At 37.4% G+C, this 72089-nt stretch overlaps 3 protein-coding genes across 3 annotated transcripts in view; 2 read left to right on the top strand and 1 right to left on the bottom strand.

The window, feature by feature from the left end:
* The window catches only part of LOC140245056 (guanylate kinase-like), a 33136-nt gene extending 6898 nt beyond the window's left edge, over positions 1-26238 (top strand). The window contains exons 2-7 of the mRNA XM_072324650.1: positions 13248-13376; positions 13954-13995; positions 15143-15239; positions 19012-19150; positions 20245-20329; positions 25303-26238. Coding sequence (XP_072180751.1) covers positions 13248-13376; positions 13954-13995; positions 15143-15239; positions 19012-19150; positions 20245-20329; positions 25303-25436 — 626 coding nt within the window. The 3' untranslated portion in view covers positions 25437-26238. The remainder of the gene's footprint in view (positions 1-13247; positions 13377-13953; positions 13996-15142; positions 15240-19011; positions 19151-20244; positions 20330-25302) is intronic.
* A 6934-nt stretch (positions 26239-33172) lies between these two features.
* Positions 33173-41774, bottom strand: LOC140245062 (elongation factor Ts, mitochondrial-like). The gene is made up of 7 exons (XM_072324659.1): positions 41734-41774; positions 39365-39540; positions 38249-38377; positions 37082-37201; positions 36666-36816; positions 35916-36125; positions 33173-35253 (listed from the first exon to the last, which is right to left on the bottom strand). Exons 1-7 carry the CDS (start codon positions 41747-41749, stop codon positions 35039-35041), a joined length of 1017 nt encoding a protein of 338 aa, XP_072180760.1. The 5' UTR covers positions 41750-41774; the 3' UTR covers positions 33173-35038.
* A 308-nt stretch (positions 41775-42082) lies between these two features.
* LOC140245437 (acyl-CoA dehydrogenase family member 11-like) lies at positions 42083-65862 on the top strand. The gene is made up of 19 exons (XM_072325017.1): positions 42083-42211; positions 43168-43267; positions 45812-45937; positions 46398-46559; positions 47321-47497; positions 48017-48143; positions 50955-51106; positions 51736-51842; positions 53647-53800; positions 54505-54573; positions 55244-55382; positions 56474-56581; positions 57471-57569; positions 58113-58179; positions 58558-58643; positions 59911-59979; positions 60372-60526; positions 61145-61261; positions 63453-65862. The coding sequence occupies exons 1-19, from the start codon at positions 42084-42086 to the stop codon at positions 63669-63671; spliced, it is 2361 nt and encodes a 786-aa protein (XP_072181118.1). The 5' UTR covers position 42083; the 3' UTR covers positions 63672-65862.
* Positions 65863-72089: the final 6227 nt, after the last annotated feature.

Raw genomic sequence — 72089 nt, 5'->3', positions numbered from 1 at the left:
TCTCGCAAAGCCCCTAGTTTTGCAAATGCCTGTAGAACAACTGTACCATGGCTTCAGAAAGGATAACCCTGGGGTGAAAATTGGGCGTTCATCCTTCTTCAAATTAAGACCGAAAAATGTCAAGAAAGTTGGTAGCATATCATTCCAGGGCTGCCTTTGCGAGTACTGTGAGAATATTCGCTTAAAGTTGAAGGTCATCAACTCCATCTGTACCACACAACAGAAGCCAGAATGTAGATTAAAAGATGTGTCAACAGCAGCAGCCATAACCCTATGCCAGAAGGGGGATATGAAGTACAATCAGTTAGCATGCACTGAGAGGAAATGCAGCAAATGTGGGGTCCACATCATACGACGACATCTTGCTGGACTTGACCAAACCTGTGAGGTGAAGTGGCACAAATGGGAATTAGTGAAAGAAAAGAAAACAACCAGAAAGGGTGAGAAAATGGTCTCCAGGAAAGTCAAGGGCCTAAAAGAGGGATCTCTTAAAGAGCTGTGTGAGGAATTAGAGGATGAACTTCAAACATTTTCCAGTCACTTGTTTGTGAAGCAATGGCAGCATGAGCAATTCTCATTGCTGACGTCAGGGAAGGTTCCTGAAGGAATGGCAGTGATGGTGCTGGATTTTGCCGAAAACTTTACTTGTCAGAGTCAGAACGAAATCCAATCCGCTTATTGGTCCCATGAGCAAGTTACTCTCCACCCAATAATTGCTTATACCAATTGCCACAATGAGAGGTGTACACAACCACGTAAACCTATCATAAACTCCTTTGTCTTCATTTCAGATGACCTTGTGCATGATCATCATGCTGTACATGTCTTTTCCAGCAAAGCAATACAGCATCTCAAAGAGGAGGAAGAACTCACAAAAATTGTGAGATTTTCAGATGGCTGCAGTGCCCAATACAAGTCCCGTGGTCCATTCGTAGATGTGTCCTACTCAATAGAAGATGTGGGGCTCCCCATTCAGCATAACTTCTTTGCATCAAGACATGGGAAGGGGCCGTCTGACGGCGAAAGTGCTGTTGTAAAAACGATGGTATCAACTGCTGTCAAATCTGAACAGGCCTTGGTAACAAATGCACGTGAGATGTTCAACTATTGTGAGGCAGCATTAACCAGGAGTGACAAGGTAAATGATCAGGGACAGTGCATGCACTTCCGCCGTACCTTCTTCTTCATCCCTCAAGATGAAATCTGTCGGAATCGTCAAAGACGAGGGAAAACCCTACCTGGGACTAGAAAGGTTCACTCTGTGGAAACAGTTCGACCAGGAATAGTGCAGAAGCGGAATCTATCCTGTTCGTGTCACGCTTGTATTGCAGGAGATGGGACTTGTGAAAACCAAGATTATGTACATCCTTGGATTGAAGTACAGTTGCAGACTGAGCAGCAGAACAATGATCTTGATGGTGAGTTATGTAGCTTAAAGGGGAATTAAACTACGTGCATTCAATAAATGCAGAAAAATTAGAGGAAGAAAATGGTGAAAGTTTGAGCAAAATCGGATAATCCGTTCGAGAGGTATGAATTTTCAAAGTTTTACTACTTCCGTGTAATGGCCGCCTATGGGGATCCTTGAGATGGAATTTATTCACCCTCTCTGTTGCTTTTCCATTTATGGATATTTGCACCCCTTCCTGCTTAAGGCTCACTTTGAATTTATCGTTGTTAAACATTAGTCCCAGTTTTGCAATTTTGCAGTTGCCATTACTATATATAGACATAAATTGAAGTGGAAATTTTCGCGAGGGTTTGACTCACGAAATTTGCGAAAATAAACCACCAGGAAAATTTCAGCTTGTACAGTAACCATTAATAACCATTACACAATTCATATGTTCTACAAAGCAATTGACATGTTCAAAAGTAATATGTCTTTTTCTTTGTAGATGACAATTCTGATCCTGAAAGGGCACCTGCTCATCTGTCATCTCCAGCCGCCTCACAAGATGATGATTCTGATCCTGAAAGGGAATCTGTACATCTGCCATCTCCGTCTGCCTCACAAGATGATGATTCTGATCCTGAAAGGGAATCTGTCCATCTGCCATCTCCGTCCGCCTCACAAGATGATGATTCCATTTCTAAAAAGGCACCTTCCCCTCTGCCACCTCTGTCTGGCCCACAAGTGCGAGTTATTGCAGTTACAGGTCTGTAAATACAGGGTGGTCCCCCCTCAAAAAAAAAAAACAAAAAAAAAAAAACGAACGGAATGGCATACTTGCATTACCCGGATGCGAAAAATATTGGCATTGAGGTATAGAGAATTTTCCCAGAAGAAGAATGATGCCAAAAATTCTAATTTGGTTGAGTACTTTTGCATTCTTGAGATATTTTTATGGAGCAATTTAAGATGAATTTCTCAATTTCTTCAACCAAAGTTCACATCAAAGGCCACTGCCTTGGGAGACGACCAAAGAATGTTTATTGGATAGGTGACATTGCACAATGCTACAATGCTAGAAAAGGAGCATTGTGCAACTTAATCTTTTCATTAGATATGCAGCATTAATTGTTCGGTAGTCATTGATTGGTGTAATTCTTGTAGGAAAATTCTCTATTTTCACTTCATGCCATTGGATTTGCATCGGAGTAATTAATACAGTCAATCTTGATTAATTCAACCTCACATAAATCAAATAATCACCTAAGTTGAAGGTCTTTTCAAGTTCTTTTCTCTTTATACTCTATTTATTTTAACCCCTCATAAATCCAATATTTCTCTAAGTCAAGGCTATTTCTTAAATCCAAATGTAGATTCAACTAAGGCAAGGTTCACTGTACAAGTATGCCATTCTGTTTTTCTTGGATTACCCTGTATATTTCATTCTTTTTAATACAGGTTTAACATTTATGGTTCAAGTGTATTCAGATTTTTTTATTTTTTTTTGTACTGCTCGAGCAACAGAAAAAATGCAGGATGGGAGATAACCATTTCTCTTATTAGGGACTAAAAATATGTGTATCAAAATAACACTTTCCAGCATTATGAAATTATTTCCAAGGTAGTGAATTATAAGGTATCGGTGATGAATTTCTCTGCCCATATGCCTTTTTTTTTTTGGGGGGGGGGGATTATAATACAGGCCATCCTGTGCGAATGACCCTGATACAGTGGAACCTCGTTATAACAAGGTCCTTGGGACCATGGAAATTACCTTGTTAAAAAGGGTTTTTCTTGTCAAAACGAAAAGATTGTAAAGAGTTGGGACTAGCAAAATTTCCGTGCTATAACAGGGTTTGTTATATCTGACCTCTTTATAACAAGGTTCTACTGTACATGTAAACAAGCAATACCATTTTTCAATTCTCAGAGGAGTCTGATAGTGTGAGGGCATCTTCCCATCTTTCACCTCTGTCTGGCCCACGAGTGCAAGTTACAGTTACAGTAACAGGTGTGTAAATACAGTTGATTTATCATTTTTTCCTACAGTTTATTACAGGTTTAACATCATCTGTGCATATGAAGAGTTATTTAGAATGTTTGAAAGCATATACACTATTAAAAAAAATAAAATTGTTGATGGGAGTCGGTTATTTGGGACAGTCAATGGAAATCTAAATTACTAAACCTGCAAATTTTCATAAGATTGTTTTTCAAGCATACTTCTCTAATACATAATTGATCCATGCTACTCCTGGTTTTGCGCATATGATGGCTACACTTATTGATCACCAGTACAGACTGCCATCCCTCTTGAGCATGTTATTTTTACATTTTTAACTACAACATCACTGATCTCCCATAGCATGATATTGCTTGCTCTGAATTCTGGATGACCAACACATTGAATTCCCTGCTTATTTGCTTTCAAGTTATGACTCCTTTTAAGTGTTTTTTTTTTTTTTCCTCAGATGACTCTGAACCTGCTGGCTCACAAGTTCAAAGTACAGGTTTGTAGACAAGTGACAAGACAGATTTAATAAGAAACCCGTATCTGTATGACGCCTTCAAGACCAGTTTTTGAATGGATATGGATATACTGTCATATTTCCATAAGAAAATTGCCCTGTTCATCAGTGCAAATATTACTTTATCTTATCTAGCCCACAAGCATATACCAGTAGATGCTAAAACTGTTATTGTGTTAAATTTATGCAATGGAGCCAAGGTTTCAATCAAGCATTCTTTCTATGCTCTGAAAATGAAAGGAAGGGGTCACACTTTTCATTGGTGCCCAAAGTATGACAAAAATATGAACAAAATCAAATCCATGACAAACGTCAACGATTTGATGTGACATACCATATATATATACATATATATTTATATATATATTTATATATATGTATACACATTTATTTTTTATTTATTTTTCTTTACAGGAAGTCGCCCAGTTGGTGTTGGGGAATTTGTCGTCGTCATCTATGATGATGCATGGTGGGTTGGGGAAGTCGTGGAAACCCAAGACGATAAGCTACTTGTGAACTTTCTCGTCACCAAAGGGGAAAACAAGTATTGTTGGCCGGACAAAAAAGAAACTGATTTGATTTTGAAGAATGGTATTTTTACCACATTTCCATCTCCGCCAGTGCCAGTTTCAAATCGGTATCTTGGGTTTGATGATGCCATTTACCGGTCAGTTTCATCTAGAGTACAGAGATTCCTGGCTCAAGAAGAATAGATATCATAGCCTTATGAGTAATTATCCAGGTGATATTTGTCCTACAACCACATAATCTTGCCCACTGCATCAGGTTCAAAGCAACTATTGATAGTTTAGTCAATGTTCCTCTGTTTTCACATCTTTAAGAGTTAAAGCAAGGTTTAGAAATGGTTTGAAAATACAATCTTGAGGTTCTTGTTTGAGAATTTAGATCTATATTAGTTGTTATTAATATTTGAAGAGCTTGCATGCAAAACGTGCTAAATCCATTCCAATCACTTTGGAGAAAATGAGTGATTTTTAATTACACATATTTCTTTTAGTTTATTCCTTTGTTCACCAATTCAAATTACCAAAGCAGCCTTGTAGATTAAAAAAAAAAAAAATTGAAAGAACAAAAATCCGGCACACTTTATTTATTTATATTTTTTAATATAATTTTTTTTTAAAAATTGATTTTCAGGGATTTAGCATGTTTTGCATGAAAACGTAAATTTCATATCATTGAATGTCTCATCTTGTATAAAGGACAGGAGAACCGGCAATGACCGAGTATTGTTGCCTTTACTTCTCTAGATTTAATAGAAAGTGAGTTTTGTGATTTGATATTGCATCGAAAGAGGTTCAATGAAGACTTGGTGGGTACTAAACTGATAATCTGTGCAAAAGTGATTCTGTCAGGAAAATACACAATGTCATCACTTGTTGAGGAACTTAAAAGAAGGATACTCTGTAGTGTATATAATAATTATAATTATAAATAGATGTAACGGTGGACGTCTGAAACACCTGCACATCCACGGGTGTAATAGTACCATCTTGCTCGTCTGGGCCCGACCGATCTGGTAACATTTGACTGGTTAGATGCTTTCACATTTGATATCATGAGATGTGTTGCAACGTGGTTGCAACCACATCAAAACATTCGGTGCAATGATGAAGCTGAATTTCATGTGACTTTCTGTCTGACTTTTTCATGCAGTTTACCTCGTAAGAAAGACTTGTGGATCGACGCAGACTGTGAGGAAATCTTTCATTTGAAGCAATGATGATATAATTTGTCTGTTTTAACAATTGCAACAAGTGTAGAAAAACAGTAGGGGGTTGATACCCCAAAATGTGAAACAACATAGATTCATTAGAAATTATGTTTTATGTGGATGAACATTTGTGCAAACTTGATGTAAAATTTGAGAATTCTTTTGAGAGAGGATATTATTGCTGGAGACCAGTGGCATACTAATGCCTTGGTCTATACCTTATACTGTTTGGAAATAGTAATGCTATACTGTATACGCCAAGTATATTGCAAGGTTTTTGTTTTCACTAATTTTGCGAGTCATGTGCTATCCGCAAATTTAAAAGCACACAAATATGATATGTCTTAACTCGACATGAATGCGACCTTTATGCATACATTGATTATTCACTGCTGATGTAACAAAGACGCTGTGTCTAGGTTACGTCTTAATGTGCAGTGTTAGGCAGTTGCAATTCAAGGTATGAGTTTATGGGTAGAGTTAGTAAATACTCCAAAGACCAAATGTCAAGTAAATTATTTTGCTGTGACAAATTTAAACAATCCATTTCATTTCAAAAGAAACTGTAAAATGATCTGATAATTCACTGCTGATGTAACAAAGACGCCACGTCCATGTTACATCCATATCTGTGACACGTATAATTGAAATTAAAAAATTATGCCACTGCAAATATATAGAAATTTAAGTTACCGTATAATCCGACAGTTTATCAAACAAGTTTACATGTGAAAAATTTAGAACTCCCCTTCTTTTAAAAGAAAATATGTGAACGACTTGATAATTCAGTGCTGATGTAAAAAAGACATCGCGTCCATGTTACATCCTAATGCATGAAATATGTATAATTACAAACAAATAATTCATGACACTGTAAATAATGTTATTGAATAATCCAAAGACAGCATACCAAACAAATTCGGTTACTTGTACAAATTTTAAACAGTTTATTTGATTTTTCAAGAAAATATATTTAAATGACTTAATAATTCAGTGCTGACGTAACAAAGACGTCACGTCTATGTTACATGCTAGTAATGCATGCACAATTAATAATTCATGACAATTGTATATATCTTTTTTTTTTAATCCAAAGACAGCATATCAAACAAATTTGTTTACTGGTAAAAAGTTTCAACACTTCATTTTATTTTCAAAGAAGATATGCAAATGACTGTTGAATATCCAGTGCGGACATAACCAAGACGTCGTGTCCATGTTACGTCTTAACGTGTGATACACGAGTCAGAGGTAACAAAGACACCGTGTCCATGTTACGTCTTAACGTGTGATACACGAGTCAGAGGTAACAAAGACACCGTGTCCATGTTACAGCTGTGCAGCATTTCTGAGACAATCTTTACAACTTACAGTCCTGTGAAAAGTTTTCAGATGTAGCATGCGAGTGCAAATTGATTCTAATTGTAGTTTACACATGAGATAATCTTTTAAAGTCTGAATTACATTGCTGAAGATTCTGTATTATATGAAATTCATACGAAATTGTGTGATGTAACGAAGACTTGATGTCCATGTTACGTCCTCACTTTGAGAATGAGCATTGAAAATTGGAAAAATTTGCCATTTTGCCTCTTTAAGGGTGTATTAAATATTTTTACAGTTATGACCATTCCATTTTACACAAATATGGTCAAATTCAATGAAGTTTTTAATTGTTTGTAAGAAGTTGATGTTGATTCCAATTATATTGAAAATTACTGAAATTATAATGCTTTAAAATTTGATTCGTTTTCATTTGTTTGTAATACTATGAACTATGTATGATACGGTGGAATAAGACATGGTGTTTCCTTTCTGACTGTGAGTTAGAAAGGAAAAACATACACACACAAAAAAATGACAGCCAGAATAACACAAAAGATGGTGTCCTCGTTACATCCACACAATTTTTGCATATCATTCGTAAAACACCTGCAGCATCACACTCCACGACATCACCTTAACAAATCTTTTGAATTATGAAAATACAGTGTTTTAACGATTGTTTGATGAGCAAGAGAAAGATATTTATTGCTGTACAAAAATTGATGTCTCTGTCACATCATATGCCCCAAGGCGGTGGATATACCCATATCATATAGAATGTTCTCCATTAATCTGGTCACCCTGTGTACATACAATGTACACATTAAACAACCATGCATACAGCCTTGATACATGTACATAACTACTTGTGTGTACATTTGTGACACCATCCCCCATGGGAAAAAGAAGGGTTTCTTTTACCTTCACAATTTCTCATTGTTATTTACAATGAATGTGAGGTGAAATCCAAGTCAAGCAACAATAATCACATACTTTCACATGCTCTTTGAATAGCTGCATTAATTCCATGTTCTCTTTTCATGGATACCATTTACATTGATATTGCTTGAATTTTCTGAGCTTATACAATCATGTCAAACTGTTTTGCATACATTAATGGATATTAAACACATACACTGTAAGTGATATGCAGTGAAAACTTTTCACCCTTGAATTCTACTGTGCTATCCACTACCTATGTCACACCAACTGACTTTCTGTCATAGCACTCTTTCAACATATTGACATGACACATTCTCTGTTCTTTGCATCTATCTGGTGTGCTGATCACAAAGTTCACATCATTGAGTTTCTTTTTGACACAGTATGGGCCACTGAACTTGGCTTTCAGTGGTTCACCTTGTATGGGCAGCAGTACAAGAACTTTGTCACCTGGTTTGAAGGTTCGGGCTTTGGCATTTTTGTCTGCCTTTCTCTTCATAGAGTCTTGTGACACTTTCAAGTGTTCCCTAGCTACCTCACAAGCCTTTGAAAGCCTTTCACGAAACTTTGACACATAGTCAAGTAGGTGGACCTCATCATCCTCAGTCATGAATTTCTCTTTGATGAGCTTCAGGGGGCCCCTAACTCCATGACCATACACCAACTCAAATGGGCTGAAACCCGTCGACTCATTTGGGGAGTCCCTTGTCGCGAACAGCAGGAAAGGGATGCCCTTATCCCAATCCTCAGGATACTCCTCACAAAATGCCCTAATCATTGTCTTTAGGGTCTGGTGGTAGCGCTCCAACGCACCTTTGGATTGGGGATGATAAGCTGACGACTTCAGCTGCTTCACACCCAAACGATACATCACCTCTTGAAATATGCCTGACATGAAATTTGACCCTTGGTCAGACTGCACTTCCTTGGGCAACCCATACCTAGTGAAAAACTGCACTAGAGCATCTACCACAGTCTTGGCAGTGATATTTCGCAATGGGATAGCCTCTGGAAACCGTGTAGACATATCCATGATTGTCAAGAGGTACTTATGACCCGACCTAGTCCTAGGCAAAGGTCCAACACAGTCGACTAGAACCCGACTGAATGGTTCTTCAAACGCAGGTATCGGAATCAATGGCGCCGGCTTCACTGAATGCTGTGGTTTACCAGCCACCTGACATGTGTGACAAGTCTTGCAAAACTCAGCCACATCCACATTCAACCCTGGCCAATAGAAATGCCTCATGATCCGATCCTTTGTTTTTCTGACGCCTAAATGGCCGCCAACAGGTAACTCGTGAGCAATCCTCAAGATCTCACCGCGGTAACAGGGAGGGACAACAACTTGACGGACCACCGTCCAATCCTCATCAGCTGGCCTATGGGGAGGTCTCCACTTCCTCATCAAAATGCCATCTTTGACATAATAGCACTCAGGGACCTTTTCAGCCTCAGCCTCAGAACACGCCGTCTGAGACAAGCCTTTCAACTCAGAGTCTGCCTGCTGTGCTTCAACCAAGGAAGACTTGCTAAACAGCCCATCACTGTTAGCCTCGGAGCCTAATACAGCAACCCCATCATTCAAATCCTTGAAAAAGGTTTCTGCCAACCAAACACCAGAATTCTCCTCCACATCAACAGAATCCGCATCATCTTGAACAGCTCTACGAGCCTGAGACCTAGTCACGACACAATCTGGGAAATTCCCAGGAAACTCCTCCTGCAACTGCTCAGTTTCAGCAACCACCACTGGTTTATCCGAAACAACTGGAGACGCAACCACCTTGTCCCCAGCCAAGTCATTCCCCAACAGGAAGTCAATGCCTACCATGGGCAACTCAGGAACAACTCCAACAGTGACAGGACCAGAAACTAGGTCACACTTCAAATCCACTCTATACAGTGGTACTGACATATAACTGCCATCAACAGTCTGAATCAAGACTTTTGCATTCACTGCACTATCTGGTGGAAAAGTCATACCACCATCCACCATCAACGACTGAGAGGCCCCCGTATCCCGCAGGATGACTACTGGCTTACCTGCCTCACCAGAAGTACATGGGGTCACCTCACCATCAAACAAAAAGCTACGATAGCTCTCATCCACCTGCTTAGTCCTATCTCTGAATTTGGGAGATTGACTTTCAATGGCCTGTGTTTCACTGAACGGGACACTATTTTCAGGTAGGACACTTTTTGACATGACAAATCCCATGTCCTTCTTTGTTTTGTTTTGCAACTTCCAACACTGTGACTTTACATGCCCTGTCTTGTTACAGTTAAAACATTTGATGACATTTGCACTTGTACTGGACCCTTTGTCAGATTGAGGCTTTGGTGCCGATGAAGTTTCAGAACTCGTGCCTTTTTCAGAACCAGCGTTCTTTGGATTGCTCGAATGATTTTTGTCTCTCTTATTTCCAGAGAAATTCCTGAAAGGTGGTCTGTTGTCATTTCTGTGGGTCAACTCATACTCATCAGCCATCAAGGCTGCTTTATGCAAACTTGTCACTTTGTGATCATCCAAATGTGACCTCACACTGAAAGCAACACTCTTTTTGAATTCTTCCAAAAGAACAACCTCACGTAGGTTATCAAAATCCTGATCCACTTTCAGGGATCTGTACCACCTATCGAACATCATTTCTTTTTCACGAGCAAACTCAACATGTGTCTGGCCTGGTTTGCGGTACGAATTTCTGAACTTGTGTCTGTATGCCTCTGGCACCAACTCATACGCATTCAACACTGCCTTCTTGACTGTAGCATAGTCACGTGATTGCTCTTTTGAGAGAGATGAGTACACATCAGCTGCTTTGCCGACAAACACACTTTGAAGGAGCATGGGCCAAAATTCCTGTGGCCAGTTCAAACTGTCAGCCACCTTCTCAAATGACACAAAATATGCATCAACTCTGTTTTCCTCAAACTTTGGCACCAATCGAATGTTCTTGGCCAAATCAAATTCAGAGGGAGCCCTTTCACGATTTTCAACAGTATGTGCATGAGTCAATTCCATCTCACGCAATTTCAGTTGTTGCTCCACTTCGAATTTCTTAATTTCCAGTTCCTTTTCTCTCAATTCCATTTCTCTAGCCCTTTGCTCTCTTTCTATTTCTCTTTGTTCTCTGTCTCTTTCCATTTCTAATCTCATCTTCTCTTTCTCTAGTTCTAGTTCCCTTGCTCTTTCTCTCTCCTTGATTTCCAATTTAGCAAGCTCAAGCCGTGTTTGATCTGAAATTTGAGCTTGATCTGAAGTGTCAATTTCTTCTTTGAGCTCCATGTGACCAGCTACTAAGTCAAGAATCTCTGCCTTTCTTACACCTTGTGGAACATCAACATTCAAATGCTGTGCAATAGCAGTCAAATCACATTTGCGTAACCTTTGCAAATCTTTGAGGGACAAATCTGTCCTCTGAACAAATGCCTGAACATCCATTGTACTGATTGACATTGTCACATGTATTACACACAATATGCAATTGAACAAACAACTCACTGGTATTTTGTCAGGTACCAATATTCTAGGTTCCGGAACGTTCCAAATTCTAAGTTTTGGCTTTAAATTCACTTCCCGGACAAGCCCCCAATTTTGTTACGACCAAAATCACTCTGAGAATGATCGCACAAAAGAAACAATCAACTAATGTTCAGGCGGTTTATTAACAGTGATATTGTGGGTACAGACTCGTAATCGGTTTTCACATCAGTACAATAATGATCAAGAGAAACAATTATAAATCAGTAATAAAATCACTTACACGCATTACAGCCCAAATCGTAATCACGATGTTATATAGTCCCTTGGTGATGTCTAACTACGATGTTCGATGCACAGATGAATGGTCCTTGATGCACCGATGAATGATTCCTCCGACGTAAATCCAGAGGCATGGGTTGCAATAATCCACGTTATAGATCCGGGGTAAATTCCACGATATGTACGTCCACAGCGAAACGTGCGGAATCCACAGGAAACGGGCAGAATCCAAATGTTAAGACGACCACGTCCAGTTGATGCGTTGAATGATGATTCACTTTATAATGTCCAGCAAGGAATCCAGCCCGTCACAGCTTTGCCGTAATAATGTCCGTTGACACTAAAATATGGAGTCTATCTCCAACGTAGGCAAATTAGTTCTCTGCAGGCAAAATGTCTCCCAGGCCTTATCTCCACAAACACAGTTTGTATAGCAGGTCAGCAGGTACATGTAACACAGGACTGACTATAACAAGTCGCTTCAGAGCCAGAAGTGACTTACTCTCAGAGCAGAGGTGTTGGGTACTCTGCCTACCTCAGAATTTCTCCAGCTTATATATTCATTCACCCCTTTCTAGTACATTCTGTAATTTTCTCCAACCTGGGGCTACATCCCTGAACATACTAGCAAGTCCAAATTCCAGGAATCCTGGATGACTCACTGCCTAATATGTGCATAACATCATTGCCAAAATTAACTACCAATCACATTGGGTTACAAGGGCAGTGCCTCACTCAGCCAGCACTTCATAGAATTTTCTGGAATGGGTTAAATCATTCTAGATTGAGTGAGCTATAATGTATTTCCTGTCACATGCATACATGTACTGTAGCTACATTGTATACCATGTAGAAAATTCTCCACTGATCTGGTCAGCCTGTATGTACTATATCTATATCATATAGAATGTTCTCCATTAATCTGGTCACCCTGTGTACATACAATGTACACATTAAACAACCATGCATACAGCCTTGATACATGTACATAACTACTTGTGTGTACATTTGTTACAAGTCCTCAGTTTTTTTGGTATAAATCGTTATCTATAAGGCCGTCCCTATATCTTGATTAGAATTGTAAGATTTGGTAAGCAAAAAATGACAAGAATTCCATGTTTTGTAAGCTGAAATACAAAAATTTTCGGCTCGATCGCTGCGCTCGCTCACCAAAATTTATCAAAATTCATTACATTTAAATCACCCACAAAAGATCCCTTTTAAGTGCTTGAAAAAGCATCATGTGGACTTTGTTTAAAGTCCCTACCAGGATGGGGTTGGGGTTGAACACTTTTTCAGAAATTAGGGGCGCAATTTTCGTGCTTGCCCCGGGCGCCGTTTTCCCTAGATACGCCACTGAGTGTAAAGTCAAAGACAAGGATACATTTGTACTTTGAACTGTAGAAACTAAAATGTTACATCCTGGTAGGAACCACCCTCCATCTACCCCATTTAAAAAATCACATGACTGTATGATTATCCAACAAACAGATTTTGCATGGTAAAGTAACCTTTTGTCGAGGTAGTGTCACATGTACTTTGTATCTCATTTTGCAGGTCTAACCATCATGGCTGAATACATTCCAAGACCTTGTGTATTCTGTGGTCCATCAGGGTCAGGGAAGAGCACTTTGATCCAAAAACTCATGGCTGAACACAAGGACATGTTTGGCTTTTCCGTCAGCCGTAAGTGATTCTCTCTGCAAACTGTCCATACTTCCGGCATAAAAAGTTACATTTTGTAGATTCTAAATGTTATACTCATTTGATGTTTACTATGCTCATAGATGTAGCCACATGTTTTTGTTTTTGTTTGTGTTTTTTTGTTCCCAAGTTGATATGGTGAGATGAGGGATGAGGGATGTTTAAAGGCAAAGATATGTCAAAAAATGAAGCATTTCATAAAGATTTTCATAGATTACACCATATTCATATTATGATCTGTGTTGGTTTACTTTTCAAACCAATCTCATGGTAATTGGCACCAAATGCATGTCGTTGCCTAAATGTATTCTACTCATGTTGGTAAGTAAGGTGTCTGTAAGATTTCACCAAGCACTTTTTCAGGAACTGCTTAATATTTCTATCAAGAAGTTTGAAAATTGAAGGCATGAGATTAATGTTACATATTATTGTTGACTACCGAACAGTCATTAGAGTATAAACATCACAGTTTAAGTCTGTATATGTCTTGAATTGGTATTCCTGCTATAGTGTACCATCCCTAAGAAATTCCATGACAAATTTTATTTTATGTTGTTAGATACAACAAGGAAGCCAAGGCCAGGAGAAGAAGATGGAGTCCGTAAGTAAAATACTATCATTATTAGCACTTGAGAGAGATTGTCATATTATGATCTCTTTAGGTTGACCATTTCTGGTACTATTCATTCTAATTGCCATTTTGTTTGACAATGTGATACGGAGGTTTGTTTGTGTGTGTGTGGATTCCATTTCACCAAGATGTGACAGAATGAACAGGGTTGAGTCTAACATTGCTAAAATACAATGTATCTGTTCAGGAATGGCACTTGATTAAAACCATTTGATTGCTAATTTTCCAGTTAGGTCTAACAAAGTAATGAATACATAGAACTTAATATACCATGATAGTCCTGTTGTTGTTGTTGTTGTTGTTGATGATGATGATGTTACCTCTATGGAGGTCTCTCTCCTCTGTGCATTGATCTGAAATCTTGATCCCATATATTCAAGCGCTCATGCCTTCTTTTACCATCTTTTCTGTCTTTTTCAAATAATTCTACCTCATAGATTTTAAATTGCAGTTACAACTGTAGTAAATGCCATTTGTCCATGTTGCAAGGAAATTGCTACAATTGTGCTAAGTTAAAAACAAGTGGATATTCATGTTCAACTGAGATCTCATTTTGGTAAAAGTGCCACCATCATCTTCCAGTTGCCCTGAAGCAAAACTTTGAAATAACGCTAAAGTTGTTATTTACCATTTGTAGATTTTGAAGCAAAAACCCAGCTTTAGTGCTTCAAAATAGTTTTAAAATGCAAGTTAGGGATATTAGCAACCAGTGTAAAAATGTTTAGCAGTGTAATGAAGTTTAAGTTTTGTTAGACAAAATGTGAACATTAGATATTACAAAATTGTTTCTAGAATAAACCATCTACTGTTGTGGTTTACGGGAGTATTGAGAAATGTAGTAATATATCCTTACATTTTAGGCTTGATTGCAAAGTTTTTATATGGAAGGATTTTTTGTTTTACAACTGGCCTGTACATTGATGCATCAAATGTGATAATTCGAACATTTTTTTTTTAAATCACTGCTCCCAGTGGTAAGCAATACCTTTATTTAAAGCTATTTGATCCTTGGGAAAAATGACAAATATTCACCAGTTGTAGAAAGTAGAATTATGAAAACCTGAGAACTGTCTGTGAAATGAATCTGATGATTTCTTTTCTTCTTCTTCCTTTTTAGATTATCACTTTACAACTCGTGAAGATATGGAGGCAGCTATAGCTAATGGAGAATTTCTAGAAAGTGCTCAGTTTTCTGGCAATTTGTATGGAACAAGGTAAGAATTGGTTTTAGAATATTATTAGTATTGTTTTTGTTACTTGATTTCTGAATGATAATGAATTATGTACTTAAAATGTTCCCATCTCGATGTCATTTTAGGCTTGTAGGTTTTCCTTACCCACAATTCCTGAACAAAGTAAGACCAGAGAGAAAAAAAAAAAATTAAAAAATCAAATCATCAGAAGAAACAAAAGATTGATAATCACATGTATTTTGTTACAATGTACAGATTAAAGTACACAATAAAAGTAAAGATGGAGTATTGTGTAGGAATCTACATGTCTCAAACCATTTCCAATCGTGCTCTGTGTTTACAGTGTGACCGACAGCACTATTCTCAAGACAATTGTAGTCTTGATTCCAGTTTGAGTACATGTCAATAAATAATACAACTACAACATGTGTAGTGTTAAGCCCATCAAATCCTTTAGAGTTGCTTAAAGATCAGTGTGTCTGTGGTGCATTAAGGCTATTTCACACAGGCCTATTGTCTGTGGATAAGGTTACTCACCAGTCAGAGTCAGTTTCTCTGGGAGCAATCATAAACTCTCATGTAGGATCTATGATTTCTTTGACAGCTAGGTCAAGCTCCTCTCTGAAATATATATACAGTATTCCTTATTCGTCAATTTGTATCTACCTAGAGTGGTTGTTTATTTACAATGTATCGTATTGTAGACAGCAATGTTGACTGTTTAATTTATGAAAAAACTTTTGTTTTCAGTGAGCAATTCATTTCATTTATTTGAGATGTGCTTTTAAGAGTATCATGACTAATCTGACAAAGCTGAAAATAGTGTACCTACTGTATACACTTGTATAATCATGTTATGCAATTTCAACCAATCACTAGAGGATAAATTATTTTGATCCAAAATATAATTGTTATCTGTGTGCCTAAACTACAGTACTTGATACAATTGTTTAACTACAATTTTGCTACAGCTGTACTTCTGTCACTTACTCATGCAAGTGGATAGTGACTCAATTACACAACTGGTATGACTAAATTGTGACAAAATTACTGGGATCCTTATGTAATACTTAAATGCACAGTAGGTTGAAGTTATTATGACTCACTGTGAATTGTCTTCACCTGCCTTAACAGATGACTGAATCTTCAGATCTATCATTTATCGTGTGAATATAAAAAGTGTGTTGACCTCTATAGTACAGAATCATTTAGTCTAGGTTGTTGCTGTGTACTATAAAAGAACGTTCATACTCTCACTAACTTTCTGGGCCAGTACTGCGGGATGACATGAAGCAAACCAGGGGTTTAATTCAGACTAATGTGTGCAGTTTGTACCTAGTGTGCCATGGATGTACATACAACGTAGTATAGAAACAGACAAATTAAGGCTTTTATACTATGTTTCATCTAGTGTGTGCTAGCATACAGTCTAAGGTGTAGATGCAAAGGTTTAACATGATGTTTTTTAAAGACCTACAGATGTTGGTTTGACTTCATAGCTCAAAATTAGCATTTTTTGTAACATGACTATAATGTTGCTTGCACTGTGTAATTAGTGGTGTACAATTTTTGTACATTTCATCCAAACCAAAATATTACATACCTTTCCAGATTCTTGGGAACAGTACTGACTATCTCTGCCACGACAATGAGTAGAGTCATAATGCTCAATTTTTCATTATAATTTTACACAGTCATCAGCAAATCAGTCTCTCTCTCTCTCTCTTTCTGATATTGTTTTCTAAAGATGAGTGTCAAAGAGGGAGTAAAGTAGCAATGCAGTATTAAACCAGTACTTTCTTGTGACTGCTGGAGCTGTTTTGGAGGTCTATCCCTTTAAATATTATAGTTATAAAACATAAAGAGTACAAGATCTTTATGGCTTTATGAGATAGCATGTACAGCTGTACATTTTCATTCCTTTTCTTCTGCAGTATATTCCATATTCCCTCAAATCTTCTGGTATTTTTTTTAAATTACTTTTATTTGAAATGAGATGATTAAAGAGAAAGTTCTCATCTATCCTATTTGCTGTTTAAGAAGCAGTCAAAGGGCAGCAAAAGGCATTTTTTGTCAAGAACATTGGTGTTATGGTTACCCTTGAGTCAAGTACCAGTGGTAACTGAATGATGCTAAGTGCAAAATAAATTGGAACAAGAGCACAAGATCAACATTGCTAAATGGCAGCTGCATAAAATAGGATAGGCTCCTGATGGTGTAGTAGTGATATACACTGTGTATAATATGTATGCTTTCACAAATTGCCACAGGCATTCAATCTTTGTGTAGGCAAAAACTTTTGCATACATTTTCACCAATCTTGGCTCCGCACAAAATTTGTGATAGTTTTGTTAACATGAAAGTTTCTGATTTGCATTATTCAACTTGACTATACTTGAATCAAAGAGTCCACAAAGAACAGAGAAAACAAAACAAAAACGTGTAATGAAGTGCTCTCATAAGATAATTCAATTAATACCATAGCATCTGTGGCAGATAGCAAGAAGCAAAGAATGTGTAGTGTCAAGCCATTTGTGATACAGTAACTGTAAAGTAACATTCAGTGTATTATAGAAGAAGCATCACTCTTATGACTTCAAGAAAAAAATAAAACCAACCAAGACGTGATAAAATGAAAAGAGAAGCAGAGGTGAGAGGAAAGTCTGGCATCACCTCTGACTGGATGATATCCAAGGTAGTGTGTCTGTAATCATGAAGTATTCTGTTATTGTTCACAGAACCATTGTATTCAAAGCCCAGTCAACCTTGAGCTAGTAGTGCCATGTCTGCTTTCATCACACAGTTAATTTGATTATTTCCCAAGAGCTGCCCCTTGAGGGATGGGGTTGCCATAGCAACGCCCATTCCCAAACATCTAGAGGGCCCCATTTGCTGGTTATCACCACTGAGTATGAAATTACCTTTTCCGTTTCATGCACACGTACAGTGTAATTGCTGCACAGCGCTTTCTCCAGTACATTGTATGATGTCAAGGTAAAAAATGTGAAGTCAAAACTGACAAGTGCTCTTGAAATAAATTACATTGGCAGGTCTTTTGGACAGTTTATGGCTTGGCCATTCTTTCAATTCTTTTAAGCCTTTGATCATCATATATAGTGCTCTAGAATGCATTCAGTGTGCCATACATGTAATGTCTGTTTGTTTTTTGTTCGTTGTTGTTTTGCATTAGAAAACTTTTTTCTGTATAAGAGTCCTATTTGATCAGTTATACTGGTTGCTAAGATGCAGGATAGTAGGCATATTTCATCTGTTCCTGTTTTAAAGACATTTTTCGAAATGAAGCGATTTATAAAAACAAGAAGCTTGCACACTGCATTTTGATGACTGGAGAATGATTTTATGTCAATGTGGGAGATCTTTTTCTTTGAATCCATAAAATTACTGATGATATCATCATGACTTGATTATAAAAGCTCATAGAGATATGGACTTAATGGCACATTAAAAACCTGGATAATTTCATCTGTGCTGTTCAAATACTGTGTGGCATATTCTCATTCATTTTGTTAGCATCATTGCTCCTGGTGATCAAGTTGTCAAGTTTGGGGATCAAAATATATCCTACTCTTTGCATAAAATTACAGGATACTTCTCATCATTATTATGCTCTGCTAAAATTGGTATCAATCTGTGTAAATACAGACACACGCACACGCGCATGTACTAAGATGAGACACCAAAAATTTCATTCTGGCATTTTGTTAAAATTATTTAATGTTTAATCAGATGTTGTTTGACAAACTCCAAATCTGATGTTGTATAAATTTTACAGCAAGAAGGCCGTACAGGACGTGCTGAATACAAGGCGGATTTGTATTCTCGATATTGATGTTCAAGGAGTGATCAGCATCAAGAAGACAGACCTTAAACCAATCTACATCTTTGTCAAACCTCCTAGCCTCAAGATTTTGGTATGTTACCACCGCCATTACACCAGTATCATTTTTCATATTCTATGAAAATAATTTTTGGCTTATCATCCAGCTAGGTATATCTTTCATTAACGACAAACAGTCAAATAAACAAACAAACAAACTCCCAAACCCAGCCTGCAAGAAAAAATGATTTAGCTTTGTAAGAGAACAGTAATCCAGAATAAACAGTACATCTTTCTATGTAACCAAGCTGAGGAATATGAAAAAAGGTATCAATTGACAGGCAGCTATTAAAAGAGATTAATAGTGTTATGTCAATGGGGTGAAAACAGAAATGTTCATAATTCATTATAATGAATTATATCTTGAATATCAAATACCTTGTTGCACAATATTTTGCAAACATATCAGAATGCATAAAATTGGTTTTTTCTGACTGCAGTAACCCCTGACAAAGAAAAATCAATGTGCACCATCTTGCTGTCCGAACTAAATAGTCCAATGTGTTTTATTCCAGACTGAGTTTTCATGTATAAAATGGAGAATAGAAATGTGTGAAGAGAAAACAAGTGTAAAACAAAATTGTGCTACTTTTGATCTGATTTCTGAACATGATAATGTTAAGAATGCAATCTAGATCCATACAGCTGTATCAGTGTTTCTGGGAATTATGATGCATAAAAAATAAACATTATTAAACACTGTTTGTCTTTAGAACATACTGTATATTTCAGGGGGAAAAAACAGTGATGACATTTCATAGTGCTTTGTATCCAGTGGAAAAGGCGCTCTAAAATTATCAACTATTATAATTATTTAAAAAAAAAAAATCTTAAGGCTACTTCTCCTTCTGCTCCACAGACAGATGACCCATCCTTTCCTGTGAGATTCTAAAAATTTTGTATTAGATCTAGCAGAGTGTGTTAGGCATTGGGTTAAAGGGAGAGATCAAATTCCAGCTATAGTATACACCTTTATATCCCACAGACTTTTGTGACTGTTAGCAACTTATGATAACATGTGTGTATTTGATCATTTTTTATTTATTTTTTTTTTTTGTGTATTTGATCATTGTCTTCCTGTCTGTATGACTGGATAAAACTCAACTCTTCTATATGTTGTGTCTGTAGGAAGAGAGATTACGTGGGAGGAAGACAGACACAGAGGAAGCCATACAAAAACGACTCGCCACGGCAACCAAAGAACTTGAATACAGTGAGTATGACAATGTACATGTATGTGGCCATTGTTTCTCTGAGCTGTGTCCGTATTCTTGAAGGTAATCTGACATCTTATATCAATCTCAAAATAGACACGTTGCTGTGATGTCCAGAGAAAAGCTCAAATAAAGCTTGTTATATTCACTTTCAGTGTGTGTGGTGGAGTTGGGAATGGTATATACATGTAGGTAGAGAAAAATAGAGGGGGAGAGTGGTAATTACTTTTGAATCCTTACAATGTCATATTGAAGCTATATGATATTCTTGAGGGGGACATTGTATGTATGAGAGATGTGAAATAGATAGAAATACAATGTTCAAATGTGCTGGTAGTGTGGTAAAAGATATGATGTGCATGGTATATATTGAATCCTGCATGCCCTTTGCATTGATTGGAAAACTAATAACACCGCACATAATGTGTTTAGATTTTTTTTAAAAAGTGAGTCTGTACTTGTAAGTGTTTCTAATTGTGGAAGTGCATGCCTCACGTAATATTTAGTGCTATTATGAGTTGCAATTTGTATTGCTATAAAAGTGGATATTTTCGCGCGACTTATTTTTTGCGCTTGGCGGGGTAAGAAGAGTTTTGCATGTTTTTAATTCCGCAGAATCAAGACATAAACTACTGGAACATATGGCAAGCAAAAATATTTGCATGCTTTTATTTTCACGCTAGTTTCGGGTTGCGTGAAATGCGCAAAAATTTCAACACCGCGAAAATTTCCGCTTTTACAGTATAGGCAAGTGGATGTAAGTGCGTGTGTACTTTCTATATACGTGTGTACACTGTGCCATCTTGTGGCCATTGTATGTTGCTCTGTGTGTGTGTGTGTGTGTGTGTGTGTATAATGACTTGTTGTGTGACCAGTGACTCTCTGCTGGAACAAAAATTGGACATGGTTGTTGTTGTTGTTGTTTTTTTTATTGAACACATGTCAGGAGTACACTACAATACATACTTTCCTAGATCGTGTTGAGTATCAACTATGAGTTGTTTGATTCTTTTATAAAAAGTACAAACAAGTGTGGAACAGCATTTATTGTGAATGTAACAGACTTTGAACTATATTAGGTAATATCAACAGTATCCATGATTCATTTTCTAAACAACGAGAAAGATGCGGTAATGAAAAAAAAGCTAAACTACAAGAATTTCTTCAGAAATTTATTTTTCTCGTTTATTGACAGTATACCTATGAAATATAATTGCTCCGCATGTTGTGACAACACGGTATCATTGTAATATTTTTTTTCTTCGTTTTACAGTTAGCAAGGAAGAACTTCTAGAGGGCAGCACATATGTTGTCATAAATGACAACTTACAATTGACGTACAGACAGCTCACAGAAATCCTACATGATGAAATTGTCAAACTAAAGGCAGGCTAAGCAGTCAAACAGTTCTGTTCTTTCGTGTGCTTTGGTTCAGTAACACAGTTGAAATAACCAATTAACAATACACAAAATTTAGATAGCTTAGAATGTTGAGATTTTAAGTGACATGTAGACAGTGTTTGATAGTCTTTTTAATGATTACAGTGATAAATACTAATATATAACAGACAGATGTAGATGAATAATGGAAACCATTAAATTAGGCATTGAGGTTTGGTAGCAACAAACTTGACTGAAAGATCGGTCTGTATCTGGTCGTCGGGGAAATGTTCCGCGGAGACTGCGTCTGGCTTCAGGGATCCCCTCCTTATATGGAGGAGAGCGATAACGTCATAAAAGTAAAAGACTCCTCCGGACAGACGGATCTTTCTGTCTAGCAACAAACATGCCATGAACCTCCTGATATTTGAGTTTTATGAACACCTGATATTTTAGTTTTATGAACACATTTTGATTTGACACTAATGTAACACGAATCTGTTTCAGTCAATTTCTTTCATATAAATGTTTTGTTAATACAGTGGACTCCTGTTATAATAAAGTCTTTGGGACCCGCAGTTTTCTTTCATTACTGGTATATCAAAATTTCGTTATAATCGTACGAATAAACAATAATAACGTAGACCGGATAATTTTTGCAGCCTCAATTTTTACTACATTGTGACCGGAATTTCACTATAACCATGTTTGTTATGACAGGAGTGCACTGCATTTGGACCATGTACTTTAACCAGTTACTCTGTAGATATAAATTTACAAAAAACAGCATGGAGCTATCTGCCTCTGTATAACTTCAGATGATGTTTATATTCTGCAAACAATCTATGACTGAGTAAGAGTCATAACCTCTTGTTAATGTGCCTTTAATTCTGGTTTTGTTTTGAGTTACCTCTTTTTTTTTTTTGTGGTCATTGCCTTTTTACAGACTAAATATGCCATGTGTTAACATTTCCTACTTATCTAGTTTTTCTGTAATTGCCTTTTAGTTATACCCCCGCCAAACGAAGTTTGAAGGGGGTATATAGGAATCAGCGGACGGTCGGGCGGTCGGTCGGTCGGGCGGTCGGTCGGGCGGTCGGTCGGGCGGTCGGGCGGTCGGGCGGTCGGTCCGTTGCAAATCTTGCGTCGCGAACTACTTCCTCAGTTTTCAACCGATTCCCATAAAACTTGGCACAGATGTGTGCCTTGGGTTGTAGATGTGCAAGACGTATTTTTTGACAGTACCCAAAAGTACGTTGCCATGGTAACGGCATATTATGGGCAAAAATGGGTACAAATCTTGCGTCGCGAACTCCTCCCACAGTTTTTGATCAATTTTTATGAAATTAGGTACAGATGTTCATCTGAATATGTTAATGTGCAAGACACATATTTCCGCAGTGGCAAAAAGTGCGTTGCCATGGTAACGGCATGTTATTGGTAAAATGTAGGGCAAAATGCTTCATGGCAAAACTGCTTCATCAGTGTTCTTCCAATTCTCATGGAATTCATATTGAATGTTTGTCTTAGGATATAGGTCAGCATGACACATTTCTTGACAGTGACAAAAAGTATGTTGCCATGGTAACAGCTCACATATTATGAGCCAAAATGATGGAAAATTTTGTGTTGCAAACTACTTCCTCAGTTTTTGCCCAATTTCCATGAAACTTGGTACAGATGTGTGCCTTTGGTTGTAGATGTGCAAGACGCATTTTTCGACAGTACCCGAAAGTACGTTGCCATGGTAACGGCATATTAATGGCAGAAGATCAAGGAAAGATCTTGCGGATTTAACTACTTCCTCAGTTTTTTGACCAAAGCTTATGAAATGTTGTTTTGACCAAAGCTTATGAAATGTTGTTTTGCGGGGGTATAACCAGTCGCTGTAGCGACATTTCTAGTTATTATCTGTAGTCCTGTGTATCAAGTTTTCTGTTTGATTTCACTAATATTTCAATTAAATTTTCATTTTGAAGATATGATTTCAGTGTTGTTTCACATGGAAAATCATAATTTGTTGTAAATCTAGAATGTTGAATAGTGACAATATGTGCAGTCAAAGCTGTCTATAGCAGCAACCTAGAGAAGATGATAAAAAGTGGCCATTGAAAAAGTATCTGCTATTGGGGCTTTTCTCTTGGGGAAAATTTTTTGATGGCTGTATGTAATATGGCAGGTGGCCTCTATAGACAGGTGGCTGCAGCTGAGGCACGTTTGACTGTAATTGTTTTCCCTCCCAGTTTTATAATGATCTAGTTTGTGCAAGGTTTTACTCTGAAATGAATCCATACTAACCTATGTGGATGTGTACATTGTGTACAATTGAGGGCCTGAGCATCATAATCCATAATATTGTAATCTAGACTTGATGCAGAATGCTTTTAATGAATGAAGGCATTTCTATTACAGCTCACCCTGTCACAAAATTCCCCTCCATGAAATGACACAAATCATACTATCTATATTTTCTAATTTGGCAATTTATGAGCACTCTTATGCAATTCAGTCATTTCAAGTGCATGTTGAAGTGATGTATGGCAAGAAGCAAATTTCAAGCATTCTTCCCTAACACGGTAACCTTAGATGAGATTACTGTCACCATACCATCTTCAAACGTGGCCTCGGAGAGCATCATTGGGAATAATATAATATAGTCCCGAGACATCATAAATCTTATAAAGTGACACTTGATTTATGTATGTACACTGCCATGTGTAGAGACTCTTATAGAAAATAGAGGGAGATATTTAAGAATGACACAGCTTCTGCTTCATATACATTTTGTACATTAGGTTGATACTGTGTCAAAAATATTGTGGTGTTACCATAACAGAGACAGCACTTGGGCTTAAGTGGGTGCTACAAATTTAAAGAAAGGGGCTCTATACTCACATTACACCATATTGTCTTTTCAGGAAATGTTCATGCAGAATTAAGGGGAAATTTTTAATCAGTTCAGGTTGTCTGATAAAGAAAGAGTACAGTTTTATAAGTACAACAGTGAAAATTTGATCAGATAGAAATTAAGAAAGTTATGATATTGTGGAGTTTTGCTTATTTTCATAAAACTCTTTTCAAACAGTCAATTCGATTATGTAAGTGAATGAGTTGATGATGTCATCACCATACAATTTACCAGGTAGTTTTACACAAAATCTTGCTAGCTCTATCGTTCAAACTTAGTTATGTTTTAGTCTCATACCCTAATACAGTTGTATATACTGTACATCTACCCGAGTATTCTGGTTATTCAACCAGGAATTACATTATTTTTTACACTTTTATAGCAGATTTTTTTTTTTCCATTTTTTTTTTTTGGTCAGATTGTTGTATAAGATCACTGGAAAATTGTGAGATAATGACATCATCTGTTCACTCATTTGCATATCAACTGCTTGATGACTGCTTTGCAAAAGTTAGCAAGAATTCACATTTTCATAACTTCCCTAATTTTTGTCTAATTTTGATCAAATTTTCACATCTTGCTATTTCTTTTTGGGGATTAAATTTGAATGGGTTCTGAATTTCCCTGTTATAGATGAATTTCATTTTATTCAATTTGTTTCGTCTTTACTTTTCTCCCCGACAGTCAACAAGGAGACTGATAGCCAGGGAACTTTCATCATCGTGAATGATGACGTGGATGTCGCATACGAACAAATTAAAGGTATCCTCAGCACAGACATCATCAAATTGCGTGATCTGAAATTCAAGACCAAGTGATGGCCCAGTTCTAGCAGGGCTCCCTCTGAATGTAGAGTGCAAAGAATGTGATCGTGGAGTTAGACTGGGGCTAGCTATTGCACCTTGATTCAGCATTGATTTCTGTCTTGTGAATGTGGTTTACATGCACATTTTATATTTATTATACTGTACTTCAATGGATGTTTCTGTAGCGTGGCAAAGACATTGTAATAATCACAATGTAAACTGTATAATGTTACAATCTTGCCCCCAAGTAGGCATCAAATGCAACTGAACAAACGTGTTTTAACTTATCAAAGCCATTACAGTGTGTGAATTTTGTGGTAGAACTCTCTCTATTGATCATAGTGGCTTATATCTTTGTTGTGTTGTTTTCCTTCTTAGATATTGGAAAGTTATAAATGGTTTTTGTGTCAAAAAGGGTACTAACTCCTTTTTGACAGTCAAAATAATTACAGAATGTCTCATCTGAAAGGCTTGAAATCTTGAAAGATTAGCACATCGATTCAGAATATTTATGACAATCTAAGCCATTTATGTTGTTGATGTAGTGAATATGTGAAGGTTACAGTTTTCCATGGCAGCCATTTTCATAACATTACTTCCAGAACAGCACAGGTTTGCACAGGCTGCATTGTCTCCCATTTTATTGCTTTCCTAACCCTAATCGGGCTGGGCTTTTGTGGCTATGCTAAAAACCGGAGGGGGTGAATTCTGCCCCCCCCCCCCCCATCCTAAAATTGATGGATTGTTCATCATAAAAACTTCCAAAAGTGATTTTGATTCTTATGTATTTTATCATATTTTAATTTCTTATATACTTCCTCGCTTTTCACCTTTTTTTTCTTTGTTTTTCTTTGGATATCGTCACTGACCACTTTTCTACCATGATTAGCATAAAATTATTCAATCAAACTCATCAATAGTAAAAATAATCATGTGTTTACGAGTTTCATGACAGAGTACTGTTTTCCATAGGAAATATACACAAAATCACAAAATTGTGCTCGTTTGGGGTGACATGCAGTTACAAAAATGTGCATGGCTTTGTAACAGTATGCATGGACATTGCAAATTTGGTCTCAAAAGTTGCTCAAAACTTGAACAAGAAAAGTCAAGAAGTCTCATGACAAGGACTTCTCACATTACAGAATTATTGCTTGAAACGTTTAGGGATTCTGCACCCCCCCCCCCCCCCCCCCCGGCCCTTTTGGGTTAAATCATTCCTTTCTGTATGCATTGTAAATCATTAGTCCTCCATCTCCCAATCCTTAGCATTGCATAGATTGTAAAACAAGTTCTATGAGTTGTCTTACCATATGTTCAATCATTTTGTATCATTTAACACATGGGTATGTTAATGTGAAGATGTTCTGTCTATGGGCAAACAGAACCAAATACTCCTTAACATACACGTGTATGTATGAATAGTGTTTACACCTGTATTTTATGGAGAGACCAATTTAACTCACCATTGAACCTTGTACAGTTGATATCTGTCTCTCTAGTAAAGACACAAATTTCATTGATACATGCATTTTGTTGTCATAGTCTTGGGCAAGCCTCAGAAACTCAAGCTTTCTCATTTCTTTCTATCTTTTTTTTTTTTTTTTGTCACTTGACCTTCTGTTAACTACAATGCATGTGTTCATGATTTATGAATACTTCAGAGAGAAAAAAAGGAGTTTATGAAGCAGTTTACAAGCAATGCAGATCATAAATATTTAACCTTTACAACACAAGTGTTTGTATAGGATTTGCATCTGTAGTGATTTTGCTTGTTTGTCTGTGATATGTTACACAGATTGCTGCGAGGAACAATGGATTTCAATGTAGGTTTTACAATTTAATAGCTACATCTATGAACGCTATGGCAGATGAATGATATATTTAGTTTTTGTCAAAATATGTTTGATGTGTAGACAGAGTTTAATAAGATACTTTTGTATATGAGGATAAGTTCATCATGTTCAAGAAGTAATTTGTACAGTGATGCATGGCTGAAATCTTCACCAGCAAATAACACTGGTCAAGCTTACAATCTGTACAAATCATTCAGGGATGTATTTAAGATGTGACTAGTCTGTTCACGTAGCTGCGTGTACCTAGTGCATGTGATGTCTTTAGGTTGGAGCAGCTCATCAGACAGTGTTAAATGTTTGAAAATACCGAGAGAAACTTTATGTGCTGAAATGACAGAGGAGTATCAGAACAGTTTGAGATTGATACAACAAGAAAACAATGTCATCTCAATGTTCAGTATATTACACAGTATGCTATCTTGTAGATATGCTTTTGTGACCAAAATTGTATGATGTGGTTCATGTGTGTCTCATGACACTGATTTTACCTCCTGTTTGCATAATGTAGTAGAAAAGGAGAGAGATCAGTCCTGAACAAATCGCCTGTTATCCGATTTCAATTACCTGCTTTTAGTCTTTGTTGCAGATATTTGTGATACCCATAGGTATCAAGACAAACAGGAAGAATGTCCAGTCTGTGTTCTCCATGGACCCGTTGACATGATGGGTCATTAAATGAAACTTATGTACTTGCAGATGTACAGTTTAGGTTTGTGTGTGTGAGGTTTCCCAGTGGTACAGATATGAGTGTGGTGAGCCTTTAAACAAGAGAGTATTAGTGGCTTCAAATGGTGTCTTTACGATTGTGAGTTTGTTTATGTACATTTAGGCGATATTCAGACATACATCTTATATAGGTCTTGATCATAAATGGTAATTGTGGGAAATATTCTGTTTTGCACAGTGCAAACACAAATACAGCATATGGAGGTACAGGTATATCAATGAACGAGCAATACAGAAAACTTGACCATTGTATTTATTACAGGCAATTTCTTCCCTGAATTCTTCAATAGCATGGTATGATTTAGTGTGACAAAATATCAGTGCCAATAAACTGCTGCAGTACCTTGTATGTATGTTTAAGTTTGCATATGAAAGATCCTTCAAATTATGATCAGTGTAGAATAACTAGATAACAATTAAAAAACAAGTTTCTCTACACTCCAGTCCAACCAATCTATGTAATAACCACCATCATTGAAAGGATGGTTGTGATGTGATTATAATTATGATTATTGAAGAGGGAGTGATCTACTGTATTTGGAAATAAATCGAACAAAGTTTGATACATGTAGTGGAATAACCGTGCACATTATCCGTATAAGCCTTCCACGTGTTTGGTATTCAGCAGAAATTCTCTACATTTATTATGGACAGCATTATCATGGTCTAATACATTACTAGTACAACATGTAGTTGATAAATTGTGATGTTAAAGTACACTTCTGTATTGTTTACATGTTCTTATCTTCCAGTGAAATTAACTAGTATTTGTTTATTGTCAAGTTATATCAAGATTTCAGGCTTTTTTCTTAGTTGTCTTGTTTAACTGAAGTTTTGAAGTTTGTATTATAAAGTGACAGTTGTTTCTTACACTTGGAAGATTTAGCAAAAAGCTGCTCATGAACATAAGGTACGGTGATACATAGAGTATATCTCCATAGAGTATGTCTCCATAGAGCAGAAGCGGATCTAGAGGGGGGGGGGGGGGGGGGGGGGGGGGTTGCAACCCCCCCCCCCCCCAAAAAAAAAAAAAAAAAATAAATAAATAAATAAATAAATAAATAAAAAATAATAAAATAATAAAAAATCCGGGGACCATTTTTTTTTATCTTATCTTTTTTTTAAAACTTGTAATTTTATTTTTTTTTTTCTATTTATGGCAATGACCTCTATACCAAAAATAGTGGTGTTTTAGATGCAAGAAAACGCCATTTTCACACACAGATTTTCAAAAATTCTCCCTACTGTGCGAGGGGGACACCCCCCTCCCACACCCCTCCCCCCCCCCCCCTCGCTCGCTCCGCTCGCATACCGCCCCCAACCCCCTCCTTTATAAAAAGCTAGATCCGCCCCTGTAGAGTATGTCTCCATAGAGTATGTCTTCACAGATTCTTGTCATGGTGAATGTGTCACTGAAGATTCTTATCTTGAAAAAAGTGTGTTCAAACATAACATAATATAAGTACCAACTACGGGCAAATGGAACATACTGGTACATGTATTTTAATGATAAAACAAGGAAATATATATTTGTTAGGATTCTTGCACTCATCAAGTTATAAGTTCATCTCCAGTGTCGTGAAAAAAAAAAAAAAATGTTAGATTGTGTGTGTTATAAGCTTAACTTATAATTTCATTGACAGGGTGTCTGTTGGTCCATTCCAAGGCATTTTTTTTTAAATAGCTGTAGGACGTTTTCTATTTCTCCATGACTTGAGATATGTGTGTATATAAAGAAGCCTTCCTATGATTTGTGCTTGTCAAGAGGCATGTTTTGCAAGGAGAGTACTAGCATGTGATGCACACTTGAATGTTTGTGCCTTTGTAGTATTTGTTATTTTTTTAAATCAATTTATAATTTGTCATCCTTGATGTTGTAAGATGTGAGTTACGAGGTAACACTGTAGGCGCTTATAATTCATCAGTTATTAGTAAGTAGAAAAGTGCTAACCAGGGGTGCTCCTTTTGCCTTTTAGAAAAAATCACATCTATATCTAGGGTAAGTGTACATATTGTGTATGACCCATCAACATTTACTGTTGCAGATGAGCTGATTTTGCCATGACACACATTTCCTATAGACAGCTGTCAGAGAATACTCAGGACTTGCTTTAAATGGGTTAATTCAGATTACAAGTCGAGACATTCTGACTCAAAAAGATTACGGGGAGAAAAATTAAACATTCATACAGTAATTACTACAAAATTTAAAATTTGTTATCACATTCAGGCCAAATGTCAGATTCAAAGAATTATATTAAAGCTTTTTGTTATCCATGAAGCATGTATTCAGGAACAGTCATGTTTACAATTGCATATTCATATTGTAGGGCCTACCCATTGTTTTTATAGACTGTATTGCCTACATGCCTGACTGCATGTGTAGATTTCATCTGAACTACTGGCTATGTTACTGTTGTGTGGGTCAAATTAGACTAAGTGGGCACATTAGAAATGGTGGCCATATTCTGAACCCAGCAAAGGTGATGTACTCCTGGATCTGCCATGAACAAACTTGCAGTTCATGAGGATGATGGTAGAGCCCAATTTTCAAATACGCACTGTATTGATTTTATTGTTTTATTTATGTATTCTGGATACAAAAAAAAAAAATAAGAAAAAAGAATTCAAAAAACAGTTAAGTAGAGAAACCCAAATAAGCAGCTTACTACTGCTGTAATGGTACAGCAGTTTCCATCTGAAAAAAAGCAGTGTTTTCTAGAACTCCTTGAATAACCAAATTGTTTTCATGACTTTGTAGAAAATATGGTCAAGTTTTTATAGCTTAATACATTATCATCAGTTTGAACAGAAAGAAATCTGTATATTTTGGATGAATTTGAATTGCTGTTTCTATTGTAATCATTGTACTGTATAACATTTTATTTGATATTGGACCCTTAGTATGTAACATGTAGCCATTGTTTTCAGCTTCCAGGGAGTTCGCTGTGTCCTTGTGTTGCAAGTAATGAAAAATCACTACAAGTAGGAAACAAAATCATGTTAGACTGAAATAAGTCCAAAGTGTTTGTGAAAGCAATGTAAGTTCCTCCATGTAATTTCTTGTCACATGATCAGTAATTATGCAGTCCACTGAACAAATTAGAAAGTAAATGTGTAAAATGATGTATCAAATGCTTGTGTCAGCTGTTCTCTTTATTAAGAAATATGAGTGACAATTTGAGACTAGGTGACATGTGGTAAATAGGTACTGTATACGCCGAATATTTCGCGAGGTTTTTATTTTCTCGAATTTCGCGAGTCAGCTGCTATTCGCAAAATTAAAAACACACGAAAATATTGACTCTAATACTGTACCGATATGAATGTACATGTTAACATTTCTCCATTCAGTACACGACTCCACGATCGCGAATTTGACCACTCGCGAAATTGTCGGGAAGTCTTGATTCGCGAAAATTTAGACTCGCGAAATATATGGAGTATACAGTATGTGGGTAGTCAATCCTTCGACAGAAAGCCAAAGTGCACTGTCTTACACAGTATGTACAAAATTTGACGTCCTTTGTGTTTAGGACTGATGACATTCAGAAATAAAGTCAGAAAGTGAAAGATAATCTTCAGAATTGATGAGATAGGGGAGGAAAAGTAGAGGAAACAATTAACTGAACACACAGTGTCTTCCCCCTTCAAGAAAAGCATAATGCTGTAAGTTAGAGAATAGATAGAAAAAATATATGGCTACAAAATCACATTCTCTCTGCACAGATATTGTTAACTCTTTCAGAATAACATTCATGAAGACATTAATTCCACATGTGGTGTACATTGTGCAGTGTTACATGTACCACGGTAATCTGACATCATCTACTTTAGGAAGTAAAGCTCATCAAATGGTCTTCATGGACACTAAATGCATTGCAGTATTAAACTTTTAGAGGAGAATCAAATCAATCATAAAAATCAATGACATTTTATACAACTAGGTATGGTTGATTTGGGTGAACTGCAAACATACTGTAGAAAGGTAAAGTTAGCTCGTTTTCCAAGATTTTTCTAGAATATGCATTAAAGGTCCAGTTTACCTTTGGGAGCAGTGATTTCAAAAATTTTCAAGATATCATATTTGATGCATATGTGTAGGTCTGTTGTATCATAAAACATCCTACCATATGAAATATTTGCAGTAAAACTTAAAATATAAGGAGATATCAGGGTTTTTCTCAATAAACCGTAACTGTATACGGTTTAGTCTGGAAATTTTTTTATTATAACTATTGTTCACATTTTGTGTATTTAACAACACTTAACATCGATTATACGGATTCAAATTTTGACAGTGGTTGTTTCTATCCCTAACTCACATTTTAGAACTATTTTATAGCACTAATGCTTTCATCTGCAAATGGTAAATTATGCCTTTAAACATGGTTTGCAAATTGATGAGTATACAGAGGTCATGCAATCAAATGTACATGTATCGTCACACTTTTTGTACAGTACAGTTTGTATCCTGCACAAAAAGTGAGCTTTCTTACCAGTACTCCTAAATCAGCATCACCTACACAGGCAGGATTTTAATAGCTTCAGATCAAAAACAAACTGTGGCAATTCTCACTGTGATAGACTCAGATTGCCTTTTTCAGATATACAGTAGTATGCAAGATGCATGTATAAGTGGAATTGAATGCTAACATGGGCATGCATATGTACATCGTACACTGTACTGGAATGTAGCAGGTACACGAGTGTAAGCACCTGCTACCTGTATTCCTCTGTAAGCTGCAGGTTCACAGTATTAAAAGTATTAGCCCACATTTGTAAACCTGCAGCAATTGGTCTCATAGTTAGCATGGAGTTTGGGTGTGATTGCAGTAACACCTGTGCAAAATTTCGTTCCAATTAGTCCATTACTTTCATAATAAATAAATGAAAATGCACCGTAATCCGTATGCATGCGTATAACGCTCGCTAGCTCCGGTCCACGTACGTGTTACATGTACAATGTACGTAGCTATAGCCCGCGCTCGTAATTCGATTTTGGGTCGGGTTGACCCGGTTTGAAAATTGATTTTAAAATGACGATTTTCTCTCTTTTATCGAATGGTATAGACAAAGAGCGACAGGTGAGGTACATGTTACTGTTATAACTTGTACTTGAAGTCATATTGGACCTGTTTTATGCAGTTTTGATTTTCGTGGGTTTGCAAATGTGGGCTAGTACCTTTAACCTACAGGGACAATTTCCAGTGTGTTGTCCGATAATAACATACTTGCCTACCCACTTTACTTTTCTCTTTGAGAACATAATTATCACTCAATAATTGTAAAATCACTTCGGTAAGTGTTACTCTCTCCTCTCCATATTTTATTTCTATCAATGTATAATCATGGTCACATAATTATTGCAGCAAAAAGAAAAAGTAAACTTGACAATACGACCCCCTAAAAAAAGAAACCGTAAATGACTGACAAATTGTTTCTTTAAAATGGTGTGGAGATGATGCAATTATTTATCACAGTCACTTTTATTTGCTGCTGTTTCATCAAACAAATTACATTATGGACAAAGGTGATGAGATAATGTTTCAGTCATGGGAACCTGCCACTGACACTAGACCAGCTTTTCTAATTTTACTTGAAGGAATACTTTGAGTATCAAAATAAATCATTATGTAGATGGCTTGTGAAATAAAACAGCAATTCAAACACAACACCAAGTGTCTGAGACACTTGCCACTATATGGTCATTACAATGCTGACATAAATAGAAGACAAAATCCTTCGAAGATATTGTCACAACAAAAATACCTGTGCACAAATGCAGCTTTACAGCATGTACAATGGCTATGATAAAAGTAAATCATAGATATGCTGTCATTTTATCTCTTTCTCTTTTTTTTTTTCCAGTTTTGCACTTGAGAATGAGTGTGCAAATTGACAGGTAGTTTAGCCAACTCGTCCTGATAGCCAACCACTCACAACAGTTGACAAGAGTTCTCTGTCAGTCAATGCTATGTCAAGGTAAACTAAACTTCAATGCCAAAATGGAGGCAAAGCTTGACCAATAATATCCTATATATATCAATATGAGATATTTGCAAGATCACAAAAAAGGGGTATACTATGACAGAAAAAAAAAAAGTGAATAAATAAGAACCATCTGGGCAAGATCTCTTTCCAGACAATCTTTAAAGATTCAGACAGAACAAATCTTGAACACCATCACCTAATTTCTCAAAGAGCAAACTGGGTTGGAGTGACTGTGCATCACAGTGTTGGCATGAAGATGAATACACTGTAGTTTTGGATATGAATATTCCATTGGCAATGGCACACATGCATACACTTGATCATTTGTTCATGATCACACTACCATTTACGAAACTGAATTGGAGAAAAAGTCTGAACTTATTATCTGTTTAATTGTTTTAGCATGTTTTATTTTCAAATACTGTAAAGAAAAAGATACTGATACTACAGTGCACTCCCGTTACAACGAAATGCTCGGGACCAGCAGTTTTCTTTCGTTATAACGAAATTTCGTTATAACCGAACAAATACAACGAAAACAAGGAAACCATGTATATATATCATATTCTGTTTGCTGAATACTCATCATACACTGGAAAGCTATGTAAAATGTGATGGGATAACTGTATTACAATAACAAACGCAAGTTCCCCTCAGAAACTGTGCGTAACACAAGGAGCAAACACACAGTGGTGTGACGCGTTCACCCATGCAGAGACGATATAATATGCTTGTTCCGCTACGTATTTTCGAAAGCAATTCGCATTTCGTTATAACGGAGCACATTTCTTTTGTTTTTCTTTGTCTGTGGCGCTCGGAAAAGACTTCGTTATAACGGGAATTTCGCTATAACCGTGTTCGTTATAAGCGAATTTTGTACCATAGACTTTAATGGTGATAATTTTGGGACCAGAAGATATACTTCGTTATAACGAAATTTCGTTATAACCGTGTTCGTTGTAACGGGAGTGCACTGTACAGGGCTTCAACATTTGGGAAGGATTAGCTTTATATGTCTGGTATTTAGAGTTCTTTTAATCAGCTGTCACCAGCTGATTCTCCACACTCAAATCGGACAAAATCCAAGACTTGGATGTTTTCTTGCTGCAAGAGCTCTCCTACAGTGAGACTTGGATCCAATAGGTACTCCTGGTTTAGCATCTCATCGCTCTCTGTCTCCGCTGCCGGTGGTGGTGGGGAAGTCTCCTCTGAGGACTCCGATGGAGGTTGGGCTTGTTCCTCCTTGGTTTGGACTATTTATGATGATAGTAAAGACAAAAGAGAGAGAAGTCACATTAACCTGTTGAAGAAGAGTCCCGAGAATACTCTGGTAGGTGTCTAAGGGAAATGTGTGTTACAGCAAAATCAGTCTGTCCTCAATGGATTATTCAGACTGCAGCTGTAGAGTCATAGTAGGGACAGATTGATTCCACTGAGAATGAATTGATTATATGGACAATATGATTAATGTTTCAAGATATAGTGGATGGTTGATACAGTGCATCATCACAGAGTGTTGACTTCTGCATTCACCATTCACTTTTTTAAGCAATCTTAGCTGCCCATCTAACTTGTAAGAAACAGCGCTCTCTCTTTTAAGTGTTGCATTCCAGAATATGCAATTCTTATTTTGTTCTCATATGTATTACCAACAGACCTCATTATTAATGGGCTATTCCTGATTTTTTACCTTTTTTTTTGTCACTGAGCACTGTCTTACAAAAACAGTCATCACCACAGTTGACCCTATGATCAACAAGTCACCACATTGGAGATCAATCTGATTGGATTCATCCTCTCTTCAGCATGTGTTTTTTTGTTGTTGTTTTTTTTCCAAAGTTCCACGATATGACAAGACTTCTTTTGCTTTATATTTGCAGAAACTTTTTTTTTTTCATCAAATCTTTTGACTCACCTTCAGGATCTGGTGGGGTGTACACCCCTATCCTAAGTGGATTCATTCCAACTACATGCTGTGATAGTCTTCTTCCGAGCACCTCAGGCCTAAAGTTTGCTGATGTCTCACCCAGCTTGGTGAACACGACAAGGGCGCCATATTTCCCCATAGTGCATTTGCTAGGCTTCTCCTGTTGAGGCTTTTGGAGGGCTGAATGAACGTAGGAACCTACATGCACATGAAAAAACACAATTCATTACCAGCTACGCATCATCATTGCTTGTCAAAATGTGCATTATTTATTGCAGATTTACAACACTTCTCCATTGAAACTGCACTTTACATCAACATTATTCCAGACAAAAATTTTCCAATTTCATTTCTGATATAATTCTTTTTAAATTCAAAATATGATTTAAGAATATAGCTTAAAAAAAAGAAATTATAAGCATTGAGGTGACACCCATGACAGTGAGGTTGGATACAAGAATCTGCCTTACCCCAAGGGAATTCACTGGGTCCCATATAACCTTGCATGTTAACCTATGGGAAACTGACATTTCTTTTCTTACTCTCATTCACAGCTGCAATGAGCTGTGCAGAATAGAAGCAGAGCTCTACTTTCTACAACACTATTGAATATAATTCAAGTTTTGTGACACACATAATTATGTGCTGCATGAAAATAACATGATCCTACACAAGTTCCTTCTGATCATGGAAATACTTGATTAGATGATGGCTTATATAAAGGAGATAATAACTTACCAATAAATGAATCTTGGGGAGATGACAAAAACAGAGCTCTTCTCACTGACATATTCTCACCAACTTGACCGATGGTCAAAGCTGTTGAGTCTTCCACAGTCTTGTTGTTTTCATCCACAAGAGTCTTCAGATCATCTCTTCCTAAAGAAATCTACAGAGAAACAAAAATGAATTATCACACAATGATAGATGAACATTTATACCATTGCATCAAACACTTATTTCTTGGTTACAGCTTGGCAAATAATCAAAGTTGGCCATCAACTTTATTGGACAATATAACAATTTTAGAAAGACAAACTTTAAATCGATTGACAATACTAGGATTACATAATGGTGCTTGGCATTAGTACTAACACCTTTAGAGTGTATGACAGTATGGATTTTCCTCACTAGAGTAGCACACTTTCACTCACCTTGACTATTTCTTGATTGGAACTCTTTTCTCTTTGGCTGGCTAGAGTTGTGGTAGCAACATGGCTAACAAGGTGCTGGAATTTGGAATTTCTAGCCACAAAGTCAGTCTCACAGTTCACCTGTGAAGTAGGATAGAAAGTCAAATGTAAACCTCGAGATTAACTTGGAATCATAAACACAACTAAACTTTGTATCTCACATTCTATAACAAATTAACATTTCAAGGAGAATGAAACCCAAACATCATAAATACATGTACACACTACAAATGTATTACAGGCTGTGTCGTCAAGCATGGATAACTATTTTAAAAATATATAAGGAAAATTCAACATATTTTCACTTTTCTAGCATGAAATTAAACACCACTTGACTTACCTCTTTCAGAAAGCAGTTGGGAATAATATTACCCTTTACATAGCATGTATGTCAGCAGCAAAGTCAAGGGAATGTGTACTTTTAATGAAAAATGAAATTTTGTGGGATTTGCCTTAATGGCAATGGCAACACTTTTCAACTAATTGTCAGATTTTCCTCAATCTTCATTGATGTGTTCTACGTGTAATATTGCTGCATTCACTCAATCCACAAACTACATTTGGGTTTCATTCCTCTTTAGTGAATTCTCTGCCACACGAGTCAAAATCAATTACTGAAGTAATTTGGTACATCGTAATTATAAAAGCATCTTGCATAAATTTTCTTTTTGCTATAATCTACACAATAATAGAGTCTTTAAGTACTATCAAGTGCTTAGAAGAAAAGGCACTAGCTTTGAAACTTGAAACACTGACAAGATAACATCACATTATTCAAATTCATGAATTTCTTCCGTCGAGATGTTTTCATTGCAACTGATTGACAAATTGCCCTACATCGACGTGAATAAGCACTGAATTCATCAGTGTTTTAGTAGTAGCCATGATAAAAAATCATGGGCGTACATACTCGAGCAGGATTCGAACCTACGACTTCCTGATCACCGGTGATCAACGGTGATCAGGAAGTCGTAGGTTCGAATCCTGCTCGAGTATGTACGCCCATGATTTTTTATCATGGCTACTACTAAAACACTGATGAATTCAGTGCTTATTCACGTCGATGTAGGGCAATTTGTCAATCAGTTGTAACATCACATTGTTTCTAAAGGAAGCAGCTGAGCTCACCTCTACCATGACAGCAGCATTGTCTTGACACAAGACTCCAATCAAACCCTGAGCTGTCACTCGTCCTTGAAGCTTGGTGGCCTTACTCCAGCCTTCCTTCTGGGCCTGTTCTCTCAACCAAACCTCAGCCTGAAAGAAAATAAAAAATATTCAAGTGCTGTACTGTCAATTGTCCTCAATACATATACTCAGGACATGTTTAAGGTTATGAGATAGTGATAAGATATATGATGAGAATATTCATGATCTAGATCAGTTGTTCTTCCGTTAGAGATCAGTGATTTCCATTCATAATGCATACATGCTAAAAATTGCCCATCTTCCCAATTATAGAAGCCCTTTTGTTTACATCATACACGTAAGCTTCCAGCTGCAGGGTGCCCCATCCGAGTAGAGAATGCATTTTATAACGTGTATACATGCAAACCCCCAAAATATGCAGCTTGAACTCCCAAGTTCATTGACACTGTTTGTCAAAAGATTAAAAATCCTCCAAAATTCACAAAAACTCTTAGACCAGTACCAAAATTCAATCATCTGTTTCTTGTGTCATTATCATTCCTGTAAGTTTCAGCCAAATCCGTTCATAACTTTTTAAGTTATTTCGCACACAAACAAATTAATGCTGGCAAAAAAAGCAACAACATAAATAAAGATAACCACCTTGGCAGAGGTAATCAAATGGAGGTACCAATACATGAACACTTTATTTGCAGTTTACATTGTCACTTTTATAATTTCTCTCTGAAAAAAAGGGAATCTCTATGCAAATTCATTTAATAATAATAATGAAATACATTACATTTGTAATGCGCTTACTACAATGTTTCTAAGCGCACAGGGAAAAGACAAAAGGAAAGATGAAAAATGAGGGAAAACAGACAGGTCAAAACACAAGAATAACATGACATAAATCAAATGTGTACCAGTAATTAAACACATACAATAATTGAATTACACTCAACACATTAACTTAGGGAAGCAATCAATATGGGAAAGGATGATAATAAATGAGAATAAACATCACATAACAGAAAAAAATCTCCACAATCAAAACAAAGAAAGTGACATACAGACATATGTAATCAAATAATTGATTGTGGAAAAGTATGGCACCTTTTCAACATCATTGTCAAATTTCTCCAGGGCTTTCCTGCAGTTGACAAAGCTGAATCCAGTTTTCTTCCTCAACTTTGCCAAATTGGCCTTGCTGCTAGACACTGCGGTAGCAGCTACCAGCTTTAGCAGACTGGATGTGTGGAGATGTCTCACTGCTACACATAACGACAAACCTGCAGGACAATAGGAGGCAGGAACAAAGCAGGAGGTGAAAAACACAACAAACAACAAACAAACAAAATACACCTCAAATGGGTGATAGGCATTGATCATTGAAAGGCAACCCCGAGTTTAGGGGGCTAAATTATTTTAGGCTTCTGAACTTCAGCACAGCCATGGCCATACCCATATGTACCCCCCCCCCCTAAAAATTGAAGAAAAAAATTAAGCAATATCAAAGTAGTATGATTTAAATGGCTTTTAGGGTTTAATACGGTAAGGGTAGCTACGGTAGGGGCTCTGCTGAAGTTAGAAGCCTAAAATAATTTTCAGTCCCCCCCCCCCCCCAAAAAAAAAAGAAAAAAAAAAAGGCTAGAATTCTATTTGGGATTTGTGCACGACTGAGAAGTTAGTAAGCCTGCTCAATAACGAGCCAGGCTGACCAGTTTGTCACCAGCATGCACCAGGACTAATATCTGCCCTAACCGTATGACATGACAGCAGATAGATATGCACATCCCCGTGCATAAAAACAATTGTGAAGTATTTAGTTTATTTTCTGAGAAATTAATTTATGCAAAATAATGATATTATGCCGATGAAGGCGAAAATATTCGTGAATGACGCGCCTCATACACAACAAAAAAACACTATCATGACTATCGTCTATATAGGTATGATGTCTCTACTATCAACTGTTTGATTTCAGATGACAGTATGATGATGCCAGAGAGTTGTCGTTGTTTTTTTTTTCGAAATATTGTTGAAATGTTTTACAATAATATGCTGACTAAACTAGCTATACTACTACTAGGCTCTACTAGCTACTCTAGCTCTCATATAATAATAATAATAATAATTCACAACATTTATATAGCGCGTTATTACATAAAATGTCTCTAAGCGCTATGGGAAAAAGAAAACAATAGAAAGGGAAGAAGAGGAAAGAAAAGAGAGAAAGAAGAAGAAGGTACAGTTTCAGACACGGTATAAGACATGAGACACAGTCATAATACTACTCAATAAACAAATTAATACGTTTTTAACATGGATTTAAATTTGTCTACTGAGTCTGTTTGTTTCAAGCATTCAGGTAAACTGTTCCAGAGTTGAGGTGATGCTGACTGAAAAGCTCTAGAACCATAAGATTGTGTATTGACAGGAGGAGGTATTAAAAGTGATTTGTTGTTAGACCGCAAGTTCCGGGAGGGTAGGTATTCAGTTATCAACTGTTGAAGATAAACCGGTGCAATATTTCGCAAACATTTAAAAGTTAACAAAAGAATCTTGAAGTTTATTCGTTCGCGGATTCTTAACATATGCAGTTCTCTCAGTAGTGGGGTAACCGACTCACGTGAACGACGTTTAGCAATAAGCCTGGCAACTGAATTTTGAACTCTCTGCAGTTTGTTGATTTGCGCATCAGGCAGACCATACAAGAGACTGTTGCAAAAGTCAATGCGAGACATAACCAGTGCCTGAGCGAGTCTCTGGGTTGTCTTTTTCGTCAGAAATTGGCGGATGCTGCCAATTTTGTGTAGGGCAAATGAGGCTGATCTGCACACATTGTTCACATGAGTCTTCAAAGACAGATTGTGATCAAATATGACACCCAAGTTCCTTGCATCTGTGCAGCATTGTATAGTAGTATCATCTAAAGAAATCATACTCATTGGGCTTGAAATCCTGTGCCTGCTTGTGAAATGTACACATTCTGTTTTGCTTTCATTTAGCTTCAAACCATTCTGTATTGACCAACTCTAATATCCAAGACATTAGTCTATGTAGTAGAATCTATGCACTGCCACTGAGTCTTTGTATAGCAGTAGACTATGCCACATTTTAGCTTATAACCCAATTTTCATGTGAAGTGAATATCGCTGTATCCACCAGGTTTCCATTTTGGCTGAGGATTAACCATGTTGGTTTTATTGTGTTGTTGTGTTGGTATATTTTGCAACCAGTTTAACCACTCCCAGTACCCAGTGGCAGTGCGGCAGTGGCAGTGCAGCGCAGCGGGTGTTTTCCCCCAAACACAAATCCAAGCATGTGGGACTATGCGTACAGCTATGCATAACTTTACCAGCTAAAATTGATATTTCGATATTCATAGGTGCATTGGCTCGTATATGATAATATTTTCATCGCTATGAAAGAAAACTCGTAGCAATAATTCTAAACAATCACGAAACTGGCTATCAACGTACCTTTTGTGATGAGCATTTCGGTCAGTGTTGCGGTACCCGGTACATGTGATAACTTATAATGTGTGTGTGTAGTGTACAATGTACGTACAAAATGTACACGTACGTGTGATGGATCTGTCTGAGAGGGAGACCATTCACAGCGCCAGCTAGCGGTTTAATAGTGCCATTTACACAACGCTGCCTGTGGGCCGAGATCACATACTCGAGTAGCCATGCAGCAGCGAAGTGGTGGGCGCAGCCCGCCGCCGCTTCGCCCGCCGGTAAGGTGCCGCTAGACTAGCTAGGCTACTCGGCTGAGCTCGAGCTCCGCCGATAACCGGACCGCGATTGCATTCAGCTCAGAAGCAATCATGGCAACAGACGCAAGCAAAGTTCGGAAGCAGCATCGCTTCGACGAAGACAGTCTCCATGAATATCTTAAGAAGAACGTGTCCAACTTTCCTGGAGGGCCATCAAAGCTCACAGTACTGCAATACCGGTAAAGCAGTTGTGAATAAGTTCTAGTATTTAGTAGTATTTCTAATATGACTCCTCGATCCTCTATCAGCTCTATGCTCTGCTGCGAGTCTGACGAGACCCACAGCAGCACAAGGTAGAGCATAGAGCCACACAACCTAATCCAGGTCAGTCAGGGAGGGAGAGCTGTAATGTAGAGGTCTAGCTGTTGTTGGTAGTCGGTCGTATAAAAGGTGCCTCCTTCTCTGGTCGTTGGACGCCGTAAAGCTGTACTCCTGAACGAACTTGAAGCGCTTTTACTACTAATACTAGTGTCAGAATTGTATGTGTACTGTGTGTACTAGTAGTAGATCTATATGCTTTGCCTCTTTCTTTTTTCTTTCTTTTTATTGGGGGGGGGGGATTGACCGACAAGTGTGTCTAATTCCGCGAAAAAATTCTCATTTATAATAATGACATTTGCTGGGTCAGTTTTTGTGAAAAACTGACCCAGCAAATGTCATTATTATAAACGATAAAGGAGAAGTTTTTTTTGCAGAATTAGACACACTTGTCTGTCAAAGGGGGGGGGGGGGGGGGGTGTTAATGCACTCAGCCATCATCAAAGCTCCATTGTAAACCATGATTGTATCCTGAGAAAATTTCAAACAATCCTGTACCTCTCGCGCTTGTTATTGTCATCATTATGATGATGATGATCATATGCCTGCCGTTATAACTTATTAAGGACCTATAATAATATTCATAAAAATATTTTGTATGTCATTTTATATTTTTATGATTTAAGGACTTCTCACAGCATAGCATCAATGTGATTATTAATGGAATTTACTTACCTTTGAGATTTGATTTCTTTTTAATGGTTGAATGAGGTTGTATGGGTACCGATACCTACACTACAGATTACATCAAATTTGTATTCTCAAGACTGCTTTACACCTGCCTGGTTATGTTGTCTTTTGACCTGTGTTTTTGTAGGTCTGGTCAGTCCAATCCAACTTTCTATCTAAACAAAGATGGAAGAGAACTTGTGATGAGGAAGAAACCACCAGGAAGACTTCTTAAAGGGGCTCATCAGGTAAAAATCTTGAGGATTTGTTCATAGAATTACAATGTTGGCGTTCTGTGTAGTTTTATTTCATAGAAATAGGGTTCCTGTAAAACTACTTGCCAGTAATAGATTACCTGTATAATTTTATTTTCTTGTCATCTGCAAATACCAACATAGCCTGTCACAAATGCTTATTGTTAAATAACAATAGGAATGACAGTTAATTATTTTTGTTTTTCAGAGAATGAATGATAGCAGTCAAACAAGTTCTGGTAAAATCAAATCTGTGGAACTGGAGTTATTTGCAGATTCCAACAGGAATAACAGGTGGCATTTCATGAAGCATTTTGTCAGATATTTTTTCTGACAATCTGTCACAAGCTACTGAAATCCTTGCATCTGACTGGCTGACAGAAAATTTTTCCAACAAGTTTGTCAGGTGAAACACTTCATGAAATGCCCCCCAAGAAAGTGTAATTCATATGGGGATAGAATATAGTACAAAGGCAGTTATCCATGTTTTTTCTTGGTTCATGTTGAGATTTTCTGACTTTGTTTCTAAATCATTACTGAGATTGGAGAAGGTGAAGAAATAAGCAGAAATGCAGGCAATAGCCAAGGGGATCATTAAATAATTTAGAGTCAAAATCCTTTTTTTTTTTCTTTAACTGCCTGAGATAAAGTTGCAATCGTAAAGGAGCTGATAGAGTCATTACATGGGAAGAATAACTTTATTAGAGTTGAAAACAAGTTCAAGTCCAATTTACTACAAATTAGGTATCTGTTCTTCACATCTGTCAATTCATTTCCCATTTATTTTCTCCAATTAGAAATGTATTCACAATGCATGACAAATGCAAAAGAAGACTTGTGTTCCTTGTTGCTTTTCTTGAGTTGAAGTGAATGACAAAGGTACTGTCAAGTTTATGTTTTGGTTTCCGTGAAGACAAACCTAAGTATGAAAAGTAATAGGCAAAAATTTCTGATGCTCCTTGGACATAAACCTCCTGCACATGCATCAGTTGCATTGCTTTAAGAAGAGTTTACAAATATTTGACCCTCATTTTAGTTTGGGATTGACTTCATACCCATACGGTACTCCACTTTATCTTTTGTAAGGTTTCAAAGTTTGGACATTTTAAGAGACAACAAGTTTTGCTTGGGAAAGTGTGTTGTATACGAATGATGCTAATTGTAAAAGGGATCAATTTATTCTTCATTTTGAGCTTTATCAACCACCAATGCTAGAAGTATATGTCATTTATTAATACCCAGGCGCGGCGTTAGGGTGCAATTAACTCGCCAAAAGCTTATGACCTCGAAGCCTCATTTGCAAAAAGTAGACAGCTTGTGTGCGTAAAACCGCTGGGGAAGTGTTGCAGGACAATCGCAATATCTCACCTCAAAGCCATCAAATGATTAAATCTATACAGCAAACTGAAGAAGAAACTATTCTCTAACTCGTAATGTTAGTTATTTGGAGTTTTATTGAGGATAAACGTGTGAAAATAATGTCGAAACTTAGCTTCCAAAACAGAAAATTTGGTCTGAAAACAAGTGTTATTTTCTCACATTTTCCTTCATTGCACAAAAATGAAACTTCGGTATATGACTTATGGTAGTATATCCATGCTGCTCTCCAAATATCTTTTCTGTATCATTTGGCGCACAGCTATGTCTGGAAAAAATCGAGATCACTGTCACTTGTGACCCACGTAAAATCCATGGCGTAAGGAATACGCAGTCCGATGTATTGGTTTTTGTGCTGCTTGAAACAGTTGAAGCACAAAGCAGGGTTCCTCTCTTGCCCACTCACCACCCTGCTGACCGAAAATCGACCTCTGTCGCATTGCGCCGAGCCTGACACCGCTGATTGGCTAAGCGTGCACTCACCAGTAGAAAACGCATGCACAGGAGGATGATCTAGTTGTGCATGTCCAGTATCTTCTCTTAAAGTTGGTTGTCTTTTTGCTCTTATTTTTACCTAACTACTAATTGCACAAACACGAGACTTCGCAGGTAGTGAGTCTGGTGTATACAGACTAGTAATATGTTGATCAAATGCATATTCATGCAGGCGCAGACTTGTGTCGGGAAAAAATCGTAACCCTTTCCCACAGTCGACTCAAGCAGAAAAATACACATATCTCGAAAGATACATCAGCGTTTTCGCCCAAAAATCATATGAAGGATGATATATTCATATTTGCTATATGTGTGAAGTTTCAACGGATTTGGTGGTAAAATAAGGGAGATTCGAGGAGGTGAACTTTTGAGATTTTTTGTCCTTCCCTCCGCACAGCGCTTCGATGACCGTTAAGAATTCAAAAGCTTTGGCCTCTTATCAGTGAGTTAATTGCACCGTAGCACCGGGGCTGTACCCATGATGTGATATATAGTCTGCTGCATTTCACAAACTGTATAACTTGTGTGTCCAGTATTAAGTAAACTTAAAGTGCTTCCTGAGGTGCAATTAAATGTATGCATTACCATGATGATAGATAGAAAGATTGCAAAAACTTTCACTGAACAATGAATTTTGCAAATGTTATGCTTTGCACCTTACCGCAGGTTGGCAGAGAATATCGTATACAGAGCGCCCTCTTTGGGGCAGGATTCCCTGTTCCTAAACCCTTGGCACACTGTGAAGATCCATCAGTCATTGGAACAGAGTTCTATGTCATGGAACATGTCAGGGTGAGTCACAGTTTGGGTTTGCTTCCCTGCAAGCTGGCCAGTCCTAGGAACCATTTTACAGTGTATCTGGCAGATTGATGCAATAGTCTTCTCATGTTCCCTCTTAGATCATTCATGATAAACATTCTGTTACAGTCTTCTGTGATGGGATGACCCCATTTTATGTTCTGTTTGTCTAACAGATTTTAATATTTAGATGATACTTGTACTTGGATTTGATTTCTTAATCATAGGAACATGAGCTATTCTTGATGCAGATCTTGTTCTCATTTTACTGATTTTTCTCTTGTGCTTAATTTTCTATGCAGTCTCCCTTTCTCTTCCTTGTAATGTTTCTCAACTTTTGAGAGCCTATTTCATTTTGTTAAATCTGATTGTTGCTGTTTTGCATTATTTTTCTCTTCTGTTCTGTGTCTAATCATTTTCTCAATGACCCTATCCGCTTCCCTTCATCCCGTAGGGGCGTATCTTCAGGGACCTCGCCCTGCTGGACCTTAGTCCAGATGAGAGGAGGGAGATTTACTTTGCAATGATCAAGACCTTAGCACACCTTCACTCCCTAGACTACAGCAAACTTGGTCTCCATGGTTACGGCAAGGTTGGGGGTTTCTGCAGGAGACAGGTAGGTCAGTGTTGCTAAGCAGTGACTGACTTGTTGTTGTAGATACAGGTTGTCTGTGTTGTAGACCAGAAATTTTGTAGATTCTCTATGCAGCCCAATGTGTATAATGATTCCTTGATACCAGGGTGGACAAGAATGATAGTTTTTCATGTGTATTAATTAATTTTTGTTTTCTGAACATGTTCTCATTTTCCATGTGGATAAGATGGAGCAGAACTTTCCTCTTCTTCTTCTTCTTTTTATCCATCATCATCATGTACATAATATATTAGATATGCAAGATCTTTTTCACAAAAGAGTTAACACTGCTTTCGTATGATCAATTCTGTGTAGAATCTTGTATTGCTATGGAGAGACATTCTCTTAAAATGCACAATAATGTAAATTATGAAACTTTTAAACTTCTCAGAAACTTACCAAGCAGGAAAAAAGAAGAAAATGCAATGAAATCTGTATATTCACGTAAAGAAACAAAGCACTGATCATGTCATTCAGTATCATCAGTCAAACCTGACAGAGCTGAATTAATATTCCTCTGAACTCAAAGTCTTTCGAGATGAAATTTTGATTGGTATCTCATTGGTGCATAGATTAAAAACTATCAGGGAATTAATACTCTAGAGGTTCTGTTGCTGGTACAAAAAACACCTTTGCTGTAGTCAGTCTGTTTAATCCCAGTTCTTGTAAGTTACCATGGTAATAAGTCTGGGATGTAAGAGGGTCCAGGTCCCGTTTTTATCAGCTGTGAATATCTCATCCAGGTCAACACTTGGACAAGGCAGTTTCAAGGTGCAGTCAAGATAGCCTCCTTACCAGAAGTTCCATCGGCTACAGAGCTGTTTGAATGGCTTCCAAACAACATTCCAAAAGCTGAGGAGAAGTGTACCATTGTGCATGGAGACTATCGGTTGGAGAATATGATCTTCCACCCAACGAAGGTAGTGAGACAATGATAATGGTGATCTATTTCCTTAAATTGTCATAGCTGTAAATAGTTTCATATATAGAAAAAATATGCTGATACCACAAACTCTTCTTGGCTTGGTTTTGTTTCTTTTGGCTCACATGAAAGATTATGTAATTTTTACTTCACACTCCTTTTACTTTTGATGTCATGTCAAACACGGGCCTAATGCAACCTACTTTTTGTGTGGCAACTTTTGGATAACTTTTTTTTTTTATCACCTTGATTTACTGAAACATTACAAGAGATCTGACCAGCACACAATGTGTGAGAAATACCTTGCCATTATTGTTACTCACAAAATTCCAAATTGCTCAAGGAACTGAAATTCTTGCTCATAAAACTTACTAATGACTTTACTGAATACTGCACACTGTCACATTCTGTGGTGAAACTTATTCCCTGCTCATTAAACACACTGATAAAACTCCAGTATCCAGAAGAACAAAGCTATTGCCAATAAATGAAAAATGTGCACACTACTTTCACACAGCCTGAGGTGATAGCAGTATTGGACTGGGAGCTATCTACACTAGGAGACCCACTGACCGACCTGGCCTATAATTGTTCACCCTACTACTGGCCTTCTGACTACGAGGGCGGTGTTGGGAATCCTCTTGGTGAGTGACAACATAAAACAGTGATGCAGGAGTTGTGGCATTAATTGACACGGTACATCTAGTTGCCTGGAGGAATAGAATCAATTCTTTGTACCACTGTATACGCTGTTATTTTCGTGTACAGATATTTTCGCGAATGACGAGGCCATAGACATTTTTGCGAGATGTTTTCGCGAATTGATGGCGACACTTATGTTAATGCACTATTAACAGATGGATGGAGACATTTTTGCGTGTTGTTAAGTTCGCGATCCAACTTTGATTCGTGAAATTCGCGAAAATTAAACCCTCACGAAAATAACAGCTTATACAGTACTACCTTTGTTGTCCTAGAATGATATCACACTTCACCTTATCCTTATCAATTCTGCAGAATGAATGTGAATATTGCTTTATGAGGAAACCTGTTTTAAGTTAAAGGTTGGTTAAAAAACAAAAGCACAGACTGATGATGAAGTGGATGAACTGGAGCAAGTTGTAGGGTAGTCATAACTATTTCAATATTGCTAAGTTTTCTAACACAACATCCGTTGGGCTCCTTTAAAGGACAAGTTCACCTTCATAGACATGTGGGTTGAGTGAATGCAGCGATATTAGTAGAACACATCAGTGAGAGTTTGAGCAAAATCGGACAATCCGTTAAAAAGTTATGAATTTTTGAAGTTTCTGCTCAGTCACGGCTGGATGAAAAGACTACTATAGCTTGTGATGTCACATGAGTACAACGATATAAAGAAAGAATAAGGAAAATTCAGCATATTTCCATTTTTCTCGCATAACAAAAGAACACTCGACTTCTCTCTTTCAGAAGGCAGGGGGAATAATATTACCCTTAACATACGTCAGTAGCAAGTCAAAGAACTGTGCACTTTATTAAAAAAGTAAAGTTTACGTGTGAAATTCTCTTTTTATTTTCCTTATATGTGACCCGCTACAACAAAAAGGTCCTAAAGTCGCGAACGGTCGAAGCCGTGAAAATCGAGTTTGAAGTTCAGAGCATTAAGATTGGTTAAAACTTACGATTTTCTGATTTTGATATATTATTGGAGTCTAACATGTCTTCTATCATCTGTCGAAATTTTGAAGCAAAATGATCAAAGGAAAGACCAAAAAATAGCGTTTTTCTAAGCCATGTTTTTTGGCGTTTCAACGAAGCAGAAACTGGTTCGAAAATTTGGATTGAGCGCCACAGATAGGTTCCGCCCCTAACAACGACCAGAGTGATCTCATTGGTCAGTTTGCTGCTTGCTGCTAACCGAAGCATGAAGCTCGCACACTGCCCAGTCGACTGGTGTACGTGCGGGCGGGGTGCGCTATGCTCAGCTGCTTCTCACATCCTGGTCACTGATTGGTTGGTGAGGAGACCGCCGATGCTGATGTGCTTGAATGAACTCTTCGGGGGTTGCTAGGGCTTACCTTCTATTGTCCAGAGGTGAAAACTGACTTGCGTGTCCTTTGATCGAGATTGCGTCGAAAGGAAGACTTTTAGGGCGCTTTTCTCGAAACAGTGATTTTCCAGACGTCTCGACATGCTCTCTTTTAAACATTGATATCTCCGCAGCCGATTATTTTTATTAAATGTGTTATATATCAATCTAAAGCAGAAAGATTAGGGAATTATATCGTGCAATTTTCAAATAATCGACCTCGCCCGACTTTAGGATCATTTTGTTGTAGCGGGTCACATATAGTTGTACGCATGTGACATCATACACTGTAGTAGTCTTCTCTTCCAGCAGTGACTGCGCAGATACTTAAAATTTTCGTAACTTTTGAACAGACTGTCCAATTTTCCTCAAACTTTCACTGATGTGTTCTACTAATATTGCTGCATTCTCTCAATCCTTATGTATATGAAGGTGGACTTGTCCTTTAACTTACTCATCTCCATCATATGATGATGTAATGTATCTTGCATTGCATTTCTCAATTTTTATTGCACACATACACCTTTCTGAAAATGTTTGAAAGATATTCCCCTGTTTTACTCTAATTATTTTAGTGTATCACCCCTTCAAAGCCAATACATCATATTCAAAATAATGTTAAGTTATTATGATACAAGATTATCATTCAACTCGTGAAATCTTTCAAATATTTACATACCAGTACTTTGCCTTTCCTGAAGGCAATCATATCCTTCACTTTTGATTCTTTCTTCAAATTTGCCTTCATTCTCCTGTTTGTTTCTATGTTCTTTGTCCTCTTTGTGTTTCTTACTGTTTTCAGAATGCCACATTGTGCTAATTTTTAAACTTGGCTGCTTCCAATAATTTTCCTTTTTCGATACAATGACAGAAATCTTTGAGATTAGAAGGTGACCAGAATGACTGGGGAACTTCATTTCTTTGTTTACAAACTGCTTTGAACAGACAGATAGAAACATTGAGATAGTTAGATGCAGTTGTAGATAGGTAGGTAGGTAGATAGAAAGATAGATAGATAGGTAGATGGGTAGAGAGAAAGATAGATAGATTCAAGTAATTAAATAGAAAGATACATGGATAGGTAGAAATATCGATAGATAGATAGATAGATAGATAGATAGATAGATAAGTGTAGATAGATAGATAGATAGATACTGTAGATAGAGTTTGATTCTCTCTAAAGTTATCCAGTGTGCAGCATAGGTTATGGGTAATATGCATATTCAGCGGACAGTCTTTTTCAGGCTAACAACAATTTCAAATACATACTTATGACATAGATATGCTTTTGTGTAAGGTGCAAGTGAAAGTATTTCTGGATTCACCTCTTAGAGACTTGATACTTAACAAGACTTTTACTTATATTCTTTTCTTGCATCCTTAGCTGGTGGTAGTGACATCAATACTGTGCCAGGTATCCCCAACAGAGAAGAATACATGAGGGTCTACTGCAGTCACACAGGGGAACCATTCCCTGTGCGGGACTGGGAATTCTATTTAGCTCTCTCTTACTTCAGAGCATCGTCAATATGTGAGGTAAAGTGTTGTCAAAGGAAGCTATTGATAACAGACAGTGTGTCAAAGAGTCTATTCAGTTTTTCTGCATACTTTGATCTCCTAATTCTCAAATTTATGTGTTGTTTGAAGGTTGTTTCAAATTTATCCTCATGTAATCAGTTCTTCCTGAGCCTTCATAGTTATGATGTCAAATTCTTTTTTTTCTAATACATCATGTTTTTATGTTGCAACTTCATTGCATTGCTTTAGTTTTAATTCCTATCTGTTTTAGAGCGCATACTACAAACAACTTGTTTAACCCATTGAGGACGGTTTGATTTTACTGCAACACGCATTTTCCATAGACGCTTGCCTGAGTATACTCGAGACTCGTCCTCAACGGGTTAAAAAAGGAATTATATATACATGTTAAAAGTGAATTGTATAACCAAACCAAAAGCTGCTCTTCACAGCTGTTGATATGAGTGAGTTTATTTGAAAGGGATCTAAGTGGAAATAGTGGTAAATTGTTTGCGAGAAATGACATTGACTTTGCCTTACCTTTGGTGTACATGTGAAGTGTGCCCTAAGTCAGATAAAAAGTGACCTTTGAACTGTTCAGTGAGCCTTGTGCACACATGACCTTTGGTCTGTCTGTTTACATACAGGGTGTCTATGCCAGGTCTAGGCTGGGTAATGCAAGCTCAGAGTCTGCTTCAGGACTACAGGATGTAGCGAGACTTCTTTCTGATGTCGCATTGCATGTAGGAAAAGGGTAAGTTGAAATACGACGTGACTCTTGTTAGCACCTTGTTATATAACATTCCAGGATGTATGCTGTGATTCCATACACTATGTGTAGCTTCTCTTTCTCTATACTTAAAGAATAGTGAATCAACATCATTGTGCATAAGATAAGTAAGTGTTATGTATGTGAAATTGAAGGCTATGGATAGCTTGTTGTACTAGGCAGAGTAATCACAGTTCAGAGATTAGTATGATTATTGACACGAAGCCTGCTAGATAAACTTGATATCATTGATTAAACCACAAGTCTGTAAGATATTCCAAACTAGGCTAGTAGGATGCCACACTATGGGTTACAGATGCAGAGAAAAGTGTACAACTTCAAACAGCATTCAATGTAGTGACCAGCAATGACAAATGATTGAGGCAATTTCTCAGAAATACTATACGGAATTGATTATTTTGGTGTTCATATAACTCATGTTTTTTTCATAGCAATTTTATGTCACCACAGTGTTATGATTATGACTTCCTCACAGAAATGCATACAATTTAGGTTACATATATCTACCGAATACGCTAAATATTTCGTGAGGTTTTTATTTTTGCAGAATTAAAGACACATGAAAATATGGACTCTGATCCCGATGTGAATGTGACGTACGCATGTACACTTCTCCATGCAGTACAGGACTCAACGATTGCGAATTTAACCACTCGTAAAATTGTCGGGTATTCCTGATTCGCGAAAATTTAGACTCACGAAATATATGATGTATACAGTATTTGATAGAAAACACAAAGGGTATGTACATGGATTATGTTTACACAATGAAGCAAATCAATAAATGAAATATTGACTCTTCTTCTGTTAAGGTATTGTGGATAGTTTCCCAATTGGAGCCCATTCAGAATTGTCCCAAACATATATACTTGGACTATACTTGAACAGATGACAATATCGAAAGAAGTGTTTGATGGTGAATCGCATTGACATTCACATTCTCGTGGGACAGTGTTAAATGTTGTCAAGTCGATTTTGATAGGGTAATATAAAAAGTATGTAATGTATGGATCAGCAACTAGTAACTGGTCCAACATCAAGGAGCCTTCAATAGGACAGTCTTGCAAATATTGAACACTACTAGGCAAATAAGTCAATAAGCTTGATCACAATGTCTACAAATTGAAAAAAAAATCCCTTTGTCATTATGAATGTAATGATCCTGTATTTATTTGAAAAGTAGTATGTATTTACTGAGTGTAAGCTATGAATGTAAGTGTGCTGCAAGTAGTTTTTATTAATTTCTATTAATCAACCAGGACTGTTATATGGAAGGAACAAATGTGACCCTGCACCACAAAACAAACAAAAAATCACCAGACTTCTTTGACCTTGATTTTTGACCTATATTGTACATTTTGCTACAAAATGCTACTTCCGGCGGGGACATAAATTACGCACCGCGTAATTTCTACTTTTCCTTGTCTTTTCAAAAGTTATTAGAGTTGAAAGTGAAGAGTGTGCAGAGGATTTTCAAGAAATGAAAAGTGGCCTCTAAAAACCTGATTCCACTTTTCTACCAAAAAAGGGGTTGTAGAAAAACTGCTGAAAGCCCACTTTCCCATTCAGTTTATATCAAACTACAGAATACTGTAGAAGAAGAATAGCTCTTTCAGAAAATATTGAAAACTCAAAATTGACTTAGTTGACCCATTTCACCTTTCTTGTGTCCTCACGTAAAATCAAGGGGTGCGAATTTTTGTTTGTTTTGTGATGCACGGTCACAAATCATGATTTCATTTCTATGTCATTCTGATTCTGTGGCTAGAATGCAGTCAAAGAAACTACAAACAAGACAAGTGAATTCCCTCAGTGAGAATAGCCCACCATTCTTAGCCATGGAACCAATGTCAGAGAGAGGCAAGGAGATTCTACAGAAGGTCAAAGACTTCATGAAGAATGAAGTCTTGCCTGCAGAACCAGTAAGTTGCAAACACTCAATATGGACTTAGCTGTCAATAAAAGCCTGTTAGGTGGTTTGTCTATACATAAAATATCAAGCCCCTTTGAGACTCCAATATTGTTATCAAAATAGAACATTCCTATTAATCATGCTGCATAACCTTCCAAAAATTTTCTGTGAACATGGAGCATGATTTAACATTCATGTTTCAGTTCCCTGATGAGAATCCATTATGTGAATATATGAAGGCATATAATATACCATTTGTTATGTAGTCAAGAAGCAAAGAAAGTTGCTAGGAAGACTTTCTCAAAGTGTCTTTTGCATTCCACAGTGACTGATGACAAAGTAGCATTTGTTTTTATAGCTCTCCTTCTCTTTTCATGATGAGCCATTGTATTGTACTGTCTCACCATTTATTTTATTGTGCATTATCAATACACTATGCATTATATATCTTCCCTATCTCACATACAGTGCCTGTGAGTACTGTTGGTAATGATGTTGATTGTTCAAGGTTTTAATTTATCAGGACCAAAAGAGTTTGTACCTTAAAAGTATGTTAGTTAAGATTTTGTGACGGTAGAATATTGATTCAGTTCACTATCAGATTTGTATGAACCTTTGACATGGATGATTATTTATTATATACTCAAGCAAACTTTATTGTATAGTTTGACATGAATTAGTATCAGGATTTTATTGATTTCCAACTCTTTCTAGATATTCATGAAGCATGTGCAGACTGCAGAGAACCCATGGACTATCCCACCAATTATGGAAGAACTGAAAGTGAGTTGAACCAAGATATGAAGTTAGTCAGAATATAAGATACAGTTGAACCTCTCGTATCCGGACAAGTCGGGACCGGGGCTCATCCGGATAAGGGATTTGGCCGGATACGGGAGACTCAATGCTTTATACATATGTACATATACATACACATGTACTGATGTAGCCCATTGTAGTACCACATGTAGTAATGTGTATACTGCAAACTTTTCATTGTTACACTCAGTAACAGACCCAAAAATAGAGGTGTATGTTAATGTTGGAAGTAATATGTAATTCATGTGTGTTTGTGTAGGAGTTCTCAAGGAGTTGGGAATCCCCCTTTCCTCCCGTAATTATTTAAAAAAAATCACGGCGAGATTGCGTCCGTATAATAGAGAGATCCGGATAAAGGGAGGCCGGATAAGAGAGGTTCAACTGTACACATATTCATATGATGACTTTTCTCACAACATGCTTTCTCATTAAACCTCTTGATTTTAGTGAAATGATGTATTTATACTGAGTTTTTTTGCACCGTTTGCTGGAGACAATAAATTTTTAGATTAATAAAAAAAATCTGTTTTCATTCAAATCCAGTATTATGTTGTTCATAATATGTTGTAGTGATATACCAGACACCAAATGACAGTGCTAACATCTCTTCCCACACCTAACCTGACTTGATTAGGCCAAAGCCAAGGCGGCTGGTCTGTGGAACCTGTTCTTGCCGAGTGAATCTGGTCTAACCCAGCTGGAATATGCCTACATGGCTGAAGAAATGGGACGATCCCCCATTGGTCCAGAGCCTTTCAACTGTGCAGCCCCAGGTACCCCAACTCAGCTAAACTCCTGCCTTCTTTGTTCTAATTAGTGTTTGGAATGTTTGCTTATCTTGTCCTCCTTGCATCCAATATATTCCCTGTTCTCTTTTCATCGCTGACATTGGCTGTTGAAAAAGAGATTGATTGTAATATTACAATTTCAAGTTTCATATCTACACTTTTGCCATTTCCAACTTTGCCATCAGTCTATTCAATAAAATCCCCACCTAATATTCTTAAAGAAAATAATTTTAGTTATCCCCAAGAAGTAGGTTGGATTTCAGCTCACATGATTGAATGCACATCATTACAAATCAGAGTATGTGATAATTTGTACCTTTCTGGCACTGAAGAGCTCTCTTTCAAGTTTACAATTTATATCTGATAAGAAGCATAGTACTGTATACGGCGAATATTTTGCGAAGTTTTTATTTGTGCGAATTTCGCGAGTCAGGTGCTATTCGTGAAATTAAATATTAATTCTGATCCTGATGTGAATGTGACGTATGCATGTAGACTTCTCCGTTTAGTACAGGACTCCACAATCGCAAATTTAACCACTCGCGAAATCGTTGGGAAGTCTTGATTCGCAAAAAAAGCTGCTGAAAACTTCTTATCCAATAGTAGCGAGCCAATGGAGTAAAATGGAGTCAAAAGGGGCGTGAGCTTTCGGTCTAGCAGAATCTTCATCAGAGCAAAATCGCCTCTGATGAAGATTCTGCTAGGATCGAAACCTCAGGCCCCTTTTGATTTGTGAAATACATGGCGTATGTAGTAGATGATTTAATATTTGTAGGACTGTGTACAGATGGTGATGCTGTAGAATACTGTAGGCGTGCAGAGAAAACTAAAAGGGTGTTGCAAGAAAGTCAAGTTGTAATCAATGGTAAATATCTATTGCAAATTTGCAGTTAATTGCAGGATTTGTGATTGATTTGGGGGAGTTGCAATTGATTGCAATTTTCTTGCAACACCCCTTAGTGATCTTAACACACATCACCCAGCAAGGAGAGACAATGCATGTGATCTGTAATAATACCTGATTGAATGTAAGCCCGTGTTTTGACTCCCCTGCTCCCTTATCGTGTTTTCTTCAGACACTGGCAACATGGAGGTCCTCCATCTCTTTGGGACTCCAGAGCAGAAGGAGAAATGGCTCCGCCCACTGCTGGAAGGCCGCATCAGGTCCTGTTACTGCATGACAGGTGGAGTGAAGTCAATCCAATTAATTATGATCTTACCGGATTGTCAGAGGGGAATTACCTTACTGCCACATTTGTAATTCTGAGTGTCATTGCTAGGGAGATAAACTTTTTATCAGTTTACTCATCATTGATATTGGTATATTACAGTACTAATGTCACAATGGAGATCACATAATACTTATATGTATTGTGGAGAAGAAGCTCTGACCTAATCCATATCAAATAGGAGTGCATCATCTTTTAAGGAGATTTTACCCATGGTCTTAAGTGATTTTAAAGCAAGAGGGAATATCTAATAAAGATAAAATCATTTGGATTTTCATGGTCTTTGCATCCTGCGATCTTATATGTCTGTTTCCTTGAATCAGGAAATGTGACCTTTTTCCAGATGATGGAGGATTATAAGGCTTGTTTGCGTAAAGTCAGTGTACACCACTGAATACATGGCACTCACACCTGAGAACGATAAAATGACAACCACACACACCCATGCATACAAAGCATTTAGAAGGACCTCTTAGACACAACATTCCATGCTTGTTTTAAAGTAAATTGCTTTTGATATCTCAGTTCTGTCATTACTTTACAAGTTCAGTGTCCTGTATGTCAGCAGAGATATATTTTGATTTTCCCAAATTATCTGAATGAACATCAGTATGCCCTACCTGGTGCTTCTTTTCAATCCAATATGTTATGATTTCCTTTCTTGAGGTCTCTATGTGGGAAAAAAATCTACTAATATCTATCAACTAATACATCAGACTCCACTGAATTGTTGAAGTGACTTTGATTTTTAAATGATATTGTGGATCGATCAGCAGCAGCACTGAATGAATCATAACCATTATTTCTAACCCAATCCAAATCTCTCTTGTATGATCATTTGTAGAACCTGATGTAGCATCAAGTGATGCGACCAACATGCAGTGTACCTTCACAAGAGATGGGGATGAATACGTCATCAATGGCAAGAAATGGTGGAGCAGCGGTAAGTCTGTTAAATCATTGCTACGTAAACTGGTTATGCATCAGTGCTGCTTAAACCAGTGTAGCACTTTCAAACATTGATACACTTGTTAATTAGCATGGAATGAGAATACTATTCTATTGAATTTTATGTATATATTGTATGTAAAAGACATGTGCTTTGAGCTATTCATTTAAATGATACGAGTGTACAATGTTTACTATCTCTATGTGTAACTCTCTTGATATTTTAAATGTGAATTGGGATACCAGTAAATATTAAGTACTAATAAAATTTGTAAGACAGCATCAGTCACTGTAGTATTAAATTTTTGTGATACATGTCAGTAACTAATTTCCAGTGTAGATATTAGTCGCACCTTCCGAATCTTTCATCTTCCCACAAAATGTCTATCAAAAAATGAAATATGAAGGAATGAATGTTTAGTCATACAGATCATATGACCTAGTCATATGTCATGAACTAATCACTGCAAGTCAAATGTCACTCCCTCTTTACATGATAATCTCATGTGTATTTTATTCATTTCTCTTTAACCTTTAGGTGCTGGAGACCCAAGACTAGCAGTAGCCATTGTTATGGGCAGAACTGGGGGAGAAAACGATCCAATGTAAGAACTCTTATCTTTTAATTTTACTTCTTCTGTAATTGTTTTTCTTACCTGCATTAGAGGACAGTAATAAGCAGAATTCTGCATTCTTGGATCCCTGCACAAGTGTCGTGAAACTCTTTGAAAATATGCAACATAAATAATGCTCTGTCATAAAAATTGTATGTGGAAGTACAAGTGTAGTTGCAGTTCTCTGAAACTGTTACCAGAATAATTTAAGAATTACATTTTATGCTGCTAATGAAAGTAAATGATATGTTTCATTAATATATATCATAGTGGTATAAATCAGTTCTTTTATCTTGCTCTTTTGGCATTGTTCATTCCATTAGAAATGAAAGTCCTAATGAACTCTGTACTTTAATCTCATCCATGCAGCCACAAACAGCACAGTATGATCATAGTTCCGACGAACTCACCAGGCTTTAGGAAAGTGCGCCCTCTATCTGTCTTTGGCAATGTGGGTAGGTGCTGATTTTTGCTATCTTTACCTGCCTCACACCTGAGGATACCAAAGTATCTTCTTGTAGATACATATGTGACCCGCTACAACAAAAGGATCCTAAAGTCGCTGACGGCTGAGCCGAGAAAATCAAGTTTGAAGTTGCATTATCAAAATTGGTCAAAACAATCGGATTTCTGTTTTTGGCATAATTTTGTAGTGTAATGTTTTGTCTATCATCTGCCGAAATTTTGAAGTTAAATGATTAAAGGAAAGGCAAGAAATCTGCATTTTTCTGGGCCATGATTTTTTGACTTCCAACGTAACAGAAACGTGTCCGAAGATTTGGATTTAGCGCCGCAGCTAGACTCCGCCCCTAGCAACTAGGGAGTGATCTTATTGGTCAGTGCGTGGCATCCTGATTACTAATTGGTCATGCGTAGACCGCTGGCGCTAAGCTTGAATGAATATCGCAGAGGTCGCTAGGAGCATGCTTTCTATTGTCAAGTGGTGAAAACTGTCTCGCCTCCCCTTGATCATGATAGCGTGGGAAGGAAAACTTTGAAGGCGTTTTTCTCGAAACTCTGATTTTCTTAACCACTTGACATGCGCTAATAAAATCATAGATATCTCCACAACCCAGTGCTTTTATGAGTTGTGCTATATATGGTATTAAAGTAGAAGAGTAAGGGAATAATGTCATGCCATTTTCAAAAAATTGTCCTACCCCGACTTTCGGAACCTTCTGTTGTAGCGGGTCACATAGTATACATCCATAGTATGTTCATATCTTTAACTGATGAACCCGAGATTAATAGGAAATACATGTATATTACAAGTCAGAGTAATCTCATATTTTAATGCCAATCTCAACTTGAAATGTTTTGTTTTGGGCATTACTGAATGCTATGCCAAACTAAGGATATCTTAGGAAGCAAAATTAAAGAAGCTGGAACAAAAAATATTGTATGCTGCCAAATGTTTTAGTTTCTGTTAATCATTAAAGTTCATACTACTATTGATTCTTTGTCCGTGCATCCTTCCCAGCTAAGTATCTTTTCTGCTCACCTACAAATAGCCATTCATCAAAAATATTTCAGAAAATGTAAGCATGTAGTGTTTTACTATTTTGTTATGTTTGGGTTTACAAGCATGGGTTTTCCATTTCTGGTAATAAATATTTAAGACTTCTTCAATATAATGCTTCCATCCTATTGAGTTGTACCTGTCTATGGCTAAGACTGCCAGGTGTGTTAAAGTCTACCGCTGTCCTTTCTTCACTGTTACAGATGCTCCTCATGGACACTTTGAAGTGGAGTTCAAAAATGTGAGAGTTCCTGCATCAAACATGATTCTTGGTAAGACCCATATCACCTGAAATTTTTCATTTTATTTTATCTCTGGTAGTGTACAGTGTATGTCTTGTATAATGGCTGGACAAGGTTTTCAGTCATAACATTTTGTGATGTGGCATTGCCATTTGTTTGTTGTACTGAAGTGTTGTGTGTCATTAATTCAGGTTAATCCTGGTATATATCGATAGTATGCTTATCAAAAGACGTTACATGGATTTACAAACACCATCATGAACAAAATTCTGTCTTTAAACTTGTTCCCTATTAGATGTCATCTTCTTCATCTTGTGATCTTTCAGTCAATACTGCATAAAACTTACTTTCCTTAGCAATAATGTAAAAATGTAAACCTGTCTGAATTGTCAGTGAGAAGTTTTTTTCTTTTCTTGATGCAGGTGAAGGTCGAGGGTTTGAAATCGCTCAGGGCAGACTTGGACCAGGAAGAATCCACCACTGTATGAGGCTCCTTGGATTGGCAGAACGTTCTCTTGAGATGCTGTGTCAACGAGCTGAGCAGAGGGTGGCTTTTGGCAGAAAACTCAACAGAATGGTGAGTCAGCAGTGTGGAAGTCATCCCATGACATTCTAGTTCTATCAACATATTAACCCGTTGAGGACGGACTGATTTTGCTTCAACACGCATTGCCCATAGACCGCTGCCCGAGTATACTCGGGACTCGTCCTCAACGAGTTAAGGGAGTTTATTTCATTTTAAGTCTTGATATGATAGCATGTACCAGATACATTTTCTTTTTTATTCTTACTCTCTGTAAATAAGATTGTATGCTTGATTGAAAGTAAGATCTTGTTCATTCACTGTAACCATATAAGAGAGAACCTCTGTATTAAACTATACTCTCTATGCAAAACAAATTCCTTTCATTCGTATATACCAAATACTCTGGCTGTGAATAGCTTATATATATTTTATCCATATTGGTTAGCATCTGACCATATTTGACTGTCATATCTTTGCTGTAGTGTCAGTAAATATTCAACTGCTGCAAATGCAAGTGAATGTTAGGTAGTATGGTATGAGTAAAGTAAGAATAAAATTCAGTTCCAAGCCATGACAGTTTAGCCCTACATGAAATACATGTATGTATTGTCAAGTGAGGATACAAATGTTGACTCTCTGGACTCTGGTCGTAATGTTTTGTGTGACCAGCAAGTGATCCAGCACCAGGTAGCAGAGAGTCGGATCGAGCTGGACATGGCCAGACTGCTCGTGCTCAAGGCGGCCCACATGCATGACAAGTTTGGCTCCAGGAGAGCCAGGAAGGAGGTGAGGAGAATACTTTGTCTCCCCTGAACCAAGCCCCACCCACCCAGGGCATGGCTTCCCTGAGATGTAGAAACCCTAACTGTATCTGACATCTGAACTGGTATCTGTTCGTGACTCTTTGTCTCATAGGATGACAGTCATAGTTTTAATTTAGTTTTATGTAGAAGATTTACTTTCCAAAAGTCACATCTTTCACATTACGTGTGCATAGCTCCATTTTATGAGCCTTAAGTCTTATCTGTCACAAGGCATTTGTGATGATCAGCAGAAAGTGGCGGAAAAATGCAAATCATATTTTGTCCCACACCAGATGACCAATTTTTCTTGAGGTTACAACCAAGCACCTGGTAGTAAAGAAATTGCTACTTTCTGTCAGATTTGCAAGCACAAATTCACAGCATTGCGCTGGCTATTGTTATCAAGCGGGACCTTCTTTTTGACACATGAGTAGGATACTGTGAGCGGATAAAGAAAAAAATATATTTCACTTAAGTGTGGAAGGGAAACTTGATATTGTTTAATTTGTTGCTAATGGGTCCATAAATACGCAGAATACTTTTCCAGATGCTACACCAAATCCGTCTCTTTCTTTACCAGTTATCCCATTCTCATAGTATTCCAGTTCAATTCCTTTTTGTCCCCGCCGAAGGAGTTCGAGCAGGGGACTATGAAACGGGCTCCGTACGTGTGTGTGTCCGTCCGTGTGTCCGTCCATCCGTCCGTCCGTGTGTCCGTCCGTCCGTCCGTCCGTGTGTCCGTCCGTGTGTGCGTCCGTGTGTGATCAAAATCTTCAATTTGCTACTTCTCTGTCATTTATGAGCCAATTTTGATTCTGTTTGCTTTATATGATAGTACTACATGGGAGCTTTGAAACTTCTACACAGAATTTCAGTCGTGACCTTTGACCTTGACCTTTGACCTATATTGTACATTTTGCTACAAAATGCTACTCCTTCGCCATTTCTAACCTGATTTCGATTCCGTTTGCTTTATATGATGGCACTAGGTGAGGGCTTCAAAACCTCTACACAGAATTTTGACCTTTGACTTCTTTGACCTTTGACCTTGATTTTTGACTGGTATTGTACATTTTGCTACAAAATGCTACTCCTTCGCCATTTCTAACCCGATTTCGATTCCGTTTGCTTTATGTGATGGCACTAGGTGAGGGCTTCAAAACTTCTACACAGAATTTTGACCTTTGACTTCTTTGACCTTTGACCTTGATTTTTTGACCTATATTGTACATTTTGCTACAAAATGCTACTCCTTCGCAATTTCTAACCCGATTTCGATTCCGTTTGCTTTATATGATGGCACTAGGTGAGGGCTTCAACACTTCTACACAGAATTTTGACCTTTGACTTCTTTGACCTTTGACCTTGATTTTTTGACCTGTATTGTACATTTTGCTACAAAATGCTACTCCTTCGCCATTTCTAACCCGATTTCGATTCCGTTTGCTTTATGTGACGGCACTAGGTGAGGGCTTCAACACTTCTACACAGAATTTTGACCTTTGACTTCTTTGACCTTTGACCTTGATTTTTTGACCCTATTGTACACTTTGCTACAAAATGCTACTCCTTCGCCATTTCTAACCCGATTTCGATTCCGTTTGCTTTATGTGATGGCACTAGGTGAGGGCTTCAACACTTCTACACAGAATTTTGACTTTTGACTTCTTTGACCTTTGACCTTGATTTTTTGACCTGTATTGTACACTTTGCTACAAAATGCTACTCCTTCGCCATTTCTTACCCGGTTTCAATTCTGTTTGATTTATGTGATGGCACTAGGTGAGGGCTTCAAAACTTCTACACAGAATTTTGACCTTTGACCTTCATTTTTGACCTACATTTTGTTGTACATGTTGCTACAAAATACTACTCCTTCGCCATTTCTAACCTGATTTCGATTCCGTTTGCTTTATGTGATGGCACTAGGTGAGCGCTTCAAAACTTCTACACAGAATTTTGACCTTTGACTTCTTTGACCTTTGACCTTGATTTTTGACCTATATTGTACATTTTGCTACAAAATGCTACTTCCGGCGGGGACATATATTACGCACCGCGTAATTTCTACTTTTCCTTGTTTTAAAAGACAAATATTCCTCATAATCATGTCACAACGTCAGTAAACACTAGCGTACTTCATAGAAATGCATTCCTTACCCTCGTTACTCCAGATTGCGATGATCAAGATTGTGGTGCCACGCATGGCTTGTGGTGTCATAGACCGTGCCATCCAGGTTCATGGCGGTGGTGGAGTAAGTAATGACTTTCCCCTGGCTGGGTTCTATGCCTGGGCTCGTTCCCTCAGACTGGCCGATGGTCCTGATGAAGTCCACTTGTCAGTTGTAGCCAGACTGGAGCTGAAGGAGCAGTTTAATAAGTCTATGCTGTAATCACAACTTCCTCATACCTCTACCAAGGATGTGATCTCTGTCGTCTGCTTGGTTCTAATTTGATCAATCTGTCTGCTCCAAACTGTTATGTCTTCCATTGGAACTGTTGTAATCACCTGTTTTCTTCTTTTTGCTTCAACTCTTGTTTTTTTTTAACTCTTCTAACTGTAAGAAAGCTTTGCTGTAACAAAGTAAAGACATACCAGGCCAAATGTATCAAAGGTGCACTTTGAAGATTAATGGCAATGTTTCAAAGACTTCAATATTGCAATCAAAATAATTTTCACAGTTATCGTGAAACCATATACTTTCACACTAAAAGTAAATAAATCAGATCATAAAGTTGTCATATTAACAAGCAGTCTTCGTTAGATGTGCCAAGAAATGCATATTATTAAACTTTATTGATTTGTATACTTGACTACTTGTTGAAGAAGCTGTTTTTGTAATTGTGCATTTATAGATTCATGTTTAACATTTTTATATCTGCCTGTTGGAAATAATATTTCACCCGCACCACTCAGTATCACTTGGTGCCTCAGATGTAATTCAGTCTTGTTAAGAGAAATATGGTTAGTCACCACTTATTGATGTGCTGAACAGATATTGCATACTTTTATAACTTATTTCAATGTGTTAAAAAGCAGCATTCCAAGTATTTTCATCCTCCATGAGTTTTAAAGGAAGTTTACCTCATTAGTGATTATCAGGAATGGATATACCTTTGTCTCACATACTTATGCAACCTGTAAGTACCACTGCCCTAATTCTGTGGACTTAACCTTTCTGATGTGAAACCACAAAGCCTATTTTAAGTCGCCTTATGTTTGATAGTTGTGAATTATTGCAAGCTAAGATAGATCTTTGTTAGTCTAATATGCTAATCTTCCATACTGCATTGAAAGGTGATATTTTGTACTTTGCTAGACCTGTGAGATGTGCAAGGTCAGAAAGCTGAAGTCTAGTGATGAAGACTTAAGAATCCAGGCTTTGACTGAAATGAGTTTATCAGCTCATTGCCAGCAGAGAGCATCGTGTTGATTGAATATTTAAACTGTATCAACTCATATCATGTAGATCTCCCAACCATACTGAATTTGGTGGAAAATTCTGAATTTTGACCATTCCCAGCTCTTGTTTCAACGGAAGTTTCCTATTTTTCTAGATAATTTTACTGCACACTCCTATGGGAACAGTGTTACTGCTCTATCTTTCCTACTTTTGAGCCAAATCATCCCTATTTTTTAGTCAGAAAGGTTGGGAGGTCTGCATGTGTACTACAGACAAAGCAATGTGAGTGTATGTGATATATTTGTTTATGTGAAGGTGATTGCAGCACATTCTATAACAGTTATATCAAATATTTATGCAATGTATGAATAAGTCAAGCAATTATGTTACATTAATCATGCAGCAAGACATTCCAGTTATATCAAGTGCCAGTCTGTTAGCTGTATGTTTAACAACCTACATCCTATATGGTCGCAGTGCGTGATTACTTTCATGGATTGTTAACTTTCTTTTGTATGTTAAGGCTGTTATTCTGTACGTCATTGGATATACACATATTGATATAAAATTATGTAAATATACTTTCAGTATTCAAATTCATGATTTTTTTTTGGACTATTTACGTCGATGTAGGGCAATTTGTCAATCAGTTGCAAATACTTTCAGTAATTAAAATTCCGAGCATATAACTACAGACAAAAAAAAAATAAATTATATATTATTTTTTTTTTTGCTAGTTTGTTCGTGATTGTGTAACTGTAATTGCTGAGTGTGTCTTTTATTATCTAAGATGTATTAGCATGTTATTCTGTCTTTTCTGTTGTCTTTTCCTTGTGTCTCTTGTTTAATCCAGGAGGCAACCTAGGCCCTTTATGTCACATTGTTTATTCATATGATATAGAATGTTGAACGACATACTGCACAACTAAAAGAAAGATACAGCTTGTGCGAACAAAACATTAAAGAGCAGTTCAGACATCAATAGATCAGCTGTGAAGGAAAGGTCAGTTTTTAATCACACCTGTTTAAAATCGTTGAATGGAGTAATAGTGTGACATCATAGCCATCCATTGCCATGGAAACTGGTTGTATACAACCTCATGTAGCCTTAATAAACACAATGGCCCGAATTCACGAAGGTGGTACAAATGAAACCATGGTTTAAACCAAGGACAAAAACCATGGAATGCCAAGTGTCGCATGGGATATTTCGCTACGAAATCAGTCATTTCGTCGATGAAATGATTATTTTGTAAAGAAATGACAACATTTTGTAACTAAATGAACATTTAGTTAACATTTCGTTAACGAAACAGTCAGTTTGTCGACGAAATGACCAATTTCGTAACGAAATGTTCCGTTTGACACTTGGCGCTCCATGGTTTTTGTCCATGGTTTAGACCATGGTTTCGTTTGTACCACCTTCGTGAATTCGGGCCAATGGTTGTCAACCATCCTTGACCAAAAGACTGACATCATCACTTTGGTTCTCTATTGTCATTTGTTTGTGATTTCTCATAAGGCATGCATTATTAAAATAGATAAGCATTACTTGTTTGCAGTGGTGCAAATGGGTTACTCCAGACCTGTTGCATACACACTTTTTCAAGTGAATACAAGATCTAAAAGTCAATAGAAATTTGTACAGAAGATGCATGATACAGATACCTTTTATTCAGAATCATGTTTGATCAGTACTATTATTGATTTCATTTGAATAAATTAGAAAATAAATCAATGAACACTTTGAGTTTCATCTATATTCATATGACAAAGTGCTGTGTTTGCCTATTTGTGTGAGATGATGTATATGCCATGTCATTTCGGATAACTTATTTTCAGAGGTCTGATATTATGATTAAAAGAGGGGGAGAGAAATGCCGCCCATCCTCTCACCACCACCATTTCTAGAACCAAGGCACATTTATTACAGAACAGGTGTTCGTGCACACTGTGTAAGACATTTCTAATCTTTGAAGCTTGTAAATCACATACACCTGTACAAGGAATTCAACAGTCATTTATACGAGTCCTTCTGTTATGACCTGTAAGTGAATCAGGTTCACAATACTCGTCTCTCTTTCCTTCTGCAGTATTAATCACCTTATGATTAACAGTGACTCAAAATTCAATCAGCTGGGCATGAACTTAAAGGGCATGTTGTATGACAGAAAGATGAAAAGACTCAGACTTCACAACAACTGTGATTAAACCAAATTAATCGGTTCAATATTGTCCTATAAAAAGCGTGTTCATTACTGACCGAGTTTCAGTTCTTCGTGTGTACATATTGACTGGAAACATGACGTAAATGAGCAAACTGATTACACAGTGAACGTTAACATTGGGACAGGTTGTTCCTCTTTCTGAGTGTCGTCTGTCGGAGATTCATGTTCCAATAATCATAATTAAAATCAGGAGCCAGATACTTATGAAGAATTGTGTGTAACTTGCCTTGTCAAGCTCAGAATCAAGGAGGTTGCGAACAAACGATCAACTGGCCTTTGATTTATGGCGTCATTTTGTTCGCACGACATGGTAGAGACGCGTCATTTTATTTGCTCATCACTTTCGTGACGTCAGAAGCGGGCTAGCACAGCCACTCATAACTTCTCATCGAGGATCATTGCACTCTTGGAGCAGTAAAGTTCTCTGTAGGAAGAGCGTTCTGTTTACGACCGTCTGATGAGCAAGGCCGGTGGGGGCGGCTTACTCATGTTTGATGTATTCAATAACCAGTCAGTCTGAGATTTCATCGATGAAGGTCTCAAAAGTAGAGTTTTTTAAATGCCAAGTTCTGACACCACAGTGAGTGGCTGGCGTAAATTTAACTCAATACTAGGCCTACATATGAATTTCCCCTTCCGTGCTTCTTGGTACAATGAAATGAAGCTCATCAATTCACACATGAAAAATTCGTTTTTCCTATATACTGTACTTTGACAAGAATATTGAGTTGATGATGTGAAAATGCATTTTTTCCCTTTTTAACTATTATCTAGATATTTTGTCAACTGCATTGACAAAATTGGCTCTTAATTACAATTTTCTTCCTCTGAATTTGGACAGATCTTCGTCTGGCAGCCTCGTTTGCAATTTTAGAGTCACAATAACAGGGGATTTCATTTCATATGTAGCGGTAATTCAGCTGTGGGTATGCACATGCATTTATAGTTAGTAATTCGCCAATGCGGGACAAGACTGACCTATCGAAATGAAATCTTGTCTAATATTCCATATCCCTTGCCAATAGAGAGTAGGGCCTATAATTGCTAAAGTGACCAAAACCAATGATTTCATCCTTTAATAATTAACATTTAAGTTCTTGTGTTTTGATCTTCCGATAGCTGTAAACGTAAACACCAATGACTGACTGTTGGTTCAATGGAAACTGCGTCTATTAGGGAGTGTTTGTTTGTTTGTTTGTTCGTTTGTTTGTTTGTTTGTTTGTTTCCATCCCCTTGTTCTCACGCGCTGTAGTCCTCTCTGTCACGTGTCTGTGAGAACCAGTTTGCCATGGCGCTGACATAGGTACACGCCTTGATGTAAAAAGGGTAAAAGTGATGAAAATGATAAAAACATAAATTAAATGTTTGTGTTTGCTGAAACAATGGTTCATACGGTTGTATTCTGAAAATGTTTGATGTCACTGCTGGATTTCAACGTACTAGTATCGTGCTGATATTAGCGCACTGCACATCGATAGCAGTGCCCGGGTAACTAAAAGGAATCCAGCTTTAGTCTCATGGACATAATCTGCACATAAGTGTTAACGTGCAATTGTTACGGATATATTCAATGTTATCATTTCACTTATCTTTAGTGTTTTTGGTGTTTGTGACACAGACTATAGCGTAATACATTCGTAACTTATCCCTGGCATTAGATGTCAATTGATAGTCCAAACCAGGTCATGGTGTATCGCAGTCGCATGTAATTCTCGTCTTAATGACAATAGTATCACTCAAATAAGAAAGGCATATAATCGCTGCGATAACTATACAACCATTCATTTCATTCAGTGTTCGTTACAGCTTTCGACCATTGAAAAATTAGCTTTCTTATAGCAATGTTGAACACCGACTTGTGTTGCAGTGACGAAAGACCAAATAATGAAAGTCATTCTAATAATAACGTGACTCATAAGAACTCATAACACAAGAAGACGATGAAGCAATTTCAGACCACTATTTTCTTACGTATGTTATGGCAGGAGATAATTCATGCTAGGATATTGTAACTTGGCTGATTTCATTATGTCGCTGATCCGTCTAATAATTATCGCGTTAACGTGATAATTTCATAGATAAAATACGATCATAACATCTTGAAAACATATTGAGTACAATAGAATTGCACTTGGTTCGGGGGAAAAATGATATTTTTATAGACATTTCGACGACGTGTCGATAGATCGATATGCATAGTCTGCGAGTGCTCGTTTTTCCTGAATGGTGACTTCATTTTAATAGATGATGATGATGATGACAGTGACGATGATGACGATGCAAACGAGGACCATCGACATGATCGAGGAGGAGGTGATGTACGTGGTGGTGATAATGGTGGTGGTGGTAAGATGGTGGTGGTAGTTTGGATGTGATAATTGTAGGCTTCTGCCTGTGCATTAGATTGCGTGTGAGGTCAGCTCACGCCCCCGATAGATGCTATTAGGCCACTTGTGACGGGGTGAGATACCGTTCAATTTAAGGCATGGGTCATACTTGTAGTCAGTCCATTGGGATCGGGAAAGGGGCAAAGCCACAAAAAGTGCCGCCGACCGTGCACCCCGCAAACGGTCGAGAGGATGTGTTAGCGATCAGGCGGGAAACCCTGCGATGAGATTGGACGCAAAGTAGGAAGTCTCGGCTTTCTTTCTCCGCGGGGAAAGTTGAAGAGAACGAGTCAAAAACTGAAAAATGCCTTCTCTCACGTTAAGTGTCGTGGTAAATACCCGTCGCTCTGTCTTGGGTGTATAACTGGACATGACGCCGACGCTGTGAAAGAAGGGATGTGCGGGGCAAGCTCATAAAGGTCTCCAGAGTGAATACTACTAGTATTAGCTTCAGGCAAACTGTGATGACACGATGATGAAATGATGGAAAAAAGTCACATTAAAAACATTACAAACGAAATTATCCATTTCATATATGCACCGTTATCATACAAAAAAACAACAACAGCTTTTCAAGCAGAATCTTGGGTGTCGTAAAATTCTGTTTTGCCCTATATTTTTGAATTTCCTCCTCTTTGTACAGTCATAGCCTTATTGTATAGTAGGTAGCCTATAAGATTCAAATCGGATATTACAGTGCATTATCATCCCAGGACGCTACCTTTGTGAAAATTATAATGATGATTTGTTTATGATGACAATATTCACTGGTGACACCATATTGCCAGATGTCGGCCTAACCTGTATATGGTAATAACGTTTATGTTACCAGCTACCTTGGCATGTATAGTTCCCAAACTATCCCCACACTTTTTTAATAACATATACATGTGCTCGCATTTATTGTCCATACTAAGCCATTACGGATGACGAGTAATTAGTATCATAATCATCACTTTGTTACTGACGTGCAATCTACCTTACGATTAAAAATCGTTCCTTGATTTGACCTACGGCAACTAATTAAATAGTTTAGATAATCAGTAAGGAATGGAAACGGTGTGATTAAAATTATTTTACGCAAGGTGAAGAACATTATCAATGAGAACCTTTTTTTTTCGTGATAGTTTAAACTTTGGAGGAATACTGAGGAGTAGAACAAGATACAAGTCGATGGTTAAAAAACAAGCAAACGCATAACCTGTATACCACTACATGTACCATTTCACCTAATCACACCGCGCACCATCGATACTCGTAACTTTTCATATGTGTTTGATTATATTATCATAGATAGATAGATAGATTGATTGATTGATTGATAGATAGATAGATAGATAGATAGATAGATAGACAGATACATACATACATACATACATACATACATACATACATACGTACATACATACATAGATATAGATAGATAAACAGATAGATCAATAGATAGATTTAGATAGATAGATAGATAGATAGATAGATAGATAGATAGATAGATAGATAGATAGATAGATAGATAGATAGATAGATACAATGTAGATATATGTATGTAAGAGAGAAGAATAGACTGATGAGCGGAAGTATAAATCAAGTATCAGAGAGTTTATTCGTCATCACCAGTGCAGTGCAGTGAGAGATGGGGGAGAAAATGCTACCGGCATGACCGGTGACTGGAGGTATTGAGGAATGATTGTACACCAGCCATTTATTATACTGGGCCCTCCTACAGATGAAACGGGATGAGAATAACCACAGAAATGGAGAACGAAATGGGAATGCCGGACAGAGAGGGAGGGAGGGGGAGGGAGAGTGGTCCATCTATCCTGCATTTTTTTTCAGCTTATACGGAGAGGAAAAGTTTGACACAAAATATGTCGGAAAAAAGGAAAAGAGAAAAGGATTGAAAGAGAGAAACTTTATAGTTACTGTGGAAAAAAAAAAGTGGAAGTATAGATTGACATGGTGTCATGCTGCTTTCGGTAAAGACGAGGGTGTTTCGTTGCCGCTAGGCGCAAGCCGCCCCGAAACGGCCCGGGTGGAGTTGGCGGGATGTGCCGCTGCGATCTGCCAAAGTGAGCCGGCGGCAGGCAACTAACAAGGACAAGGCGAAGGCAGTGACATGGGGTTTGTGATCGATGGAATACCGTTGGGAAGGTGGCTCGAAACAGTTACCAGTCGGCAAATTGAAGGAGTGGGTTGGTGGAATTACAATCAAGAAGCGTACGTGGGTAAAGGAATGGATTTTCCTCCCCACGTGCAGAACAAAAAAGCAAGGACAAGGCTGAGCGCTGAGACTATTATTCCAAGTTCGGCTGCGCACAAAAGAGAATTACTCGCTTTGCTATGCGCATTGATATTGAAGTTATGTTTGTCATACTGCTCATTCATATTATCATTATCATAAGAAGATAAACAGCGTTTGACCCATCTATATCCCCTCCCCCGTTGTGAGATTCCTTGATTGATTTCAGTCTATTTTTATGTTTTCACCTAGTATCCAAATTCTAGCTTCTATTTCTTGTCAACAACACCAAGGAGCGAATATGAAAAGAAAAAGAAAAAGAATGGAAACAAAAAATGTCCACAATGTCTGATAAAAAAAAAGAGAAACCCGTAGCGCTGCTTTCCGCGAACGATTGACTTTAGTATTCAGTGTGGTCCGCCAGAAAGGATGCCAGAAATTGAGTCCTTTAAACCCCCTTGTGTCCAGGCGAATTAACGATGCCCACTTAACACACTATTGACGAGCGCTCGTATAATCCTAAATAGCTCCAAGATTCGCGCATGATGAGAAG

This window comes from Diadema setosum, chromosome 22, assembly GCF_964275005.1.
Source record: "Diadema setosum chromosome 22, eeDiaSeto1, whole genome shotgun sequence".
Classification (NCBI taxonomy): domain Eukaryota; kingdom Metazoa; phylum Echinodermata; class Echinoidea; order Diadematoida; family Diadematidae; genus Diadema; species Diadema setosum.
The sequence above is the reverse complement of the archived record's forward strand: the minus strand, read 5'-3'. Positions and strand labels throughout refer to the sequence as shown.

Bases quoted from the DNA above. Each gene is read 5' to 3' on its own strand.
- LOC140245062 (XM_072324659.1), bottom strand. The intron at 37,202-38,248 runs GTGAGCTCAGCT...CCTACTTCACAG, and splicing joins ATGCTGCTGTCATGGTAGAG to GTGAACTGTGAGACTGACTT. The intron at 35,254-35,915 runs GTGAGTCAAAAG...CATCATAAATAG, and splicing joins CACCCCACCAGATCCTGAAG to TCCAAACCAAGGAGGAACAA.
- LOC140245437 (XM_072325017.1), top strand. From the start codon at position 42,084: ATGGCAACAGACGCAAGCAAAGTTCGGAAGCAGCATCGCTTCGACGAA. The intron at 56,582-57,470 runs GTGGAGTGAAGT...GATCATTTGTAG, and splicing joins GTCCTGTTACTGCATGACAG to AACCTGATGTAGCATCAAGT. The intron at 61,262-63,452 runs GTGAGGAGAATA...TCGTTACTCCAG, and splicing joins CCAGGAGAGCCAGGAAGGAG to ATTGCGATGATCAAGATTGT.